The sequence below is a fragment of the Cryptomeria japonica genome, chromosome 7, assembly GCF_030272615.1.
Source record: "Cryptomeria japonica chromosome 7, Sugi_1.0, whole genome shotgun sequence".
Classification (NCBI taxonomy): domain Eukaryota; kingdom Viridiplantae; phylum Streptophyta; class Pinopsida; order Cupressales; family Cupressaceae; genus Cryptomeria; species Cryptomeria japonica.
In genome coordinates, this window is record NC_081411.1 from 602397902 (window position 1) to 602458849 (window position 60948).

At 32.9% G+C, this 60948-nt stretch overlaps 2 protein-coding genes across 2 annotated transcripts; one reads left to right on the forward strand and one right to left on the reverse strand.

The window, feature by feature from the left end:
* The first annotated feature begins 32575 nt into the window (after positions 1 to 32575).
* Positions 32576 to 47439, forward strand: LOC131029653 (metal transporter Nramp7.2). The gene is made up of 14 exons (XM_057960221.1): positions 32576 to 32682; positions 39755 to 39945; positions 40315 to 40393; positions 40492 to 40532; positions 40652 to 40730; positions 40931 to 41035; positions 41205 to 41314; positions 41440 to 41621; positions 41707 to 41776; positions 41881 to 42054; positions 42308 to 42412; positions 42539 to 42670; positions 46994 to 47089; positions 47179 to 47439. The coding sequence occupies exons 2-14, from the start codon at positions 39841 to 39843 to the stop codon at positions 47437 to 47439; spliced, it is 1539 nt and encodes a 512-aa protein (XP_057816204.1). The 5' UTR covers positions 32576 to 32682; positions 39755 to 39840.
* Positions 47440 to 55157: 7718 nt separating this feature from the next.
* On the reverse strand, positions 55158 to 60684 carry LOC131029646 (metal transporter Nramp7.2-like). Its single transcript, XM_059208814.1, has 13 exons — positions 60506 to 60684; positions 59662 to 59753; positions 59520 to 59560; positions 59327 to 59405; positions 58724 to 58828; positions 58067 to 58176; positions 57767 to 57948; positions 57608 to 57677; positions 57344 to 57517; positions 56530 to 56634; positions 56270 to 56400; positions 55498 to 55594; positions 55158 to 55415 (listed from the first exon to the last, which is right to left on the reverse strand). Exons 1-13 carry the CDS (start codon positions 60682 to 60684, stop codon positions 55158 to 55160), a joined length of 1623 nt encoding a protein of 540 aa, XP_059064797.1.
* Positions 60685 to 60948: the final 264 nt, after the last annotated feature.

The window sequence follows — 60948 nt, forward strand, 5'->3', positions numbered from 1 at the left end:
ATGCAAGTATTAATCTTTATTAGCTCATTTATGTGTTTACAAACTGGCTTAAATTTTGGTCAGTTCTAGGCACTCTTGAAGCATTAATGTTACACAGTCTCGCATCTGAGGTTTTCTATTAGAAGTTGGTTAGGCAACTGTTAATTATCATCCCTTGATTGATAATGTTCATTCTTCACGATACTTTCGGTTAATTTCTTTCAAGATTAGCATGGATTATCAATTTGCAGGAGAAATATTTTTCAGTGATTTTCAGAATCCTTAGGCAATCGAGGAAACCTATGCTCTTTGAATTCTGTAACCGGGTAGACAAGATATTTGCTTTTCAGGTTTATTGCAGAACCAACTCTCTACCACACACAGAAGGCTTTCCTTTATGTAAATGGAATCTGAACATAGGAGGATAATGTTATCCATGCAGTATCTTTGGCATGGGAGGAAAATATAATATGTAATCACCCTCTGCAGTCAGCCAATGGCTCACTTGGGTTCGTATTTAACCCTCACGGGACAAGATGTTATTTTCAAGGATTTTATCCTTGGGTAAGACCAGAGGTTTCCTTCATTCGGTTCTTTCCTATCGGTGCCCACACTGAACCGAACTTGTAATAAACTATGTAGACATTTTTTTTTAATTAAGAAAACTTATTATGACTACGACCCATTATCGATAAAAAATAAAATAAAATTATGTGGAATAGATAAATTAATTAGTGGAAGCTTATTATTTAACTATAATTTAAAGTTATTAAAATTAACATTAAAAGTAATTGACCCCTTCGTATATAGTAATTAAGTTTTAAATGAAGTGGTAATTAACCCTTTAGGGAAAATTATAAAGAACCTAGTTCATGTAAGGCAATGGCTACGCAGGGGACAAAACAACCCCCCCATGTCATGCCTTCCCTTCTCCATGCCCCCATGCCATGATGCCACCGTCCAATCAAATTGTCCCATCAGAAGCTCTGCCCCCAAAATTTGTACTATCCTGCTGCCTCCATTTATTTTAATATCTTTTTAATTTATTATATATATATATTTAAAAGTTACAATTAGTATTATAATAAATTAATAGTTGATTATGTATTTAGATTTTTTAATAATAAGTTATATGTTTTTTTTGGTTTTTTTTTCTATTTATTTTAATAAAAATCACATTATAATATATATAATATGTAATTGATGATTTTAAGATATGTGTATTATATATAAATTTTAATAATATTATTTTTTAATTTTTTACATACATATAAATAGGTAAATAATAGTTTATTTTTAACTAAATTATACATATTTAAGTTAAAAAATATTATCAAATTTACTAATACTAAAAATAAAAGTAATTAACTAAGTTTCTTAGTTAAAAATATTATAGTAAAGTAATTAAGTTACACATATTTAAGTTAAAAAATATCAAAAAAATTTACTAAAAGTAAAAATAAAAGTAACTAAATTACTTAGCTAAAAATATTTAAGATAAATTTTTCTTTTTTTTTTTTTTGATTGGTAAGAGGCCGAGGCCAAGAATTTTATTAATTATTTTGAAATTTTACATTAGTGCACTCGTGCAGGCACCGGTAGGAAAGAGTGGAGGCGAGAAAACCTCCGGCCTTGCCCGGGACCATAGTCTAGCTAGTCTTATCTCAATATACAATAGTTTCAGATTTTAATACATCATCACCCCAGGCCAAGGTGATCAGGAGGGAGGGTATTTCTGATTTACCCCTCCCTTACAAGCCCTTATTTACAAATTTCAATAAACATTTGTCACTCAACTTCTAGCGGCATGGCTCTAAAGTTGTTCTTTGTTGTATATAGTATCCCTTAATTGCCCGAGATATACCTGTTTGGCCTGCATGGTTAGTTTCTCAAACACTTGGCAAATTTGTTAGTATCGTACAGTCCATAATAAAATATCCCCAATGAGATTTTGTCTATAAAGCTAGAAAGTAACCATAATAAAATATCCTGTGAAACCTATCCTCGCAGATCATGAATATAGAGATATAAAACTTCAAAACTGAATTGGGTTTCCCAATTCATTTATCTTAAGCCCAAACATGATCGACCCATGACCCATCCAAACAAAGAATCTCCAGTTTACCAACTCCTGTTTATGCTCCTGGATGCAGTCCTTAGTGAAGGATGTGATCTAGGCTACAATAAAAAGAGTAGGTGAATGAGATTCAGTCATTCCAACCTCCCCTTCCCTGTAGATTTATAGCAGAGAGGATGATGGAATCTATGACTATTCAAGGCTGGATATATTCTTTGTCCAGGCCCTGAATTTTGCATGTTAGCCACATTTAATCCAAAGTCTTTAGATATGGCAGACAGATATCAAATATAGAAGAATTCACCAAATGGAATTAGAGTACTTCAACCGATGATTAGTATTCTAAAATAAGCCAATATTACCCATCCTAAAATGATTACCCTCAATGTGAATAAATACTAGTAAATGCATGCATCCAAATGCTTGTAATCTAGAGTATATATTCAAATTGCTAGGCATCCAAAACAGAAAGCTAGTATATGTCTATATAAACAGATAATCCATCATGCCTATTTAGTCTTTGTGACTTTTTTAAGATTAACCATTAAAACCAACTAATTTAGTGACCTGTAGGTTGCTTAAGTTTGTCTTGAAGATTCAATACTAGTTACTATCTTTACCCCGATCTTTGTTAACTAAAGATAAAACCATGTTTTACTAGATATAGTAATCTACTTGGGTTACCAGTATAATCCTAACATTTAGTGACAAGATTATCCCCTGCAAAAATAACACTGTTTTCCTATCAAAAATGGTCCCATGCATACACCGAGGGCTGAGCCTACTCACTCCGACCTCGAAGGTGAGGTAGAAGCTTTCTCATCTTCCAGAACCAGGCCTTCAGCCTTGAGGAAGTCCTCGAACCAGGTGGAAATTGGAGGGTGTCGCACATGAAACAAGTAGAGCAAAAAGTTGACGTTTCTATTGATTGCCTCAATCCTTTCCCTGGTGAAGGGCTCACCATCCATGGAGATGATAGGGAATTTGGGGACCGACCTGTTGTTTCGAATGAGAATATCATAGTGTCGCGACCGAGGGATAGTCCATTCATTGTCAATGTTGACTAAGACTCGCTCCAGATCACCCAATATAGAGGCAATGAAGACCTTTTTATATAGAGCACTTGTATCCTCGTGATTTTTGGACGATGTAACCGTCATAGTGAGAAACATGGTGGACACATCCGTGTTTGCCCTGGTTCTATCAGAGTTTGTGAGAAAGTCTGGGCTCAAGATGCTCTCAACTACATCAATCACTAAGGTATGGGGAAGTCACATGATACGCTCTAGGCGATCTTTGGTAATAGCCCCTTCAAAAGCCATTTGCCTCTTCGTACTGCGTAGTTTGATCGGGGTATCCATCACCAGTTTTCTTTAATTCTAGCTCTTTGATGGATTACAGAGTGTCTTAGAATTAACCTGAAGCTTGGTTAATAGCCAAATGGGTTATTGATGTGAAAGAACTGAGTTTGCTTATTCTTTCAAGATACACACGAGCCCTAACCCACTTTGGATAAATCTAATTGGCTAAGAAATAGTGCATATCTTTTAATGATGCGCCATCTATAGGAAATCCCATTGAGGAGCCATGATTAATTTTGGCAGATGATCAAATGGGTACGCCACACACCACAGCCCTGACTTGTCATAATGATTAGGATTACTTGGGGATCCTATATGCTTTGATAATCAAGTACACTTATTTGACGTTCATTATTATGGAATTGTTGTGTTTAGATATGAGTGTCACCGCCTGTTGAGTTACTAATTGTCCTCTGTTTCGAGAGATGAGGGACATATAAGCCTAAGGGCAAGTTGCTCCTCAAATCTTGATGAAGATTTAATTAATTTCAAGTTTAAGGTAAAATGTACTATAGGTATGCTATGGATTTGATAGTGTAGGCTTTAAATATGAAAATGAATACTAATTATTATTATTGGTTTCGGGTTGAGGCAATGAATTAATTTATATAAATATAAGTCTATATTTCTAAATGAATATGTATGACTATTAATATAAAAGTCTATATAAAGTATATCTGTATATATATATACCTAAAGTGTACACACACACACACACACACACACACACTCTCACACATATATATATGAGTCAAAAGTATGCATATAAATTAAAATTGATATGTTTTTCATATAAATAATAAGATTGTTAGTTTCAAAAATTCTATGATGATCAATATATGTGATTATATATCTGAATATATCTATATCTTGGTATATATCTATGTATATATACCCCGATTAATATAAATGAATCTATAAATATATGTATATATATATATATATATATATATATATATATATAAGTATGGGTTTAAATATATATTTGTATATATATTTATATACCTCAGTTTAATAATATATATGAGTATATATATTTGTTTGTATATTTATGTCTTATAAATAGAATATATATATATATATATATAACCTCTGTATATGTATCCTTAGTATCTATATGTATACCTGCAGACATATATGTTATATATATATATATATGAAAATCTTTGTTTAAGCCGAATAATTATATAAAGATTGAGTATAGATATATATATGGATATGTAAATATCTAGATTTGTTATTAAATATATATGAAAGATTAATAATTATCTGACAGGAAAATAATAATATGAGCGTAGGGGATGGGAGAGCTTCTCTGTCCCAGATAGATCTACAAAGGTTCTGGATTGCAGAAGTAGGAGAATTTGTTTGTATATGTAGGAATAAATGTGTATATTTATGCCGATAGTATGATTGAATAAGAGGATGGAAGGCTAACTCGAGGTAGATATAGATGACAATTACCAAATACAAATATAGGGGTGTTATACAAGGGGTCTCTTCGTGGTCTTGAAGCAGGGGGGACTAACTAAATGGAGAGGACAGATGGGAAAGACTATGTAAGATAAAGGATAATACAATCAAGGGGTTAAGCCTAGCTGCCTAAGGTGAAGTGTGGGAGAACAGGAAAATGGAAATACTTTAAATGAAAAATATGTCTGAATGTCAATGAACTGCAGGGTTCAGGGGAAGGTTAGAATAGGGGGGCTGATCCGAGGTAGCTAGGATATGGGCAAGAGAAACCTAAGGGGAGGGAAACTTGAAGACAGATGCTGGGGCGAAGAAGAGGACTTGGCCTTAGGATGGCACAGAAAGGAGCTTGATGCCATTAGCTCCCATGTTGGCTAGCTCATCCGCCCTTTTATTGCCTTCCTTATAGATATGATTAACTGTATACCTATCAAAACCTTTGCATAAGTCCAGAGCTTTTGATAGCAAGGTATTAAGTTTCCAATTAGGCATGCTCCCTTTCCTTAGAGCATTGACAATTATGGCCGAGTCTCCTTCAATATCTAATAATTTAATTTCAAGTTTCCTACATAAGAACAAACCTTCCACTAGGGCCATCAGCTCCGCCCAATTGTTTGTGTTGATATCGATCGGAGAAGCCAGGGTGGCTATTTCTTTACCTTCCCAGTTATGAACCATGCATCCTATCCCAGCTTGCCCTAGGTTGCCCCGAGCTACCTCGTCAAAGTTTAGCTTCACCCACCCTACACCTGGGGGCTGCCATCTGCATGCCGCTCTTGTTCGAAAGCTAGCAGTAGGACCCTCTCCCACAAAGGGAGGGAAGGATAAGCCCAACCATCATTTTTTCATATTTTCATTCCAATAAGATATAAAGACATTTTTTAATGAGCCTGAGGTAAGTCTATTGTTCAAGAGCTCAATGACCGCTGACTCTATCTTATTAATGATTCTAAGGACATCTAGTTTTTCATTCTTAAAGAGATGTCTATTTCTCTCCTTCCATAGTTCACCCACCCTACACCTGGGGGCTGCCATCTGCATGCCGCTCTTGTTCAAAAGCTAGCAGTAGGACCCTCTCCCACAAAGGGAGGGAAGGATAAGCCCAACCATCATTTTTTCATATTTTCATCCCAATAAGATATAAAGGCATTTTTTAATGAGCCTGAGGTAAGTCTATTGTTCACGAGCTCAATGACCGCTGACTCTATCTTATTAATGATTCTAAGGACATCTAGTTTTTCATTCTTAAAGAGACGTCTATTTCTCTCCTTCCATAGTTCCCATATTATGGATGATGGGAGAACTATCCATAAACCTTCAAAGACACAACCATGCCTAAGGAGAGGACAAGCTTTGAGCATTCTTGAGATAGTGTGGGGGAAGGAAACAGACCATTCAAGTTTATCGGTGAACCATATCTAGCATTGATGAGCAAAGGAACAATTAAGGAGTATATGATTGGTGTCCTCCTCATCTGCCTCACAAAGAGGACATCTGCTAGGACCCTATATCCCATACACCTGAATTTGTCCATAGTTAGGAGTTTGTTTTGGATCGCAAGCTAGGAGAAGATACCTGCCTTAGGCAGACAGTTTCTATCCCAACAGAGATTTAAGGGAAGCTCTGACTTAGGTCTTAAGAATGCTTTGGAAATGTGGGAATACCTATCCTTGGGATTGTATTCCCCTCTTAAGGAGCCCTCCCATACTAGCTTGTCCTCGTTATGACTTAAGACAAAGTTCCTAGAATTGAGAATTGACATAAGTTTATGCTTGTCCTTCTTCGGGATGGCTTCATCATCCCTTTCAATCCACTGCCATCCAACCCCTTCCATTGAAGGGGAGAGATAATTATTTAACAAGGGACCTCTATGTGATTCAAGAAGGGCCTAGGTGGCCCCAAAGTCATGGAGGTTTTCAATGGCCTTATACCCACCCCAAGAATCAGACCAGAAAAGGGCTTTATCCCTAGACCCCAGGTTCCAAGTTAGCCTATCAGAGATGATCTTCCTGCAATCGAGCATAAAACACCATAGGTAGGATCCTCTGGGAGGGTTGGTCTCTCTGAAGATTTGGATTGGATCATCACCGTTAAGGTATTTGTGGTTTAATAATCTCGCCCATTTGAGGTGAGGAGTTCTCAACAATCTCCACACCAGCTTGGCACCCAAAGCTTTACCTTGATTTTGTATATTTTTTATGCCAACACCACCATCTTCTTTAGGTGTGCAAATCTTGTCCCAAGAGATAAGTGAGATTTTGTGGTTGCTATTAGCACCTTGCCAAAAGAAGGTCCTAAGATGCTTGTTGAGCTCAGCAAGTTTGGAGGTAGCATATGTTGGCAAGAGAGCTGGTAAATGGGCATAGCTGATAAGACCGATCTAACCAGAGTTGCCCTACTAGCTGAAGAGAGCCATCTCCCCTTCCAAGTGCTAATCCTAGACTTGATTTTGTCCACCAAGTTGTCCCATAAATTTGAAGATCTCCTACCCCTATTAAGGGGAATGCCTAGATATTTGTAGGGGAGGGTACCTTGGCTGATTTCTAGGACATTGCAGATTTCTTTTCCTAAATAGGGATCTATGTTGAACAAAAAAACTGCAGATTTTGCCAGATTTACCTCTTGACCCGAGGCTAACATGTAGGAATTGAGGATGCCTTTGAAGGCCCGAGCTTCCTCTACACAACCTTGCCCAAAAAGCATTGTGTCATCAACAAATTGCTGGTGGGTGAAGGGGGGGAGGCCACTGGTGATGGGAATTCCTTGGATCCTTCCCTCCTCTTTAGCCTTGGAGATGGATTTGCCTGGAGCTTCAGCCATGATGATGAAGAGGAAGGGGGACATAGGACCACCTTGCGTGAGCCCTCTCGAGCTGTTAAAGAAACCTTTCGAAGAACCATTAACCAGAACTGAGAATTTAGGGGTGGATATGCATTCAAAAATAAGGTTGATCCAAGTTTTGGAAAAGCCAAAGGCCTCCATGCATTTGCATAGGAAGTACCAATCAACTTTGTCATATGCTTTACTTATGTCCAATTTGATTAGCATGCTTGGGGTTTTGTTGATCTGAACCGAATGAATGGCCTCTTGGGAAATAATAACCCCATCATAGATTGATCTGTCTGCTACGAAGCCAGTTTGTTCTTCGCTAATAATTAAGGGGAGGAGATTCTGAAGTCTAGCTGCTAAGGTTTTAGTTAAAAGTTTATACAAAGTGTTGCAGAGAGAAATTGGTCGAAAGTCATTAAAGCTACCAGGGTCCTCTTTTTTTGGTATGAGGGCGAGGAAGGTATTGTTGACCTCTTTGAGAATCTTACCGAAATTCCTCATACCCTCTAAGGCATCCGTGATTTCTGTCCCCATGAAACCCCAACACTTTTGGAAAAAGCTGGTGGGGAAGCCATCCAAGCCTGGAGCCTTATCTAGATTCATCTTGAAGATGATAGATTTGACCTCCTCCTCTGAGAATTTATTTAATAGGACATGGTTGTGGTCATCGGTAATGAGTTTTGGGATATTCTTAATAATATTGAGTTGGCCCCTAAGGTTGGAGCTTTCATGATTGTTTAAGATTTTCTCAAAGAATCTGATTGCCTCAGAAGCAACCTCCTCCGGTTCAGATAGGATGGATCCTTGATAGTTCATGATCTTAGAAATTTAGTTGACCCCTCTCCTTTGCTTAGTACTATTGTGGAAGAACTTGGTATTTCGGTCCCCATCACTCAGCCAAGTTTCCCTAGATTTTTGTTTCTAGAAGATCTCTTTGTAAGATAGTATCTTCTCATACTCAGAGAGTAGGTCCTTTTCCTTAAGGAAGAGATGTTCATCCATCCCTTTCTCAAGTACCTCAATGTTAACCTTATTAAGATCATTCTCTATTAGGGTTTTTTTGTCAAAAATGTTACCAAAATTGGTCCTATTCCACTCTAAGAGCTTCCTTTTTATAAGCTTTAACTTACTAGCAACAATAAACATCTTCGAGCCTGAGAAAACAGAGTTGTTCCACCAATTCTCAATTAAGTTTAGAAAGTTATCATCTCTAAACCACATGCTCTCAAATTTGAAGGGGCACTTTTTAGGGGCGTGATCAGATATTAAGTTTAATTGGAGTGGGAAATGGTCAGATCCTGATAAAGGGAGAGGCTCTGCCTTTAGGGAGTAATTCAACTCCGAGAGCCCTCCATGGATAAAAACCCTATCAAGTTTCTCCACAATGTTACAGAAACCAAATCTTCTATTGTTCCAGGTGAAGGCATTCGCTGTCGTCTGGATTTCCAATAGGAAATTCCTATTGATCCACAGATTGAAATCTACAGCTGATGGAGGGAGCTTGCTACTTCCTCCTCTCTTGTCTGAAACCTTGGTGATGGCATTGAAATATCTGCCGATGATGCTTAGTTCATTCGAGAAACTTCTTAGGAAGGACTCAAGTTCTATCCATACCCTCACCTTATCCCTATTCTGAATAGGGCCATAAACATTAATCAGTTTGAATCTAAGGTTATTTTTATAACTTACTACTTCTCCTATCCAATTTTTCTTAATCTCTAAAGGTGTAAATGAAAGGGATCTAGAATCCCAGATGATAGCTAAACCTCCTGAGGTGCCTGTGGTCGGGGAGTGTTTTAGTTGTCTAGCACCTAGTTTTTGCTCAAAAAGGGAAATCTCAGAGGAGTTCATTTTTGTTTCTTGAATTAGCATTAAGTCTGGTTTAGAATTAGGGATGCAACGCTTTAAGATGCGTTGTTTGTTAGGGGCATTCAATCCCCTAACATTCCATGTTATGATTTTCATGGCTTTATGGGGAGGAACTTCCCCTCCCCTACATTAAAAAGAGTAGATATTTTAGAATGACCCCTAGCTTCTCCATCCCTTAATCTTAGTTCAGCAAGGGATCTTCTGCCCCTTCTTTTACTAATTCTAGCACAATCAGGAGAGTCTTTGCTTTTTTCCGAGCAGAGAATGCCTAGGGTGTTAGGATCATGATTTTCCAAGTTATCTGATGCTATAAAGAGTTCATCTGTTTCTAAGTTGACTCTGGTAATATTTACTAGATTATTGACAAGGAAATCCCTTTGTCTTTCCAATTCCTCATCATCACAGATTTCATCAATCAATTGATCCATAAGGTCATTTACTACTTCTTCCCCTATAAAATTGGCAATGATGTTAACTTCCCTAGTCACGTGGTCACTCTTAGATTCTACAATTGTAACAGGGTCATTCCTCAGAGGTGGAGGGCAAGCTCCTACCTCCATTGGGGCCTTCATCCATGAGACTTGAGGGATTGGTTGGTCCTGCATAGAAGCCATTACTGGATCCTGGAGAGGATTGTCTATCTCTTTTGATTGCACTGGGAAGGAAAGATCCCGGAGAGCGGGGGGGGGGGGGGTGGGGGCTCGAGGGACTCTCTCTCTCAGGTAGGATAAAGGAGCAGGATGGTAACATATTTGTCATACCAGGCTGCTCTTTCTGGGGGAGCCACTCGCTGATTTCTCCCTCTTCCAAGTCTCGTTCCCTGAAAGAGGAGTCAACTATAGGGGGGTTAATAGAAGGCGGTGGTTGGAAAGGAGAGCATAAGGTCTTAATAGGGGATCTCTAAGGACACAGATCCGTGGTTGGATGATTAATGCTAATATTATTAAAGCCCTCAAGGATGAAACCTCCTCCTTCCACAAAACTGATTGGAACAATTCTAGATTGGGAAATGATTCAGGGAAAGAATTTTTAAAGGGAATCTTCCTTGACATATTAACTTTGAACGGGCCATTATAGAAGGGTAGTTCAAGGGTTAGACATAGATTATTGCATTTTAGTATTATGGGCTCTATAGTTTTAATATTAATATCCATGTTAACAATCAGAAGTTGGTTAAAGAAGTTTAGGGCTGATTTCTTAACTTCTACAAATTTCCCAATTTTGTTTCCTATAATTCTTAAAAAATCATTGTTTCGTAATTCTACAGGAAGTTTTTTGAGAGAAATAGCTCTACTAACCATGCATGAATTTAAGTGAGATGGTTGAAAGAGGGATTGTCATCCCCAGCAATCAAACCCTATGCCCTTGAATGTTGGTAGGCCCCCATTTAGCAAGGAATTTCTCAAATTTTGATTACCGCATTCAATAGCTAAGAAATGATCAGGAAGGATGTCGATCTTTACCTGGTTATTGAGAGAAGACACCATCTATTTAGCAATTTGTTCAGGCGAGAACCCCCATCCTTTCCATCGTGCAAAAATCATTCTATTGTTGCAATGCATTTGATACCTAACCAGAGTTTCGATATCTATTTCAATGACCAACCCGTTAGGTTTTCGAGGAAAGTGAAGGGGAGCCATGAAGCTATTTGACCGGTTAGGTTTTATAGAACCCTCCTTCCGACCGAGATTGGGATTTCATGTACGACTATTAGAATGCCCTACTGCCTTATTATTTCTGCACCTTACCACGTGCAAATTTCGATCCCAACTTTTGAAAGAAGGAGGGGGAGCCTTAGCCATATCAACCAGAGAGTACTTTGTTTTTGCAAAGAAGGCTTCTTGCTCGAGGGTTTGATATTTTGCCCTGCTAAGTTCCTCTAACCCAGTGTGATTAGCCAAAACAGTGAACTAGTTTTCATAACCTCTGTGAATACCTCGTAGTGGATAAGGATGCTCACAAAGAAATGATGGTGCCTTGCATCTGCTTTTCGCATGCAGAGCCATTTTTTGATCTTTAAGATAAGAATATTAACTTACACATATTTTTTATTTTTTTAATTTAAAAATAAAAGTAAAAATATGTGTAATTAAATATAAATATGTGTAACTAATATACAAATTTAACATATATATTAAAAAAATATATTAATATATTTTAAAAATAAAATTAAAACATGTGTAAGTAATGTAAAATTTTAACATCCATAATATATAACTAATTAAGTGATTTTAACATATGTAAGTTAAAATTAATGATTAGTTACACATATTTAAGTTTTAAAAAAATAAAATAAGAAATAACTAAAAGTAAAAATAAAAGTAACTAAGTTACTTAGTTAAAAATATTTAAGTAACCAAGTTTAAGTTAAAAAATATCAAAAAATTTACTAAAACTAAAAATAAAAAGAATTAAGTAACTAAGTTAGTTAAAAATATTTAACTAAGTTACACATATTTTTACTTAATTACAACTTTTAAACTTTTATTTTTAAATACACATTTAACATTATAATGTTAAATAAAAGTTAACATCATATAACATTATATACACATTTAAAAATTCATATTAAAAAAACAAATAAAATAATAATATAAACATATAAAAAACTTTCATATAAAAATGAACAAATAAAAATAAAAAACCTCCTTCCTTTTCAAGGCATGGAGTAGCCCGCACAACAATCGAAGCAACATGAGGCATCTTCGTTCCCAAGTAAAAAAAATTATAACATTTTGATGGTACCGTTTGAGTGGACGGTGATGGCATGGGGGATGGGGATGGGGATGGGAAGGCATGGCATGGGCGGGCCGTTTTGTCCGCTACATAGCCATTGTAAGGGGGACCCTCATTGGAATTTTAAATAAGGGATTAAGTCATAAATTCTTCAATCAATATCTTTATTTTTTATTTTGAAATTATTATCTTCCTAACATTGGGTAAAAGAGCCCTTTGGGTTTCAAAAGAATAAATTTTGCAAGAGGCAGATGGTCCACTAATGCACCCTTTTATCCTAATATAGTAGTAAAACTTCTATTGAATAAAATATTTTGAATTATGAAAACAAAAGCATTTGTGTTGCACCTTGGGAAAGTTTGCCCTGGTTAATGGAATTGATTTCTCTTCATTAAGAATCACTCACTAATCTCGATAAATTTTGGTAAATAGATTTCTTCAAGATAATCAATACATTTCAATTTAAGTCTCTTACTTATGAGTTAAAAGAAAAATGGCTTGTATATTTCAAATTGGTGGAAACATTAAAGGTTAGAGATTTACCTACCATGTAAATGCGTTTGAACTCATAATTACCCTTTTATTTGCATAGTCTGAAATAGGAAATAATGTCTAGTTAATAGTTCTCCCTCAATTCGTGTAGTTGAATATTTGATTGTTCCTTATAATTAGATTTTAAAATTTAGTACAAGGCTAAAACAATACCTTCTAGCTACAAAGAACCTTAAGACTAGAAAAAAGAGAGAAGGCACATTTATATTACAAGTAATTATAGATGAATTTAATTAAAGTTTAGAAATTAGATGTGAATTTCATAGTTGGATCTTCATACAACCTAGGAGGGGTAAAATCTATTTCAGATGAACTTTTGTATTAATTAGGATGTAAAGAAAAAATATATTTTAGCAATGAAAATAGAAAAAAAAAAATGTATATCTTTTCACGAGATGTTATCTTGAGTAATCTTAATCTTAGTACTCATCCTTTGTGAATGTTTGATGAAACTTAGCCTTGATGATGAAGTAAGTTATAATTGGATTCCCACCTTAATGTGAGTTTCAAGAAATCTATCCTATGACCACTCAGAGAATGAAATTGAAGTAAAGAAATTAAAAATTATAAGGTTATTATTTTTGTAGAAAATACCTAAGGGTAAAACGTTACTTCAAGTGGGAGAATTAGTTAGTCATCTCTTATAATATTGTAAAGGAATTGACACTGATTGTAAAGCAACTAGAAGAAGATTCATTTGAATTTCTTAGGTCTATTTTATGTTAGTTGATTAGCAAGTATTAGACTCTCTTCTAATCTTATTTTCGAACAAGTACTGATTAAAATATTGTGGTTATTAAAGCTTATCGTTAATAGTTCTTTTCTTTTTCCTTCAAACAAGTGAATATTAACTTTATTTTCAAAGTATTATTATTAGATAGTTAAACTTTCTTTAAGCAAATTAGTGCCTTTCAAGTATTAAGATTCATATTTAAATCAAGGTTATCATTTGTGGGAAATAATTAAAGATAGAATTTATGTTGCTTCAAGTGGAAGAATTAGATCGTCATCAATAATGTGGTTTATTAATATTAAGTTTTTCCTTCAATCAAGTAAGTGTTTTAATTCATTTCTAAGGCCCTTCTACCTAGGCATTGGATTTTATTTAAGCAATTTAGTACCTTCCAAGAAGTTTTTCAATCTTTTTCATAAGTTATAATTTTACAAGTTTTCAAGCAAAAAAATTCCTTGTATATTATAGTTTCATTTTCATGATTGTATTAGTATATTGCTTTATATAAGATTCATGAATTCAAAATTAGATTCTTAGTTAGATAACTAAACAAAAACTTAGCAGCATTTGGTATTTATGGTGCCTCTAGGTCACACTTACTGATAATGTCATCGTGTTGAACTACTGCCCTTAACGCTTCCTAATAAAGCTGCATCAACGACGTTTGTGGCATCGTCCCTATAAATCGTCGAGGAGTAATAAGGGTCACATGGAAGTTTAAATCCAAGGAGCGGGTAATCCCCCTTGGATCGATAATCTAATAAGATAATCTTTAAATGAATTTACATCCGCTTAGTTAAACCTTAGAAAACCCCTTTAGGGTTGGTTGAGTGAAATGCTTTTTAAAAATTGGCTTAATCTTGAAGATTGTTGATGATTGATAATTGGGTCAAGGGTGACGCTTATGATAGGAATTAGGACCTAGTTGTTTTAGGCCACAAGCAATAGGCCACCTTGAGCCTTTGCTTAAAGCTACCATCGTGGGTAGCAACCATAGAGAAACTGTCTGCGACATTGACCCTAGAAAGGGTTGCATACCCACCGAAATAGTTTACATTAAACCATAGATTTGAAAACAAAACTACATACTTCACGCCTTGATCCCATGCCGAAACGAGTATGTAGGTAGTCTAGGGACGGAGTTGTCCCTAGTACTCAGGCGTTTGGGGATGGGGTCTAGGATTTTGGTTAAGGCAAGAAGATGGTTTGCGAAGTCTCCTAATTGAAAGTTAAGGGAAATAAGGAAAAAGAGATTGAATGCATACTCAGAAGGAATCCCGTATGGATTCGCTTGACTTCCCGAGGCTTTAGGCCAAATTCCAAGGCGAAATTCAAGCTTGCATTATGTTATTTTTATTTTCTCCTAAGGATGGCGACCTCGATGCACTCCTATAAGAGGAGTGTAGTTCTTATTGAGTGACTCATGACCTGGATGGTCCTGATGATTCTAAGTCTTTGGCCAAAGAACCTCCTATCCCAAGTTGGATAAATGCCTACCTCGTTTGGGTAGATGCCTATCTCGTATTGGATAGATGAAACCTCCTATCCCATATGGATAGATGCCTAACCCATATGGTTAGATGCTCATCTCGAATGGATGAATGCCTAATCCAATTAGATAGCTGCCTAGAGTATGCGATTGAATCAAACACAAATGATTAAATAAATGAATATAAAAAAAATAGTCAAAAATTCTTAGGTTATGTAGAGTGGGTTATTACAGTCGGATTAGAGACCTCTGAACTATGGTCTGTCAATGATGGTGGAAAAATTCAATACTCAGTCACCTTTGGAGTTTATTGAGTAGTGATGTTTCCTCTATCCTCCTCCATATAGTTAATTTGTTGCTTCTATGGTTGAGATTAACTCCCATATCTTGTGCAACCTCCCCTTTTTATTTCTATGTTTTCAATCTTTAGCTTTCTAATTGGTTGAGCATTGTTCTCATTTATTTTTTTGCCCTTTCTTTGGGCATGTTATATGTCCCTATACTATTGTAAGTTTCTCATATTTAATATATTTCATGCTTAATACGTTTTAGTTCAAATAAATAAATTATTGTATAATTTATTTTCTATAGTATAATAGGCATATTTCTATTTTTTTATAATGAGTTAATAAGGGTCCAAATTCTAATAAAGTTGCTATGAAAAGGTGTATTTTTTTTACTAAAACAAGGTATATGGAGATAGTGAATTATATAGGTAGCTATAGATGGCTCACTCTGAAAGGATTGTGTTAATAAAGAACATTCTTAGTTTCTCCAATTAGTTGAAAAGGTTAACTAGGAATATAAAAACTATTACAATAAGGTATCTAGCCACCTATTATAGATAGACTTTGCACATCATCTAGTTTGACAAGATGATAATCTATTGAGATATGAGGTTTGATGATGCATGATTAGCTTGTGTCTCCTTACTCCATCTTCGCTTTTTTCGTATACAAATTTAGCACAATATTAGTTCAGTGAGTACACTAAACATATAATTTCTTCAACCCACAATTTATAAGAATAGTTTGATAATGTTTTTGAATGTATCATTTTTTTACAACTAATATTGTATTTTAGAAAATTAATTCTACTCTATCCACTTAAATTAAAATACTACTATTTACAACAAAAACTTACATAAACAAAATACAAAAACACATTAGATGGCCCATGTATAAATATATAATACCAAAACCTAAGATTTGAGTGAAAAAATTGCTAAGGCCAAATTAAACAAGACACACATAGTGGTGAGTACCCGACTTTAAAGTATTGCGGTAGTGCTAGTATTTATTTTTACAATAAATGATTAATAGAGATACATCTTAAAAAATAATAGTTATGTTAAGTTAAGTTGTAGTTTATGTTTTCAAAATTTGAACTATATATTACAAAAATAAATAATTTGAGGAAACAAACCTATTAAGTTTTAATTTTTATTAAATTTATTCCATCTCTATAGAGACAACTAGAATTACTTCAAGATATCTTCTCTACTAATTTAATTCTATAAGACATGCATAAATTTATGCACCTACATTAGATATATGTTAATTGTCATAAGAAAATTTTACTAATAGATTAAAAACACACCATATCCACAAGATATCTCTAAAAGAAAGCCACATCTAGCAATTAGTATTATAAAAAATAAAATTATAAAATTAAATTTATAAAATAACAAATAAGGTCCTAGCACTCATTTGTAAAGCTTGCAAGAAAACAAATAAATATTAATATAAAACTTCATAAAAAATAATCAATATAAACCTTCATAAAAAATAAATATAAATATTCATAAAAATAAAAATTAGATGATTCATTTTAGACAACGTACACCTATACTTGAAAGTGCATTTTCTATATGAAAATATTAAAAAAAAAAAAATTCCTTATGTTGCTAAGCAAAAAATTGTGTAGATTTAGACAACTCTATTTAAAATATGAAGGCATGAAAATTGATGTGCATGTACTCGTGGGGCGGCGAGGATTTTGAGTGATTATAATAACATCTTTTGAATTGTTTTATATATATTTTTTCACTTATTTTATAGTAAGTCATATTTTTGAATTGAAATGATATAGGGGAAATCATTGAGTTTAATGGTCAAACGGTTACTGAATAATAATAATATATTTAAAAATTGTGTATTTTAGGTAAACAAATTTGATGGCTTAATTTTTTATTTTATGTTTAGTTATAAACTTTTTTTTTTTTTTTTTTTTTTTAATCTTTCATTGTAAGCAAGGAGTTGCCTATAAATTGAATAAAAAAACATTTGAAGTGATTGATCAAATTTAATATTTGCTCTTTTTATCTTCTAGCATACCTATCTTTAGATAAATATAAGTAAAGTAGGCCAAAAGATACCACAGTATTTGTTCATTATTTCATTTAAATAATTATTATATTATTATATTATAATTAGTATTAAATTATTAGCAGCAAGGTGTGGAGTGAAATGGTGTGCATTAATGTTAACTTTTATCTTTTAGCTTAAATTTGACAACCATTGACATGTTAAAGTATTAATATTAATTATTAACTTAATATTTTAAAGTAAACATCATATAATACAAAATATACCCTCATCAACATTGTAAGGTGTAGATAGATATATAAATATAAAATAAAAATAAAGATATTTTAAAAAAATGATCATTTCATAATTAAAATATTTTTATAAAAAATATATTTTATAATTTTTTTATTTTTGATGATTTTTGAACAATGATAAAAAGTTAAAAATTTAAATATTAAAAACTAGATGTCAATTATAAAATAAAGAATTATAAGAGAAAAAAAAAACAATATAGGTACAATATAATTTAAATAATTTTATATGTATTAAATATAATTTAAAGTGAAATAAAAGAATTTTAAGTAAATAAAATAGTTTCAATTGATATCTTTAGATATATGTATTTATGATATCTATACTACTTATTATTTTATTATTATAATATTAGATTGAGATAATTATGAAGTTAACTAGGATGGAGACATACAAAATTGATTGATAGTAGTGTTAATAGGAAAAAATAAATGAAAATACATGTTCTCAAAATATTTGAGCTATTTAATTTAATTTAATTTTACTTATTAATTTAATCAATTTAAGCTATTTAATTTAATTTAAGTTGTTCAATTTAATTTAATTTAAGTTATTTAATTTGATTTAATTTAATTTTTCATTCTTAAATAATTATCAAATTTTAATTACCTTAAAATTTATAGTTTTCATTTTTCAAAAAAAGGTCTCTCCTACACTTTATTACATCGAGAGGCGTAACCTACAGTGGCAGCACGGGGTGGAGTGGGATGGCGTGACCATGTAAAAAATAAAATTGTTAACTTTTATAAATTGAAAGCCGACGAGTAATATTTAATAAATATTATATCTTTTTGAACCGACAACTAAATAATCATAACGTTTCAAACTAATATAAATATCGATGAATGTGTAGAATTGAAAACATATTACTGTGAATAAATACAAAAAAAAATTATCACCAGCAAGTGCGAATAGTGCGAATACTTCAAACTGACTTTATTTTACCTATAATGTAAAATGGGTATTATATATACAATGGATAATGATATCTTTTATTATCTTTTTAGTAAAAGTAAATATTTTTTAATTCTATATTATTTATAGTAGTTTATATATTAAGTTGATATTAAATTAATTTATATAATTAAATAATATGATTAAGTTAATATTTCTCATATATTTTGTATATAATTAAGTTGATATGAACCTAAATTATATAATTAAGTTAATATTTTTTTAGTTTTTAAATATATTTTATTTATATTATATTCTTTTTTATTTTTATATTTAATTATATTATTTTTATTTATTTTTTATTTTAATTAAATTGATATTAACTTGATATGAACATATTTAAAATAGGTAGTATAAATTATTAATAAGGATATTTTTAAATATGTAATAATTTATAATTAAATTTGTAGGATGCCTCGTCGTCCAAGGACAAGTTTTGAAAATGAAGAGCAACGAAAAGAGCATCAAAGAGAATATGCTCGAAATTATATGAGAGAACGATGTGAACAAATGGCTAATGCAGAAAGAGAGGAAGTAAGAATTCATTCAACTGAAGAGAAACAAAGAGAAAAAAAAGAGAGAATATGCTCGAAATTATATGAGTCAACGATGTGAACAAATGACTGATCTAAAAAGACAAGAAGAAAGGAATCATCGAAACCAAAATGATAGACAAAGAAGTGCTAAACGTAGGGCAAAAATGACAGTGACAGAGATTGAAGAGGAAATGAGACAACATGCAGATAAAATGATGAAACATCGTGCACAAACATCTCAAGATGATGGATATATATTAAGAAGAAGAATACAAAGAGCTATGCATTCTGATCAATTGAATGAGATGGAAAGACAACAAATACAAGTGCGTAATCGTGAAGCAGTTGAGGTTAGTTCTGAAGGGATGAATTCTTTGACAATTGATCATGTGCTACAAACACCAAATGATAGAGTTCAAAATGTAATGAATGTTGATTTTCAAAATCATAAGGAAAATAATAGTTCACAACAAGAATTAACAACTCCTCTAAGAAGACAAAGACAATTGCAAAGAACACAGAATAGAAGAGATCAAGGAGTAGTTAATAATGATGGAAATATTGAGATTGATTTGAAGACTTTACAGATGATATTTCGACATGGACTCGATCAACTTTCTACACCAAGTATGTGCTACATTTGTCAAGAGAGTTATCCTGCAATGAAGGTTGTGTGGGTACCTGAGGGCCCTATTTGCAATCGATGTCGACAAGAGAAAAATGAACATCGATTTTCAGCATCAAACAATATGGATCCTGGTCCACAACCATTAGAACTTGCAAATTTAACACAAATAGAAGAAATGTTGATAGCACGTGTCAACCCAATTCTTCAAGTAACACATGCAACTGGGGGTCAATACAAATATAAAGGACATACCATAAGTTTTCCACAAGAAGTGAGAGAAATAGCTAAAATTTTACCACATCAGATAAAAGATTTGCCAATCATCATTGTTCAAAAAAAAGATCAGGGTGGAACAAATTATAATTTTACAGTTAATAAAGAGAGGGCATATAGAGCACTTAAATATAAAATAAAACATGATAAGTTCTATAGAGATGTTCAAATTTATGAAAATGCACTTAATGACCTTACATGTAATTCAGATGAGAACATTTTTGATCAATTGAATTCTGTTCATATGGAGTTTGATTCAGACACAAATGAATATATATTTGCGGGTCCAATATTAGAGATGGATGAAGAAAACATTATTAATCACACTACATCAATGGCCTCTAAACCTCCAAATGCTCGAAGAGAAATGGAACTAATTCATGCATGGGTAAATAATCCTAATGTAGATCCTGGATCACTAATTGATTGGCCAGGAATTGGAGCATCTCCACTAAATGAGTATGTCACTGAAGGATTACTTGATATGGCTTTTCCAACACTATTCCCAGATGGACAGTGTGATTGGATAGAACCACGAATAAGGAGAGTCCATCTACATGAGTTTGTTAAGCATTTACTTCAATATAGAGATCATCGTTTTGGCCGACACCCAAGATTTAGATATTATATGATGAATATGATTATGCGACATCATGCACAAAACTCATCTGCAGTGTTTGTCAAAAAGAGCTTGCAAGAGATGCCAATCACAATCAATGAGTTACGAGAACATATGGAAAATATCCCACACTCACATCTAGCTGATCGTTTGATGTGTTTGGCACAACACTAAGGGGTACAAGGTCTTATTGGGCAAAATGCCGAGCTGAATTATTTGACCTCTTGCATCAAATTGGTACACCAACAATTTTCTTTACTTTGAGTGCAGCAGATATGTATTGGCCAGATTTGCATGCATTAATGCCAAGGACACAGCCAACTAATCCACAATAAGCACAAAAATGGAGGCGTCAAAATATTATTGACTACCCACATATTGTGGCATATTACATGCACCTACGCTATACAATGTTTAGAAAGGAAATACTACAAAAGGGAATGAAGGCAAAAGATTATTGGTCAAGATATGAATGGCAACATAGAGGATCACCACATGTGCATGGATTCATATGGCTAGAGGGAGCACCTAACATAGACAATCTTGATTGGAAAAATCATGATGAAGTAAAACATGCTAAAAAATACTTTGATTATATTATCCATGCATGGAATCCACGAGGGGATCCACATCAACGAAACATACAGGTATGATGTTAATTCTTAATTGTATATATTCATTTCAAAATATATTATTCTTAAAGATTTATATTTTCTTTAATAAAATATGGTATATCATCAATGATAGGTCTTACAAAATTTTACACAACATCCATGCCTTCGAAATACACAACAACTAAACCAGTTTGACTTAGCACGTGGCTATGTAGAGTTGCTCAATTGTGTTGAACACCATACAATGTGTAAAGAGGGTGCTTGCCTTCATAAAAAACGAGGAAGAATGGTTTGTAGGTAAGATATTTATATATTCAAAAAATTTGTACTAATAAATAATTAAAATATTTATGTAAACTAACAATTCACTCTTTGTTTGTAGGTACAATGCACCATGGCCATTACACCTAGATGGATCAAAATTATTTGAAGACCCAGCCACAGGAGATAAATTGTATGAACCTGCAAGAAATGATGATAGAGTAAACACGCATAATCATAACATACTTCAGTTATGGAGAGCAAATGTAGATTGGCAACCAATTCTTTCAAGACATGCTATAATGAATTATATTGTGAAGTATGTAGCAAAAGCAGAAATAGGAATCAAATTATTTTGGACTTCCTTTTGAAGATGCATCTCCTAATTTGATTCCTATTTCACCAATACAAAGGGACCGTACATGTCAATTGCCACTATGATTGGCTTGGGCACTAACAATCCATAAATCACAAGGATTGACTCTTTCAAAGGCAACAATTGACATAGGACCAAGAGAAAGGGCAGGATTAACATTTGTTGCTATATCACATGTTAAGGCCTTGGATGGAATTAGAATCTCACCACCATTTTCATATGATCATTATGAAAAAATGAAGACAAGAAAGCAACTTGCCAAAAGGAAAGCAGAGGAAGAAAGACTCAAATCTTTGGAAACATAATATTTTTATGTAATGTATACATTGTTGAATTGAACTCTTTTATTAAAATTGGGATTAAATTTGTGTTTTTAAAGATGAAATGTTGCATTCAATATGAATTCCTATTGTACACTCCATTGAATATGATAGGCATCATGATTTGTAAAGGATAAATATGCTTTATTTAAAACAAAAGGTGATAAATTAATACTTTACATGTCACGTTGCAGATGCTACTAGCCTAGATATCTTAATACATCTATCTAAAATACGCCGAGAGATATCAGTCTCGAGGTGCCTAACTATTCTCAACAACAATTTAAAATAGGCGCCTTGAGACAGATATCTCTCGGCGTATTTTAGATAGATGTATTAAGATATCTAGGCTAGTTTAATTTATTTAATTTATTATGAAAATAAGATTTAAATGACTATTTAATGATGAATCGCACACTTTATTATATTTATATAAAATTCTATATAGATGATAAATATATTTAGTCAAGCTGGACCCCTACTTCCATCATGAAGCTCACCTACTATGAGTTGGAAGCGAGAAAATATTTTGTAGATGTTTTTTCGTAAGATAATTTTTAATTTAACTAAATGATAAGAAATAATTTTTATTTTATTTTATACTTTACAATGTTTGGCTGGTTTATAGGTAAACTCCTAATATGTTGAATTATTCAATTTGGTAGATATCTATAAGTATTAGGGGGAATCTATGTGGTGGAATTTAGGAAGTATGAAAAAATCATTTAATTTAATATTTTAATAATGTCTTTGAATACTACCAAAATCACTACCTCATACTTTCATTATATAAGAAACATTCATGATAATGTCATATATTCAATGGAGCAAATATTTGAATGTCTTTTGAGTGGGTAAACTTCTAGTTATACATTAATATTTTAAGGGGTCTGTAAATATGGATTTTATTTTATTTATAATAATTATTTATTATATAATAATTGTGAAAACAAAAAATTTAAGATCTTAAATTTTAATATTAAAATTAATTTAGATTAAAATGAAATTATATAAATGGGTCTTATATTTGAATCAATATAGATAAATGTTAAAATACATCATGACAAATTACATGTCTAATCAAAGATAGGTTTGATTGAACCAAACTTTCTTAGCACATCAATGATGTGAACATATAAGAGCGAGGAATGGTTCAATTGAAGCCCCTTTGATATTTGCCTCCAAAAACATTTGAGTCAATATGGATACATGTTAAAATACATCATGTCAAATTACATGTTTAATAGGTTTGATTGAACCAAACTTTGTCAGCACATCAATGATGCCAACATATAAGAGCAAGGAATGGATCAATTGAAGCCCCTTTGATATTTTCCTCCAAAAGATAGTGTTGGCCAATTACTTATATACTTTTGCTTCTTGCATTGAGAGAATCCAATGCCTAAAGGTCAATAGAGTTTTTGTGCTAGACAAGAGAATTTAATTATATAACAAAAATTGTACTAATTATCAAGTACTATCTCTTGCAAGCTAGTGTAAATTTTCTATATGATTCATAACCTTACATTGATAACATTAGAGATTTGATCTAAGCCCCTTCAATTTAAGAAAGTTGACAGAAATTAAATATTGAGTAAAATATGAGTAAGAGATATCTTATTATGGATATATTAAAGAACATATTGTGTTCTCATATTCTAACAAGATTTTCCTTGAAAGAAGGTGTTAAATTTTTTGTAATCTATCAAAAAATGGTGTATAACCTAGATAGATTTATGCGATATAATTTTTTTCCAATAAATATTTTATTCTATTTGTACTTGTGAATTGACTTGTCTTCATATGACTCTAGACATAAGTAACAAGATTATATTCTATTTCCATAGATGTTTTGGAGCTCTAGAACTTTAATTGGTGTAAATGCATCATTTGACTAGGCTATATGTTTAGATTCTAAAGATGTGAAGTGTATAACATTTGAAAGTAATGACAATTATTCTTCAATAGATATTTTGACATCTCTCTTTTTTGTGGGATACTCACATCTAGGTCTCTAAAAAAATTTAAGATGACAAAGATGCTTTCCTCTTTTGATTATTTCTCTACTAGTTATCCATTTTGTACCTCTATAATTTTTTTAAGATCTACTAATATAACAAATCTAAACATAATGTAGAAAGATTCTAGATTTTACAATTACATGCTTGAGGCATTGATAAAATAATGATAATTACAAGTCGTCAATAGATCATAAAGAAGTGGCTTAATAAAAAGACTTCACACCCTAGTTTTAAGAAAGGAGATTAGTCCTCAAATATGAGGAAAGAGAAACAAAACTTAGGCAATATGCCAAATTTGATTCATTATGGATAGGGCATTTTTAAGTCATGAATTGTAAGCAACATAATTCCTATGAGTTGGTAGACAAAGAAAAAATATACTTGAGATCCTAGTAAACGGGGCCTTCTTAAAACACTTCAACTAAATGCTCACTGATTTGCTTGTACATAGTTAGTTTCCCTTTTTGAAAGAAGCATGTTTCCCACTTTTCCCTGCACAAAGTAGGTGAATAAGTTCATGGATAATAGTCAGGTGTTCATGCTTTAAATCCCCCTTTCAAATCATTCATTTTGAAAGATAGTTAACAACCAATCCTAATAGAATTAATGTACAAGTCATGTGAGTATCTGTATAGTAAATTTGTGGATGACTTAAATTACATACACTAAACTTTGACTTCTACACTTAAATGTGTTAAACACTCAGAATTGACTGACATTCTCTAAGCTTAATATATTGTTGCTCGATCTTTGGCAAAATGGCTCTACAAACATTCATGTCAACTCATTAATTAAGAAATGTAGTGATGAAGAGTTCAGTGCATTAACTCTCACAAATGGAGCATCACTCTCTCTCAACTAATGCAAAAGAGTCATTCAGAGAATTTGATAATTGCATTGTGTTGGGGAAGTAAGATATGTTGTAGACAAGTGTAGGAGATTTATAGCGAAGAGATGAGAGGTTTCATAATTTAAGGGTTTGTCAAGAAGAAAGAAATCATGGAGTCTACAGTTTTGACCTCTGATAATGAGCATACTAAGAAATAAAGAACTCTCCCAGCCAGAAAGTGTTTAGAGTTGAACCATCTGAATAGAAGGACAAAAAAACACATGCTTTAGCTCTTGCAGAACCTAAGCCATGAGTCCCAAATGTAATAAGTGTAAAAAAAAGGCTCTTGTAGAGATTTGACCTTAATTTTGGACTATTAAGACTCTATTTTTTAGCCCAAGCTAGCAAAGAACCTTAATAATTTGAGGGAGGACACCCACGTTCGAATCCAATGCCTAAAGGTCAATAGAGTTTTTGTGCTAGACAAGAGAATTTAATTATATAACAAAAATTGTACTAATTATCAAGTACTATCTCTTGCAAGCTAGTGTAAATCTTCTATATGAATCATAACCTTACATTGATAACATTAGAGATTTGATCTAGGTCCCTTCAATTTAAGAAAGTTGATGGAAATTAAATATTGAGTAAAATATGAGTAAGAGATATCTTATTATGGATATATTAAAGAACGTATTGTGTTCTCATATTCTAACAAGATTTTCCTTTAAAGAAGGTGTTAAATTTTTTGTAATCTATCAAAAAATGGTGTATAACCTAGATGCATTTATGCGACATCAAGTCTTTTCCAATAAATATTTTATTCTATTTGTACTTGTGAATTGACTTGTCTTCTTATGACTCTAGACATAAGTAACAAGATTATATTCTATTTCCATAGATGTTTTGGAGCTCTAGAACTTTAATTGGTGTAAATGCTTCGTTTGACTAGGCTATATGTTTAGATTCTAAAGATGCAAAGTGTATATAATTTGAAAGTAATGACAATTATTCTTCAATAGATATTTTGACATCTCTCTTTTTTATGAGATACTCACATCTATGTCTCTAAATAAATTTAAGATGACAAAGATGCTTTCCTCTTTTGATTATTTCTCTACTAGTTATCCATTTTGTACCTCTATAATTTTTTTAAGATCTACTGATATAACAAATCTAGACATAGTGTAGAGAGATTCTACATTTTACAATTCCATGCTTGAAGCATTGATAAAATAATAATAATTATAAGTTGTCAATAGATCATAAAGAAGTGGCTTCACACCCTAGTTTTAAGAAAGGAGATTTATTCCTCAAATATGAGGAAAGAGAAACAAAACTTAGGCAATATGCCAAATTTGATTCATTATGTATAGGTCCTTTTCGAGTCATGAATTGTAAGCAAAATAATGCCTATGAGTTGGTAGACAAAGAAATCACACCCTAGTTTTAAGAAAGGAGATTTAGTCCTCAAATATGAGGAAAGAGAAACAAAACTTAGGCAATTTGCCAAATTTGATTCATTATGGATAGGTCCTTTTCGAGTCATGAATTTTAAGCAACATAATGCCTATGAGTTGGTAGACAAAAAAAAAAAAATACTTGAGATCCTAGTAAACGGGGCCTTCTTAAAACACTTCAACTGAATGCTCATTGATTTGCTTGTACATAGTTAGTTTCCCTTTTTGAAAGTGTGTTTCCCGCTTTTCCCTTCAAATAAGTGTCATGGGCATAAAGTAGGTGAATAAGTTCATGGATAATATCCAAGTGTTCGTGCTTTAAAGCCCCCTTTCAAATCATTCATTTTGAAAGATAATTAACAACCAATCCTGATAGAATTAATGGACAAGTCATGCGAGTATTTGCATAGTAAATTTGTGGATGGCTTAAATCACACACACTAAACTTTGACTTCTAGACTTAAATGTGTTAAACACTCAGAATTGACTAACATTCTCTAAGCTTAATATATTGTTGCCTAATCTTTGACAAAATGACTCTACAAACATGTGTGTCAACTCATTAATTAAAGAATGTAGTGATCAAGAGTTGAGTGCATTAACTCACACAAGTGGAGCATCAGTTTCTCTCAACTAATGTAGAAGAGTCACTTAGAGCATTTGATAATTGCATTGTGTTGGGGAAGTAAGATATAAGTATAGGAGATTTCTAGCAAAGAGCTAAGAGGTTTCATATTGTAAGGGTTTGTCAAGAAGAAAGCAATCATGGAGCCTATAGTTTCTACCTCTGATAATGAGCATCCTAAGAAATAAAGAACTCCCCCAGCCAGAAAGTGTTTAGAGCTGAACCATCTGAATAGAAGGGGAAAAAACCACATGCTTTGGCTCTTGCACAGCCTAAGCCATGAGTCCCAAATGTAATAAGTGTAAGAAAAAGGCCCTTGCAGAGATTCGAATTTAATTCTAGACCATGTAGACTCTTTTTTAGCCCAAGCTAGCAAAGAACCTTAATAATTTGAGGGAGGGCACCCACGTTCGAATGTTGAATAAAGTATTGAAAAATGACTTTGAATCTTTCAAATTGTGGATCTCTACTCTAGCTCAATCTATGATGCCTCTGGTTCATCCATGTGTAAAATAAGTGGAGGATTGTGTAAGAGCACATGATCCCCAAAATAGAGTCATCTTTCATCACTAGAAGACACATTAAAATTGTAATTGATTGTGCATTGATGAGGGAGACGTTGTGGATTCTTTATGACCCTAATGCAAATTTTTGTTCTGCTAACAAATTGCAAGTAGTTTAGGATACAAGAATTAATAAGTTAAGGTTTCTAAATTTGGCACTTCAACTAGATTAGACACATATTGAGTTGCCTTGTCTACTTATTACTCTTTCAATTTTTTTGCCAAATATGCATGTTACGTTTTCTGTGTTATCTTTCATTTTTGGACTTGGCAATGATATATATATATATGAATTCTTTATGGGTGTGGCTTTCCATTTGATGATAGTCAAGAGGGAAAAATCTTACAGGATGGATTTTGTGGACATCTTCATGAACCGTATTCATTATAAATTGCCAAATTTCAAGAATGAGGAAACTTTTAGTTACCAATATTTTCTACTACATTTGATGCTTTTTTAGAATGGAAGGTTCTTTTAGTAGTATATGTATTTGAATACAATATAGGTAAATTTGTACTCACACATGATTATTCTTATGTCTATATAGATGCACATGTTTTTTATTAAAAAAGCAGTGAGAACAAGGGCACTGACCCTTTACATAGCTAAGCTATCAAAAATCATAGCACTGAGACAACACTATAACAACAAAAAACAACAACTATAAAAAAAGAACCAAGTCTTTTTTGCAATAAAAAATAACAATAGGAAAGGAAAACAAACTACAGAGGTGCCATGTGCACCCCCGAGGCCTCCATAGTACTGCTCCATTCATTAGACAGGAATTTGTAGAGGCTCCCAGCCTCCAGCTTGTCCTCCTCGGTGTCAGCACGACATTCCCTCAATAGAGAGAGGGTGAGTGAGGAGTTGCGAAGAACCTGCATATGAAATTTGTTTAGGCCCACCATTTGGGCTTACCAAGCCGCCATTTTGTTCTTTAGCTGATTAATCTCCTGCTTGATAGATTGTAGATCTAGGACAGGGCCTAGATTTTCAATTCTCTGTGTAATATCCAAAACCTTCATGCTTAGCTTTTCCATTTGTTGTATCGTGGGGGCCTCCTGGGGGACCTCAACAGTTTGATCAGTTTCAGTAGTCTCTTTCTACTCGCCACCAGCAATGGGGTCATCAATGTCTTTAACCAGGTCCATCAACGATATAGAATGCATCACCTGCTCAGCCAAGTTTAAATCCGCTTCCAAATTTCCAGGATCCAAAGTGTTGTTGTTGGGGTTTTCCACATCCATAAGGCCCAGAGTGTCAGGGGCCATATCTTTATCATCAACGAGTTCTTGGGTTTTCCTTTTCGGAGTAGTAATGTCAACAACAGCAGTAATGATCGGGACAATGGGGTCCCTAGTCATATTAACATTGTCAGTACCCCCATCAAGGGTCCCCAAATTTTTTGGGCCCTCCTCCTTGCTGTCCCCAATGGGGTCCTCCTCAAAGTCCAGATTTTCAATAACCAGGGTCTTCTTCCTGTGGCATTTGGAAGCAAGTCTAGAGGATCTCCTCTTAACCTCTGAATCCAAGGAGGGGTTATCATTGTCAGCATCTTTAGAGGAAGAATTATCGCCAAAGACAATGCATTTGTGTTTAGCGAGGATTTTAGATGCACATGTTATGAGTGACATACTATTATTATAAATTTTTAGAACACTTTTGGGCTTGTGATCTGATAGAATTTAGCCTTGAAAAGATTACCTTATGGATAAGTGATAAACAAAGGGAGTGGCTCTCAAATTCTAATATTCCATGTGATTTGTTCTTTGGAGATTATTTCACCATGATCAAGTTTCATGGTTTTTAAGAGGAACCAATTTGACTCTTGCGAATGATAATAGATAGGTTCCTCAATCTCTAGACAGCCTAATAACTTGATGTAGTTCATTTTGAATTTAGGATTGGGAGGAAGAAAAAGGCCATCTATGATCTCCCATTTTCAAGGGGAGGAATAATAGTGATTAGGAGATTAATAAAGTGATTACTTGCTTTGAAATTGATGAAATTGGGCATTGACTTGATTAATGACCAATGGAGCTATGATCCAAAGGGTTACATGGCTAGCTTAAAACTATTGTCAATGTTTGTGCATGAGTCTTGACCCTATTTTGAGCAATGAAGGTCACTAGTAGAGGATTCATTAGCCATGTACATAGATATATCTTAGATCCCCATAGAGCCTCACCAACCACGAGAGTCTTTTTACAAGACTATCAAGCATTTTAACCATCCATGCATATGATGAAGGGCCTCAAACAACAACTTCTAAAATGGGAATGGAGATTGAAAATGATTGAGGTATATTGGAAATATAGGAAAAAAATAAATGAAATGGATAAAAACTCTTGAGATCTTGAGATAGAAAAATAATGGGAAATGCTTTGGGATGAAGCCCATGAGCCACTAACATCACCATTAGACACAAGTTGCATTCACAAAGAAATGGGAGTGAAAGAGAAATTGGAAGAGGAAGAACAATAACAACAAGAAGCTCCAATGAGTGAACAAATAAAGGAAGTGTATGAGGTCATTTGACCATGCACTTGGCCATAACCTCTTTATCTTGTGGGCCAACAAAAAAAATAACTTACTTATGGGCAAGTTGAAACAAAAATAGAAAGAAATGGTGCATAGGCCATGCTAGTCACCTCTTCCTCCAAGCCCAAAGAGAATATGAGGAGGCTGGTGAAGGATTTACGAGGAGAAGAAGAATAAATATAAATGGTTGAGGAACCATTAATGCAATATTTTCCAACAATGACACAACAAGTAAGTTTTGTTGGAAACATGAGTATGTGTTGTCATTGATATCAAACTTGTTGTCATGGAAGAGTGTTTACAGTTTGCATAGTGTTGTCATTAATGTCACACTTGTGTGTATTGATGACAAAGGTGAAGAGGAAGTTGCATTTGTTCAATTGTGCTTTCAATACAGTTGTGGTTGCTATTGTCAATGTAATTATTGATTGGTATGTATGGTCCAAAAATGAGTGCTTAGATGTTTTTGATATTAGAAGTAGCCAAAAAACAAGGGGGCTGACCCATAGGAATAACAAGGAAAATAGTGGCAGAACCACTGTTCGCATAGAATTAGCAGAGTTACAACCCTTTACCTCTATCAAAAACTATGATCATTCTACGTAAGTTAAGCAGATATAAAGCAACATTAAACAAAGTTTTAGACATGTGCCATGCAGGGAAAAAAACATAGAAATTCAAATAAAAACATAGGCTAACGCTATCTGCCCGCAGGCTACTAAGAGTAGACAAAAAACCAGCTTTCCACAACATAGAGAGAAATCATTTCTTTTTCCCATGGCTCCTCTTGGGGAGGAGCTTTCTTGCCCATTCCTTGGTGAGGAATTTGAACAGGGCCTTGTCGTCCTCATCATCCTTGCCTTTAGCCTTGGAAGCACTTTCCTGCATTAGGCACAGAGTGGTAGTCGAGCAACGCATCACATTCAACGCGAATTTAGAAACATCATGCATTTTGGATTCCGCCGCCTCCAGTCTGCTGGTGATATCCTGCACATTATCAGATAGGGCCTCCACCTTTTTCCCCAGTTCTGCCAGGTTGTTGTCGTCCTCCTCTTTTATGCTACTTGCCTCCTCCACAACCATCAATTTTTCTAGCCTGAAAGTCGGGAAGGGGGAATTTGCAGGCTCCGGACTCTTTGAAGATGTGGGGCTTTCAGAAGCCTGGGTGGAACTGACAGAGTGTGGGGTCGGGTTATGGTGGAGCAGAACCACATTATCAGTTGGGTTAGAATTCCCAGTGTCATGCGAGGAGGAGGGGTCTCTCAGAGGTTTTTCCGAGGGTTTAGATGCAAGTCTGCTTGAGCGACGAGATGTGTTGGCCTTGTCAGTGATATCCATGTCTGAATCAATCTCCTGGATTCTGACCTTCTTGGGGGTTCTGACCTCTTCAAGGGAGTGTTTTTTATTTTTCTCGCTACAAGAGCCAATTTCTGGGAGCCGAGGGGGGCTAGCATCATTTTTAGCAGTGGGGAGTGTTTAGATGTTGTTATGATGTCTAGTGGTGATATTGAGTGAGTATGTGGTATTTTTAGAAGGTGACATTAGTGGAAGCTAAAATATATAGAAAAGAGTATTTAAAGTATTTATGAAAGAATTACTTGTTTATTTGATAACTTCTCTTTAACTTCTAAATTTAAAATAGAATTAATATTAATAATTAAATATATTCTATTATTATAAAAACTTATTAAAATATCAAATATTTTAAAATTTTAAATAATAATATATATAATATATTTATACCTTCAAAATTAAATTAAATTTTATTTAAAGAAATAATATCTTTAAACTTAAAAATACTATATTAAATTTTATTCAATATGAAACTATTTAAAATCCTAAAATAATAGTGATTTATTTTTAAGAAAAAAGAAGAAAAGTAAATTTTAAAAGAAAAGAAACTAAATAAAGAGTGCTTTACTTTAAATCTAGTCCAGTCTTATTTAATAAGAATAAATGTTTGAAGTAAAAGTTTCAAACAAAAAAGGCCATTGCCTTTAGTTTCATTTTTGGAAGCATTATCGAATGCTTTATATAACTAAACTCAAGCTGAAGTGTAGGATATTAGAAAATAAATCGATATATTTTTTACCCATGCAAGTGAATTTCCGTCAGTTTCCAAGTCGATGCATTTAATATGCATGATTTTGTTTTTAAAACTAAAATTGTAGTTGATTTTTTTTTAAATAAAGAAAAGTGCAAACTTAGGCGATAATATAATTTTAGGTACGGGCATCTTTAAAAAGGGAGTCTCAGATCCTTTTCGGGCATTAACTACGCAACAGTCATTACGGGCAAGATACGAAGGGAGCGCTTTGTACAGCAGTCTACCAGTAGACTTTAAGGTATTCATTATGGATTTTGATAGATATAGAGATTGTGTTCCACAAATTCGGCTGTGGTTAAATTGGTTTCAAAAAGCCATGATTTCCTTATAACATGAAGATTAGTTAAAAATTATAGATCTTGGTCGTGCTCGACAGAACTAGCTTATAACATGAAGGTTAGTGATCCGTTTTGAAGCAAGTTTAACCGTGCCCCATAGATTCAACCTTCTGATTATGGTGTCTAACTTGATCAGGTAAGTGGATTTTGTTTGGTAATTATATTAAACATTCAAAACTCTATTTATTCAGTGGGGAGTTCCCTTGGTTTTTGCTTGAATTGAAATATATTTATATTTATATTCTTGCCTGGTTTGTTCTCCCATCCTTTTTACGTCTATGGGTGCATATTATATCTGACAAAAATCCCATATCATCATGCTTTGATGCATGTTCTTAACCATTTGAAAGATCCTAGTATTGGCACAGGCGAGTATAATATTAGCAAAGGTTGGAGAAATTGGTCAAATTGCTTTGCTTGAATGTCCTAAAGCCTTTTCAACAAATCCATTTTCTGTTATCCTTGTATTTGTATGTTAAATGAGATGACAAATAGACAATTCTTTCTAGTTAGAGAAATTCTAACATAAATATCTGAATATTATGCTAAACTTTTGAATATACACAGTTGAATCCATAAGCTTTTGGGTTCTTAAATAACATTTTAGTTAAGGCCAAGCCCATTAGGATCTCTTCACCACATGATGATCTAATTTCATGATAGAGGTTTATGTCCAAGAGACTTTTTAATCATAGAGTAAGAACATCATTATTTTACACAAACATGTTAAGCCACTATTGGCTATAATATTTTGAGTTGTTTATGACACAATATGCTTAGTACACCATATTTGAAAGATGGTTATCAACAAAGAATTCATTATAGTAATTTCATCCAAGAGTATGGATGCGGATGCATATTCGTCAAGACCAAGATACTTAATTGAAATATATTCTTTACAATCTATAAGTATTTAAACTTTAAAGAGAACATATAAGGGACTACTTCTGTGAGGATGAAAATCCTACTTATGCAAGTTAGCAACACTAATTCCCTTGGACCAACATATAACCACGATACCCTTTCCTTATCTTCCATGATAGTTCCCCTATTGGAGCTAATGTTATTAAGAAGTTAATAGCATCCTCTAATCATATAAAACCCTACCCTTGACCTTGAAGTGGGTTGCCAAAAGTTTCAATTTGCAACATTAATAACTTGTTCAATAGGGTCTGGTTCTAGTGCCATTATATGATGTCCTTATCACTAACATTATTCTACAACTATAAATTTAAAGCTCTCATTATATCTCAAACTTATCTTATGCATCATATACATGTATATATTCAAATTTATTTGGTCAACTTTCACTTAAGTCACATTAATATAGTCATGTTGCTCACAATGTAGGTTTACCACATATATCATAGTGTTTTATTAAACTAATACTAATGATATTATAAACTAAGCAAGCTATTTGATTATTAATTAGTTATCACAAACATTCCAAGCAATTTCCCCCACATTTTAAGTTCAAATCTATCCATAATTATATGTGCATAGGATTCTTAATACCCTTATTATGGGAACGACTTAAATCACACACACTAAGCTTACATTTTTAGGCTTAAAAGTGTTCAACACTCAGAGTTGACTAACATTTTATAGGCTTAATATGTTTTTGATTATAAAGAAGCCAAAATTGGGGTCTAACCCGAAAGAAACAGAAAAAAGCATTACCAGCACACACACCGCAGACACGTGGTAGTCAACCAATCCCTACTCTAGTAATCAAAAACAAAAACTGCCTGCCGCTATTGGATAACCCGAGATCAAAACCAATCTCGTCCAACAAGCGCCATAACCATCAGTAAACTATCATAATGTCAATACTATAAAAACTATTAATAGTAGCAATGTCACAATGGAACCAGGCGTTCCAGTGACAAAAACTATAGCAAAAAGGAAGGAAACCAACCATACAACCTAATTATCAGCATCTATGTGCTTAGAGAGCATAAGCCATGTCTAGTCATCAACCAGGAACTGGAACGGTTCCTTAGTGGTGTCACTTTCCAGCCCGTCTAGATTAGCCTTATCCTAGTGGAGCAAGCACAAAGAGGTAGCCGACGAGTGCATCACTTTGACAGTGAATTTCCCAATCTTGTTGACATAGGACTCTAGGTGCTCCATCTTTTTCTTAACACCATTTAAATCTTCAGAGATAGCACTGCAACCCGAACACTACACCGCCTCTTCCTTCTCCCCTTCTTTAGCAACAGTCTTCCCACTGTCAGAATGTCTACCATCTCCCTAAGAGGTGTGGGGTAGTGAAGTGTTAGAATGAGGGGAGGTGTTCTTGATGTCCTCCTTGATGATCTCCGAGTCGGGGACATTAGTTCCCAAATTGGAGGAATCTGAGCCTTCCGTGGCCTCCACATCCTCCTCCCCCTTCTCACTTTCTGCTTTCTCATAATCATCCTCTTCTTCATTAGCATAATTCTTTCTCACAACCAATTGCTTCATCTAGGGTTTGTTTTTGTGGGATCTGCGTGGGGTGATACCCTCCTCCGCATCAGAGTCAATAAGGAGGATTTTGGGCTCCTTTCTGGGTTTCTTGGAGGTGGGTTTCGTAGTAGAAGGGTTGCATTTTTTTTTCCCCAATTTTAAGGGGGCAAGGGGGGCCTTGGTCAGGGGATTGACAAGGAGTCATCAGCTTTTTCGAAGACTTTTTGAGGCCTTTTTTAGAGTCTTCAGGGGGACCCAGAATGGAGGGGGTGGGTTGAATTGTGATAGGTTTAGGGGGGCAAAGGGCCTTATGAAAATTGTAAAGCCTAAACATCAGCCCCCACTGGAGGATGGTAAAATTACCCTCTTGACTCATACAATTGTGGACATCTTTGACAGTAGACTCAAGAGCATGCAGCGAAAAGAAAGGAAAAGAAATGGTGTCATGGTTGCGAAAGTGGTTTAGCAGTGGGTGCACTCCCATTTACCCATGACTTATAAATTTATTTATTTTGGATAGCTCTCGGGAACAGATGCCATGCTTATTAATGGCATATCCCACTTTCATTTCGATTGCACCATACTCTGCACCTCTAGTACGAGATGCCATCCTATATATGACAGTCTATTCTGGTTCTAAAAACATTTCGAGTATATTGTTGTACACTGAAAATAACCTTTATGTTATACACAAAGACAGTGGCCGCAATACTTCTACTGAACTCCGCATTCATTCTGAACCGCATCCTATTCAAAAACCCCGAGCACTCACTGCCTACCTCGTGCCCATACCTATATCGTCAACTTGTCTTCTTAAATTTATTTTCTCCTAAATCAATCATCATCGAAGCGGCTAACCTGGGGATATGACAATAAAATCTTCTAAAAGACAATGCTAAGAAAATTTAGAAGCTTAATTTAATAAATTTTACAAAAATAAGTAAGAATTAAAATATAAATTGATACAATAGTATTCATTTCAAGTATTCATGTTTGTTGTTGGAGGAGAGTTCAAGTTCATGGTATTTGATACAATAGTGTTTTTCCAAAAGTTTTTTGATACTTTCTTTTTTGGTAGGAAGGTTTTTGGCTCATGAGATTTGGCATAGGTTTTTGTAAAATTTTGTCTTCTTCCATTGATTGCAGCTGTGGAGTCTACATTTGAAAATTATCTGATGGGTTTTTTTGGCAAATTGTCATATGGGCTCTATGCAAAACTGATATTATATGTGTTGTGACCACATTTTGTATGTGGTTTTGGGTGGAGTGTATAAACTGATCCGTTAGATACTATAGGTTTATTTTATGAGCTATGAAGAAGTTTTCTTCCCAGGGTTCTTTCCTCTGGTATGCTCTTTGAATCCTGTATAAAAAATAAAAAATATTAATAAAAAAGTTTAGTAGAATAATCCACTTTTATTGAAAAAAATAAATATAAATTAAGAAAGCTGGATTTTGATAATGTGTTCTTGCTTTGAACAATGTTAATGCTGGCATGGATTTGATTGGGAGGCAAGCGGTTACTTCACTTGTTTTGCAGCAGTTGGATTCTATGTATGTTGTGTCTTTACAGGGTAAGGGGAAGAGGATGTGGAGAAGAATGAGGGATGACATACTATAAAAGAAAAACATGACAAAAGATATAAATCAGATTCCAGCTGTCATGTGATTCTGAGATCTTATTCTAAAGATAAAGCTAGATTGTGTAGTTTTTCTATGACCTGTTAATGGGTTTTTTGCTCGTGTTTTGATGGGGTTCCTCCATTGTAGCCAGACCAAAAATCTGTTCTGTTAACTTTTTTTCTTTTAATCTAATGGATGCTGACCCTTTCAACTATTTAAATATAAATAAAAAATTTAAAATAAATTAATGACTAATTTTATTTGCATAAAAATTATCATAAATATAACCATTTTTAAAATTACATCAAAATCTATATCTTCTAATAATGCCACGTGGATATAAACCCATAAACTCTGTGGGATTTTTTTTTTAAAAACTCAAACACAAAATCTAAGAACTAAAAAATAAACTCTTTGTTTTAAAATATAAAATTCCAATTTATCCTGTAACAACTATTCACTTCTTCGTTGATTCCAAGGCTGGTGCACAACGAATTCACGATGAATTCCCATGGAAAAACACAAAAAAACAAAGACGACGTAAAAATTGCATGGCACACCATGCAAGAAAAATGATTTTCAGCCGTCCTACCAAATATTACTCTAAACTCCAAATTCATTACATTGTTTAAACGCACGTCGAATTCATCTCCAGCTTCACAAGGCCAACCGACTAAACTCCGAATTAAACTCAATATTTATCGTCTTCCTCAATTTTTCCACCTATTGTTAATATTTTTTCTGCCCATCCCATTTTTTCAGGCCGGTTTGATGTTGACGGTTATAAGCTCATTCACCTTGGATTAAGAAATTTCACAGTTATTACTTATACTGCCCTTTAAAAACTGAATATCAACAATAGCTTCCTTAAATTTCATGGTGGTTCTGTAAGAAAGTTTTTGGGATGTTAAAATAGGGAAGACTTAAACGTTTTCTTAGCTATTGGATTTAAACAACACATTTTAAGTATTGATTTTTTAGGTGACTTTGGTGGGGTCGAGTCATACTCTATCTGTCATTATCATGGACATTTGGTGGATCTATAGGATAACGTTTAAATCTTCTCTATTGTAATAGATTTGACAGAACCAAATCATTAGAGGAAAGATTTCAATAAGAACAAGACAATTGTGTTAATGAATCTCAAATGAGTAAAAACTATTAACAAACATTTTAATTCATAGTTATTGTAAATTAAAGAAAAGATTCCAAGATGAATAGGATACATTTGTTCATGACAGCAAAATGAATTAGACAAAGGTGTCCTATTCATCTTGGAATCTTTTGTTTAATTTACAATACCCATGAATTAGATTGTCTGTTAGTTATTACTAATCTAAGATTCAACAACAAAAATGTCTTGTTTTTGGAATCTTTCTTCTAATTCTTCGCTTCTACCAAATCTATTATAATAGTAAAAACTTGAACGTTCTCTCATAGATATCCACCTAATGACTATAATAACAATATACAGAAAACAAATGGATTAATAAAATCCATTAAAACATCCTAAATAATCTATGTTTAGAGTTTGCTGATCACTCATAACTCTATTTTTAGATGCTATTTTGTTTGCTTGATTTACTTCTATTAATGGTGCTTGTCAATGATTACGTTGAAGTCCAATAGCTGAAAGATTGAAGTGGTCCAAGGGCTTAGATTGCTACATTTGTAGTAATAATGAATATTTCTATTGTTTTTGTTTCGTAAGGGATGAGATCATCATTACATATGTAGTCTAATATTTTTGTATTTTCAATTTGTTCTCTTGTAGATTGGCCCTTGCAAGGTATACATTTTACTCTTAATTCACAGAGAACTTACACTTGACCTATTCTACTGCACGCAGCATCAGATTATGTCATAGAATTCATTTCATATTAAGTAGGCTCCATTTCTGAATTTTAATATTGGATTCATTGGTTATAGAAGTTCTCCATTATAATAATGGGAATTATTATTTATTGGTTTTGAGTGTAAATGTAGTATAAAATTATTATTAGTTGTTTGTTCATTTAATATGTAAGTGAGAATATCATTGGTAATTTTATTTTTAATTAGTAAACTATAATCTAGTTGTTTTCATTATATATATCAAAGATTAAAATTTACACATAATTTCGTTGGACAGCAAAAATGACTAAGTTTGAACATTTGTAAGAATATAGGTAAAAACTTAACAATCTTCTTTACAGTTTTTGTAGGTTAATAGATCTATTAGACTAATACAACTAAATTATACTAGTACAATAAAAAATAGAATTGGTTAGTAGTTGAAGGGAAGAAACTTATCATTCTTCTAAGTAGTCAAGAATAAATTTAATCGTCCGTCATCAATTGACACCATGCCCAATATCTTCTTTAAGAAAATAACCACTTTAGAAGCCTTTCCTCATTGTAGCAATATTGAAATGACACCCAATGAGTTCACTAAAGGACACCAATCTACTGTCTCCCTACATGCCAAGAGCCCACGTAAATTTGAAGGTAGAGATACACCAATGCCAAAACATGCCACCTCAAGTACTTCATCCAAATTTTTCAAGAATTATTTCTCAATCAGAGGCTCTCAGGAGAACCACCCACACTACAAACGCAGCAGAAGTATCACCCATCCAAAGGTTGAGGAAATGCTCTTCACAATTTCATTTAGATCCCCTAAGTTTGGGAGGGATGCAACAAACATTGAGGATGTATCCCAAATCACATTGTATCTATGATTTTGATCAATAAAAATAAAACAACTATTTATGACTTTTTAATAAAAATGAAATATAAAATTACTATTTAACATTTGAAAATTACAATATTTAAATAGAGTGATTCCCCAATATAGTTGAATTAAGAATGCTTGTTTGAAGACAAACTTATATAACTTATTATCAAGTTCTTTTCTTGCAGGGCAAGCTGAACCTTCATTCTTGTGACAAATTGGAGAAATTTGGGATTGCTAATGTTCTCGGCTGAATTTATACATCATAATTTCAATGGCAGAGGAAGCGATGGAAAATTCAGCTGGGCAGTTGGAGATAGTCCATGGGACTTCCGCTGAAGAAATTGAGAAGCATCAAGTTGCAGGCTCTGCTGACGAGGTCTGTTACTTCTAATGAATTGAACAGAAACATTTAACATCGAAGAAGAAAAATACATATTTTTTCGTAGATCTATATTTGTTTGATGATACAATTGTTTTTTAGTAGATCTACATTTGTTTGATAATACAATTGTTTTTTAGATTCGACTGTGTAAAGAGTTTTTTTCATCAATATTTTAGAACACAGTCTAGATCACATTCTATGATTCATCTTCATGTTAATAGAGAGTTTGAAAAATTAAAAAAAAATGGAAACTATAATATGCTTGCATTAGCTCCATTTGTTTTTTAGTTTTTCATAATGTACTTTCCTAGCATTCTAGTATTTATATGCATTACCTAATACAGTTCGAGAATCGTAATACAGAAAAGCTCGTGGAAGAAGTTTATATCATATGTTGGGCCAGGTTTTCTTGTGTCCATAGCCTACTTGGATCCTGCTAACTGTAAGTAGCCTTTAGTTCTGGATAAAAATTATTGTGTAATTCTCCTCTCTATACCACTAATAATTTCTTCAATGGCTTCCTTGTGTTGTGTTTCTCAGTGGAATCAGATTTAGAGGCAGGTGCAAAGTATAAATATGAGGTATTTTGCAATCATCTTTAACTTTCTCACACAGCGCCTGTGAGCCGATAAAACATTCATGAATTTTCCTGCTCAGATTAGGTTTAATAATTTAAGTAAATTGTGCACTACTCTTGCAGCTGCTCTGGGTCATTCTCTTGGCCTGTATTTTTGCTTTGATTATTCAGTCTCGTGCTGCCAATTTGGGAGTAGCCACAGGTTAGTTTCATAGAATCCATGGAACAAAATCCATCCACTAGGTTTCTTTCAGTAAGAAATGTTTTTGAATTTTACGTTTATACAGTTTTTCATTTATATTTTGGATCAAATTCAAACTCCATGATCTATTTTATAGATATTTTGAATCAAATTCGATAATCTATCACTCCAAATGAATAATAATCTAATTTCTATTGCAGGCAAGCACCTTGCAGAACACTGCAGAACAGAGTACCCTAAAAATTTAAATTGCATACTATGGCTGTTGGCAGAAGTGGCAGTAATTGCATCTGACATCCCTGAAGGTTTGTTACTGCAAATCATGAATGTGTAGAAGGAATGCTCAATTATTGTTAATTGTTTTACTATTAAACATGTTGGAAAAATACACCTTGAAAAAAAAAGCAAGGTATTTCTCATAATTCAATAACTTCAATAGGTAACTAAACTTTCTGTTTGCTTGCTCCATATCAGTCATTGGATCAGCTTTTGCACTAAATTTGCTGTTTCATATACCCATATGGGCTGGGGTCCTTATAACAGGGCTCAGTACTCTCCTCCTCCTTGGATTGCAGAGATATGGGGTAATCATTTTCAATCCTTAAAACTATCTTTCTCCATCTTGGGCTCTATATAAAATTTGGGTTATATATATCAGCCTTGTTCTTAATTGTTGGGAAAACTAGCTTACAAAATTATGCTATAACAGATCAGGAAATTGGAGTTGGTAATAACAATTCTAGTATTTGCAATGGCCGCCTGCTTCTTTGGGGAGCTTGGACATGCAAAACCCAATTCTATACAAGTCTTGAAAGGGATGTTTGTTCCTCGGTTGAAAGGAAATGGAGCAACTGGTCTTGCAATCTCTCTCTTTGGTGCCCTTGTTATGCCGTAAGTCACAGTCCATTTTCCCTTGCAAAAAAATTGAAATATTTGCCAAATACCCGACTGAAATTGGAGTTTATGTGATGCTTAGGCACAACTTGTTTCTCCATTCAGCCTTGGTTCTTTCAAGGAAAATACCCACTTCTGTTTCAGGAATCAATGTAAGTTTGTTTTTACTTTCTGAATTGAATTGCACAAACAAAAGATGTATTCTAAACCAATCAAATTAACTAGCTATCTATGTTGGTGTAATTACAAATGACAGACAGCGTGCAGATATTTCTTTATAGAGAGTGCATTTGCTCTGTTTGTGGCCTTCCTAATCAACGTGGCAGTTGTTTCTGTGAGTGGGTCTGTTTGTTCCATGCCATATATATCTTCTCAAGATGCAGATAACTGTAAGGAGATGGACCTCCTTAACGCTTCTTTCCTTTTAAAGGTATGTGTATACAAAACCTTTAACAAAACAAAATGTCTGAAATTTTTTTTTACCCTCTTTCTAAACAGAAAACTAATCATCAAATTTAACGCTTCTAGTTTTTATTGATGATTGATTAATCATTAAATTTGATACTGAACATTTTTACATTTTTACATTCATATGTGAAATGTAATATGCCTTCGACCAAAAAAACAACTCCCCAAAAATTTCCAAAACTGAATTTTGAATGAAATTTTCTTGCACATTTCAGAATGTATTGGGAAAATGGAGTTCTAAAATATTTGCAGTGGCATTGCTTGCGTCGGGACAAAGTTCAACCATCACTGGAACATACGCAGCTCAGTATGTGATGCAGGTGAAAACCATTTTTATTGAATGTAACCTTTACACTTATAATCCTTTGCATATCATACATAAAGACAAATTTTTGCATGCAATATGTAATGTTTAATCTTTTAAGAGTTTTGAATGAACAATGCAGGGTTTTCTGAACATGAAAATGAAAGCATGGAGGCGGAATCTTATAACACGGGGCATAGCAATCATTCCAAGTCTTGCAGTGGCTATCATTAGTGGTAGTTCTGGCGCAGGACAACTAATTATAATATGCTCGGTATGTTTTCATTGATTTACCCTTCATTTAATATCAATACCATTTCTCTAATAGCTTAGACATTTCAAGAATGATCTATAAATTGGAAGTGTCTAATATTGGAATTTCTTATGTAGTCATATATTTAGTAAGTTATATAAGGGGCACATCTCTTAATGCATATTTTCCTTTTTATATAACTTGCTAAATATATGACTGGATAGCTACTTCCTTTATAATTGACTTTACTCTGCAATAGGAATGGTTATATGTTGTTTTTATATGTGAATTCTATTTTAAAGGAAATAATGCGATGTGGGCCTGGTCTCATTTACATAACAGCCATTACAGCAAAAGAAGTAAATCTCCCAAGGAGTATGATTAGGAAGACAAAAAACTTAACCAAAAATAACTGACCAGAAGAACAATACAATGGGAATGGCCAGCTAGGAACCAACAGAGAGAGCTAGAGAGCTAGGAGTTGTTAAGAGATCTCAAGCCCTTAATTGTGTGATTTTAAAATAAATAAATTATAATATAAAAAGTGGGTGGAAAAAACCACGTTTCATGGTTTATTTAAGGTGAACATTTTAAATAGTTGATATATCAAGAAAAACATAGAGTTGTTGGTCTAGTAGCAAAAGATGGGTCATGGTCATCTAATTTTTAAACATTAGGATTATCTTTGACCATTTGAGATAGGCTCCCAACATACAAGAGTGCCATTATTAGCTTGCACTTTGTCTAGAGGTTGATCAATAACTCTAGAAGGAAAAATGGCCAAGGTAAAATGAAGATATTTGCCACTATCAATCCAACTAGAGGCTCCTTTGACATGGACTTGAGAAGAAATTGAAGGTTGACAAGAAACTTGCAATTAATCATGAGCATTGTGAGGCTAAGCTTTGTGTTGACAATCATGCCCATAGGCATTATGACTCCCACTGCATTAGAATATATCATAGATTTAAAGTACATTGACAAATTAGTATCACCACATTGGAGCAAAAGATCAAAGATCTCATCTATAATTAATCTTTTGCACTATATTTAAATATGGTGAGAACTAAGAATACCCTTTATTAGGTTTATAATTACCATGAGGAAGTTTCTAGTAGTAATAATTAGCCAAAAATCTAAAATTTATGCTACCATGAGCTAGTAGACAATTGAGAATCCGATCTATATCATTAAATTTTTTACACCATATGTAAATGTGATGATAGCTAAGCATACCCATTATGACAAGGATATCTTCTTATTAATGGATTTCAAGAGTTTAAGGTCAAAACCTAAACACTCAAGCATTACAAGTACACAAGTCCACGTCTTAGATGAATAATTAAATCAATAAGATGGTGTAGCTCTTTGGTGATGATATTAAAAAATAAATAGAGCGAGGTGATCAAATGCCAATTAAAGTAGCATCTAGATCGATACCCTTTGGTATGAACCAAAATTTTCGTTGGTTGATACTATTTCCTAAGGATTTTAAATTATATTCTTCTATATATAAACTATAGAGATCATTCCTAATACCTATCCCAAAGGGATTTGTAAAAATTACAAGGGCATTCATCATAGAGAACATAGCCTCATGAAGGTATTCTTAAGTTAAAAGTTACTTACATAAGAATATATGGGTGAGAGAAACCTAGTAAGAGACCACCTACATGCATTGTTGAAGATTATTTGATCATTGTAAAGATTCATTCTAGGATTCAGAAACCTACATTCATAGTTCCAAACAAAGGCCCATGTAATTGTATGAAGCTCCTCTAAGATTTGATATCCTTCTTCAATGTTCTTGATCACTATTTGTAAGAATTAGTTGCATAATTAGTTTTACATGGGTACCTAGCATGGCCTAGTTGTCGGGACCCATCATCATATCATATTGCATTTTGCGTAATAATTCTTCTCCCTAAGTTGCACTTGAGAGGGGTTGTTGAAGTAAATATTACATAACTAGTTTTGGTTGCATTTAATGTTTGTAGCTGAGTAGTTGGCTTCTACCTACCCTCACATCTTATTGAAACACATGTTCACATCTTGTGTTCTCTCACCTACCACTCTTTCCTATTTAAGTAAGGCTATTGTATATTTGTAAATCACCTTGAGGGCAATATCATTTATCATTTACTAGTGAAATCTCTCTCTCTCTCTAGAAGCTATTGTAGTTGTTGATCCTAGTTTGGGAGCATCATTTCAACAAAGATTAAACATGATTTTTTTGCTCAATTCATATGAATTATGTTCAATGATGGTGATTTAGTGTGGGCCAATTTTTAGCTATAAAAATTAAAATGAACCTAAAGTTTTCTACCTATCACTATGAATAATTTTTATGATTATAAAACTTATTGGTGTAAGTTGTGAATCTAATCATTTATTTACTTCTTAACCATGTGATAGTAGCCTAATTAAGAATGAAAAAGTAAAGTAGGTACCCAAGTGGAGGATATATTTCAATTTGATCTTGGAAGATCATGCTATATATAGTTTAAAAAGTCTTTGGACCAAAATATTTATGTAAAGCTTGTAAAAAGAATAAAATTCACTTTCTAGTATTCTATATTTTTTTTATTTTACCATACATATTTAGCACAGTCCTTAAGTTTAGTAAAGTGGTTCACGAGAAATGTAAAATAAAAAATTGCGTACCCTTATGATTTCATGCTATGTTTATAACACCTTCTTTGGTATCCTTATCCTTCCCTCTTTGTGCCAAAATTTTAACACTTTTTGTTGTTGCTTTCCTCTAACCTTGTGTCCTGTGTGTCATCCTTGTGTGGTATCCTAGTGTTTATACTTTTTTAAGCCAAAATATTTCAGACATTAGTACTAAGAATGAATTTCTACATGACAAGCTAGTGTTCCATAACATTTTATCAACTCTTGACCATTTCTAGGCATTTCTCTCCTCTTCCATCCTTGAATTGTCAAGTAACTATCCTAGAGAGAATCTAAACAACTAACTACTCCCTTGCTTTCCTCTTGATTCATTTTTAAATATTTTGACCCAATTTATTATTATTAATCATTATATCATCTACCTTTAAAGCTCGAGCTCTTCTTTTAGCATTCTCCATTATTAAAATATTTTTGAAGCTTCCTACCAACATTGTGACTATATGTAAAGAATATTCAACATCTTAGCACATTCATGGAAGTGTGGTAGCAATTTCACATTGGTCCTCCCTATTTGTGTCAATTTGTGTGAGGTTATTTTCTAAATTATAGTTTCTCTAACTCATCTTTTCTTTGTTGTCTCTACTATTGATCTTTTCTTTGTATTAATAATTATCTTTAAAATCTAGGATCACTTCGACATTCAGTAGAAATATTACTCATTTTATTGAATTTAATTTAGCCTTAGTGTTGTGTATCTATTTATTAATACACTTAGAATATAGTTATAAAAATAGGCTGTTCACGAAAACTAAAAAAAACCAAAGGTTTGACCTAAACAAAAACTCCTCAAAAATTCTACTAAAAATAACTTTATCTTATCTTTAGCTTACTATTAAGGAGGAGATATTCAACCCTTCAAGAGCGTGGTGATACATCTCTATTTCTCTCTTACCATTTTCATAATCTTATTGTAATAAAGTACTTAAATTTCTATTATTTTATTTATCCTAACATTAGTGATCTACTTTTATTTTTATTTAATATTTTTGGTAAATGTATGATATTTTTCAAATCAAATTAACATTCCATTACTTTTAATACCTCTCCACCATCCTTTCTCATTTCTACTTTCAACTTGCCATATTTTTTCATTTCAGTTTTCAATAAATAATAGTAGTATGTTTTCATTTAAGTGTTTTATCTTTCTTTGTCATTTTAATTATATATAGTTCTACAATAAAAAAGTAGTAGATTGATTTTTTAACTCAACCAAGGCTAGTTAACCTAAGTACAGAGTCTATTGAGATCACTCAACAAAGAAATCTACTCTTTCTTTTGTTGAGTCAAATTTCAATCTCCGCAAATATTATTGTTTAAATGAACACTTTCTTTTTTATGGAGGTTTGTCCAACATTTTTTTTTTGTTACCTGATATGAAAGCACAAGGATCTCTTTGGCTAAGAGCCAAGCACTAAGGGGCATCCATTCCACCAAATTTGCCTAGGCCATGATCCTGACCTCATCCTTTTTAGATTTTGAAGCCTTGCACTCAACAAGACTTGATCCCTAGTGGACTCATTAAGAACCTTTCAACTTTACTAGAAGACCAAGGGCCCATTGATTAAATGCACATTTTGATTTTCTATGATTTAATTTGGATGTTATTTTCACATGACATTCTTATTTATTTTTTTCATGTGGATTTTTTAGATGATCTTGTCATTCGAGCTGCCATTTGTTTTGATTCCTTTGTTGAAGTTTAGCAGCAGTAAAATAAAGATGGGCCCTCATGAGAACTCACTTATAGTAAGTAACGAGACATCTTCAAAAGCTTTGTAATTTTTTTAATTATTATTATATGGTTTCTTAATTTTTTAAATCTTGGCTTATTGTAGGTTACAATTTCTGCTTGGCTTATTGGAGCTGCTCTCATAATCATAAATATGTATTATCTTAGCACAGGATTCGTAGGTTGGCTAATTCACAACCATCTACCAAAGGTGGCATCAATACTTATAGGATTAGTGGTTTTTCCAATTATGTTAATTTATGTGCTTGGGATTCTATATTTAGTTATTCGAGTAGATAAGGAAATTACTTATATAGCACCGAAGGATTCATTAGAGTATAAAAATGATGTAACTTCTATTTTGTAGTAGAGCCAACAAAATCTCCATTGTTGTGTTCTAATAATGTCATTTATCAAGAAAATTATTATTTTAAACTTATAATATTTAAATAAATTAAGACAGGGAAAGGACCAACCATGGAACATGGATCATAAGATTAAGCAATTGAAAAATATATGTAGTGGTCATGGGCTGGAATCACCATCTTCAACTACTAGGTGAGTAGGGATAGCTCATGTGGTTGAAGGTTAAAGGAGCCACATAATTAGGAACTCACAAATAAGATCTCAACTAATATCAATTTCTCTATATATCAAAAAGAGACAAAGTCAAAATTGATAAACACTAAATGCAATTTTTTTTTTTCAATTATGTAATTTGTAGAAATTTAATTTCAACATATGATTGTGCCATAAATAAGGTTCACAAAAAGACATGTTTCAACTTAATCATTAAAAAACAAAACATTATACATTCAAAAATATTATTAAATTAAATTATCTAAACAAAATTTATTAAATTCTATCAATATTTTTTTAATTAATTAATTTTTAATCAAAATAAAATAAACCATAAAAAATGACTTTAATTAAAATAGAAAGATTTTTTTATTTAATCCATATAAATATGTGAAATGGAAATATTCAAAAGTAACCTAAAATTCACTACCTGTCAGTATGGATAACTCTGATTATAAAACCAATTGGTTTAAATTGTGAATCTAATTTGTAAGGAAAGCATAGTGTGGAAAATGCTCTCCTAACACCAATTCTAAGGGGAATCAAGAAAGTATGTCTTTAAATTCTTTTGTAGAACATTAAGATATACACAGACTAATGAAAAACTAATCACACATAAAACACTACAGAGAGTTAACACCAGATTTACGTGGGAAAACCCTTACGGGTAAAAAACCCACCACCAAAGAGAGATCACTTTATTCATAGTTAACAAAAGGTTACAATAAATTTACAGATCCTCTTCACAGGCATTTGCTCTCATTATATATATTCAGATCACAGTCATCACCTATGCAGAACATTCAAGCTTCCAATAGGACTCCACACTATACATCACACAGTACCCTCACTCACACCCCTGGTTACATCTTGGCAACATATATATCAGCCATCGATTACAACATATCGGTTAAGCATAACCGTTATGGAGTCCAACGGTCTGTCATTCAGTAACATCCATTCACCTAACCAACATTGCATTTTGGTTTCCTCTGGCTACTCTGATTACATTTGTCGAATGTAGTTCACACAACAGTTAGTCGCTCCAACCACTAGGAAGTCTAACCATCAACCGTCCTGTATTCACAACTCGTCCATTATCCCACATTCGTCAGGAAGTCGGGTCAGTTTGTATTCATATATACCAACAAGACCATCTTCAGTGTCCAAGTGTTTCACCTTTTGGACTTCGGTTTGAACACACACCCGTAGTTAATCTCTACTCCATCAACAATTGTAAAGACCACAAATACATTGCTCTATTCTCCCGATGAACCAGTAGACGACTTCACTAATGCGGCTCCAAACAGGTCGGCTCCATCGGCTCATCGGGATATCCTTCAACAGGTAGACCTGATCTCCCAATGACACCACAGTGACTCGATTGGGCCATTGGCATAGCTTCCATCTTGTCAACCCGATCACCCATATCAACCCGATTGCCGAAGGAAACCTCATCGAGTATCGATGTAGAAAACAACCAGTTCTCCTGATTTCTGATGATACCCCTTTCCTCTTTCTATGCTCTACCACATGGCACCCCCTGATTGGCTTTGGAGTCCCTTCCTTGCCACCTTAGCACGACCTCACTAACCGCCCAAAATGAAGCTCTTCTTTGTCACTGGGTCGCGTTGGATATTCTAACGAGCAGTTTCCCATCGCGACCTAGCAACCACCATTGGATCAACCTTGACCTGCTTGACCGTTATCTCACCTGGGCCGCTCACTTATGCTACGTGTCACTCCCTATTTAGCTTTGGAGTCCCTATCCTGCCACCTTAGCACGACCTCACTAACTGCCGGAATGAAGCTCTTCTTTGTCGCTGGGTAGCAATGGAAAGTCTAACGAGAAATTTCCCATCGCAACCTAGCGACCACCGTCAGATCTTCTGTGATCATCGTCTGATCTTCTTGATTTGCTCACCCGATAGCCGATCACAAGAAGAGGGTTCCAACGACCCATCAGCTTAACATGAACATTGCTACTCTGAAACCCGATGAAGAAGGATACATCATGTTCTCCAGTTGTTCCATCGAGGTAGGTTATTCTGATCAACTCGAACACAAATCAAGTTAATTCGAGGCACATTTCCAACAATCTCCCACTTGACAAGGAATTCACTGGACTGTCAAACACTTACAGATATAACTGAGAAACATGGACTCTAAATCCCATGAATGTTGATATACCACTCGATCATAAATCATTAGGAAATAGAATTCACTATGTGCATCATTGAGATACTTGCAGAGTAGTCACATCTCATTCATGGACATACCTACCTTCTACCATGCCACTGCCACTAGACACACATAGAAGCCATCCACTGAGAAAACCATATAATCTGTCTCACAGAAAAACACAACTCTATCTCCCAAGAATACAAAACTCTCGATCCAAAAAGGTCAACCGAATGTACCAACATTTGTCACAAACATAGCTGGAAAAGCACCTATAGAAAGTGCTAGCACATCCAACTATACATACCTCTATGGTATACTATAATTCCATGCATCCATGAGTACCTTTAACTGATAAACCCATGCCAAAACTCCAAATGAAAAACCACAATATCATGAAGTATCAAACAAATGATCAGTGTCCTCAAAACACAAAAATAACCAAGATCAATGTCAAAATTCCAACTATAGAATCAAGAACTTAAACATGACAACCATGATCTAAAACATCTCATCCAAAGAGATAGCATGATCCATATGAGCACCTCCACATCATGCCATAACTCTAAATCCATCTCAAGAGTGTACCATGACACAATAAAAACAACTTAACAAGAATAACATGTTAAAACAAAAATGGAACTTTATATCAGTTCACGATTACAATACCCCATACATATGAAAATAAGAATACATATAAAAATTCACCACCCCCTCTCCCCCTTGATTTTAACATTTTATTTATTTTTTGTATAGAAAAGTATTTCCTAATTTTAACACTTGAAACCATTTTAAATGACATTACAAAATAAGAGTGTCATAGGTGTAGAATGTATGTGGAAGTGAAAAGAAACACAACATAAATACACTCCCATAAATTTGACACTTTATAATTGAGTGCAAACACATGAACAACCCTTTGATTTTTGGCACTTTATAATTTTAATTCTTAGGAAAATGTTGCCAGTTATACACTTTAATATTTTTCAAAATTCCTACAAGTGAAAAAAATACAAAAATCATACAAAATTATCACATGCAAAAACATGGTTTGTACAATGGATGCCTTCTAATTGTGTATTGCAAGATCCGCATGCATTCAGCAAAGAATACACAACTTTCTGTAAGGTTTGTGCTTTCCAACAAGCCAAAGGCACCTAAACTAAAGGCTTGGACAATCTGTGATAATTGCTATGCAACCTCAATAGAAATGCAGCACATGAGAATTTTAAGTCACCACGTAGATAAAAAGAGATGCCAACATCGATCAAATGGAAGATCCAAACCATTTGGGTGATCTTTGAATCATCTTGGATCTCTAACTCAAACACTTTGTGTAAAGAACACACAAAAAGACAAAAAATCAAATCTCATTGTTAAAAAGAGATAATGTTTTTAATTAGAACTTACAAAATTATTAGACAAAATCCACTCCAAAATGAGGCTTTGATTCTACATAGAAATTCACAATCAACACTACATTGATCAAGCTAACACATGCTCAAGGTGCAGGAAATGATTAAACATTAAATTCACATAATTAGGTGAATACAAACATTTCATTAATCTCCCATGATGAAGCTTATAATAGATTCAACCCAATTTATAGTGCAAGGAGGGATAAACACGGCCAACTAGAATAGCAATTGTTATCTAGGATATAGGCATGCAACTTCAAGAAGCTATGAGTAACTAAATAAAAAACCTAAGAAATCTTAGCTAGAACATTATGTAGAATAAGAAAGATTCAAATACTAACACACTTTTCTTTATCTTTTGCTACATTGGGTTCTTTTTGATGGCTTATTTCCATTCATGATAATTGAAAGGTGTTAAAGAATTAATGGGTTTATTGGACTCCATGCTAAGTATATTTAGTTGCAAAACATTATTTGTAGAAGAAATACTAAAAGGAAATATGAGAGTGTTCAAAGATGTCCTTAATGGCACAACTCAAGACAGCTCCCCTTGATTAATATTAGGTGACCCCCATGGTTTTGGCACTTTATAGATTAGTGCATTTTACAATGCAACAAAGTCTAGTGCTTGGGAAATGTGAAAAAGTTAACTTTTGCAAAAAATGGTGTTCACTTTTGAGCTATTGATAAAATGTTATTACACAATCAGTTTCCTATAAATGAGCTATTTGATACACATGCACTAGAATTCAAATAAAAAAACCTATGAAGAGATAAACCTTTCCTTCCAACTACTCATTGAAGTGGACACGAAGTGAGTTCTGCAATGATTTTTTTATAAGGGATGATTGGCCTCTTGCCAATCGAGGCCTCATCCTTCATCTTTGATGGATGAAAATACAATATTTTATTGAAAACCATTAATTCCTCAAAGCAATTTTGCCCCTAATTTAAATAACCCTCTTACAAGCACTTTGATAGTTTATGTAAATGACTAGTTTGATGGTTAACCTTGACCACTAGTGGTCAACATCAAATGTTGTAGTTAGATTTAACAACCATAAAAAAAAAAACTTGGCAACACATAAAAACTACCTCGTGCCAAATTTAGAGCTCCTTGCGATTGTAGACTACATTAGAATGAACTTCCACCACCTCATACAACCTCCCTTGGATCAGTTTCATGCATAATAAAATACAACATGCAACATTGATGACAAGTAGATACATCAAGTAGCATCCCCAAATCCCTAACAATTTTTTGCTCCCCTTTGCAACATTCATCGACCACGAATCATATGTAGGAGGGCATGAAGAGAGGACTAAATTCTTATGTGTAGTACTATAAGACAAACAACCTTAAATTCAATGATACATAGGTAGCCTTTGTCATAAATTAGAAAGAAAAAACACATACGAACACATTACAAACCCAAGATTGCATGTAATTGATGTTTTTAAAATAAATTCATAGAAATAATCAAAATAACAATCAACTATAGCCATGCTATGGTCTACCAGGTTAATATTTCTAAGACCTTGCTTGAATGCTAGTATTAATGAGTTATGGAAGTCAAGTTCAATTTGTGAGAATGAAAACAACAATGCAATATAAGATTTGAATGAATGAATAAAAGTGTATATAATATACAAAGTATCATCACATATATAGGTAAGGTAGTAGGAGTAGGCAAGTTGGAAATAACAATGAATTATCCCTTCAAAGATGGAACACTTGGTAATTCATTTGACAAGTGTTCTATTGAGTGGCAAGTGTATGTAAGAGGTGTCTCCCAAAATGAGTACACATGTCTCAACCACATGAGGTGAGAGACAAAAATCTAAATACCTCTATGTAAACTTAAGCAACGTGAACAAGACCCTCTCTATGTAGGCTAAAGGCTAACTAGTTTGATAAAGTCACCATTTACACCAACAAGATACACACACATCCAAATAAGTTAATAACAATCCTCAACTATGATATGACATATCAAAATTAATGAAATGAGATATAACATTGTATACTTATGGGCAACATCTCATAGGAAAAAAAAGTTAAAATTTCAAAAGTCAAATAATTAAACTATCATACAATGTAAAATCAAATTAAGTCTCATATATATAAATATCGTCAAAATAGATTGAAATGTAGCATCATAATAAAATACTTAAAAACTAGGTTAAAAAAAGGGTAATTATATGAATAGGACTTACCTCCTCTCTCCTTCGATTAGGCTAACTAGAAACCATCAATGAGGTGAGAATAAATAATAATTCACAACTATGATGATTTTTCCAAGTGTTCACAAGATTGTCTAGAGTCTTGCATGACTTGGGTATGAGAGAAATATTGGTTTACGTATAGAAACATCTTAATAATCCTATGAATTAATTAAGAAAATTCTAACCTATTTCATGTTGGAAAATATACATATTTTTATGTACACTCACTACACATATCAAACTATGTTTTATAGTAATAATTATTGAAGAAAATACCAATTAGAAATAAAAATCAATTCACATATACACAATTAATTTTTTTTTATATTATTCTTATGATGCATAGAATCTATTAAAAAACATCTATCACATAGATCACATCACACTAATGTATTCTCGTTTTTATATAATAAACTATGAATGCCATGCATACACATTCAAATAAGCTCACTATAATAATCAATTATAATATGACATATTGCAAGATACCACATCATATATCTATTACTAACATCTCATAGCATAATATATGAAAACAATACACTTGAAGCATCTCAAATCATATAATAAGATATTACATAATGTAAAATGACTTGAAGCCCCATACCTATAAATGTATCAAAATGGAACAATGTAACAATATAGTAATATTCTTGTAAAATAGGTATAATAAGATTAAGAACATAAGTAGAATTTACTTTATTTTTATTCTTATTTGTATCTTATTTGTATCTCTACACATCACCAATGATAAATAGGCCTTAGATACATAATTTGAATAGATTAGTTTTATAGTCATAAAAGTGATCCACCATGATAAGAATTGAAATTAAAAAATAAATGCATTTATATCACAAAAAATAAACATAATGAAATCTAAAATCTAGAAAAGTTAGTCTTCATAGACTATGGAAACTCTTGTGTACTAGCACTATTTTGTTAGTCATTAATTTCCTGTATATCAACAAATCACTTAAAACCATATGACACATAATATTCACATTGAATTTTCATATAAGTACCTTTTATTTATTAATTTAATTATTGTATATATTTCAACACTTCATTTCAAATAATTTCTTACATTTACTAGATCAATCATGACTAAATTATTTGATGTTATTTCTTAATCATTTTGCATCTACGTAAGGTTATATTTTATTTTTCTTCTCACCTATTAGATGAAGAAGAATTAAAAACTTATCTTTTATCTTAACTAAGTAGAAATATAGATTATGTTTTTTTTTATGGTTTATTTTATTTTCATTATAAATGTAATTATCCAATTTTATTCTTATTGATATATTAATAATATTGAAAAAAACTAACAAGATTTTCTTAAACATTTTGATTTAAAAGACCTTTTCAAATATATAATATGATCTTCCCAATACTTCATTTGAAACATATTTGTTTGTTATACATTATTTTTGAGTCTTATTCATGATTCTATCACATTGAAAAAATGCATTCCTTCACGACTAGAATAACTTAATTACATTTATTAAATATCAAGCTCAACCTTACCTTAATATATATGTAGAGTGCATACTTAAAATTATGAAAATATTGATAGAAAGTCTTACTAGTAACACAAACTTAGGGCTATTATTGGGTCTATTTCCAAACATAAGTTACATATTAACCACAAGTACATTAAGAAAAAGTCATAGAGAAAATTTTATTCTCTGACTTTTATTTGTACTATCTTTTTATGTTCTGCTTGTTCTATACATGTAGTTTCTTTGTTTCTTCGGATAACCAAGAACATAATTCCAACCACATATACTAACATAAGTGGGAAAACTAGTAATTCTATGAATATTGATGCTACTTTCGGTAGATTGTTGTGAATTAGTGAAGCTAAGAATCCCACACTAAGGTAATACATGTTTATGGCTATGAGTGCTGTTCCAACAATCCAAGCAAAAATTGTAACCTACAAGAAGACAAATTTTGAAAAGTTAATAAATCATATAAAAAAAAATTAATTATACTTTTCAAAAGATATTGTTACTTACTATAATCGAATTTTTATGAGGGCCCATCTTTATATCACTGCTAGTGAACTTCAACAAAGGAATCAAAGCAAATGGCAGCTCAAATGATAAGATCATCCAGACAAACCATATGAAAAAGATAAATAAGAATGCCACACAAAAATATCATCCAAAATTAAACAATTAAAAAAAAAAAAAATATATATATATATATATATATATATATATATATATATATAACCCCAATTAAACCCAAAGATCTTTATGAAACATGAATATATTAATAATTAGTGATTTCATAGATTGTAGATGCCAATTATCTAAGAAATGATTTATTTAATATTTTAATAATATTTAGTATTTCTTTTTCATATTAAGTTTAACAGGCATCAAATAATGATTAAAACACATTTTAAATTCTGTATTGTTTAATTTGTATAATAAGATTTACACAAATATTAATAAAAGCAATTTTATATAAGATATAATTTGATTTTAAAGACGTGTCATTTTTTCATTTTTCTGTTTACAACTAGAATTGAAAATTTTTCCATTTAATGATGTTTAACTTTTTGAATCACTGTTCCAGATCAGACTCCACCATCCATCATCATCAAGATAGTGAGTCAAAAAAATAGAAAAAATCTATTCTTTAGCTCACTATCTTGATAATAGATCGTAGTGTATGATGGGAAATGATAAACATAATTGAATTTATAAGCGAAACCTTAAGGTCTTTTAATTTTTTTTAATTGTTTTTTTTCAAATTGTAATAGATCATTGAAAACATACCGAACAAATGATAATTAGTTGTCCTGCGCCAGAACCGCCACTAATGATAGCAACTGCAAGACTTGGAACAATTGCGATGCTCCGTGTTATCATATTCTGCTTCCATGCTGTCATATGCATCTTCAGAAAACCCTGCATTTTTCATTCAAAACTCTTCAAGATTAAATTTTACCATATTGCATGCAAAAATAAATTGTCTTTTGAGTAATGCTATGCAAAGGATTATAAGTGTAAGTTATGTTAAATAAAAATGGTCTTCACCTGCATCACATACTGAGCTGCGTAAGTTCCAGTGATAGTTGAACTTTGCCCCGATGCAAGCAACGCCACTGCAAATATTTTAGAACTCCATTTCCCTAATACATTCTTCAAATGTCCAACAAAAATTCATTCAAAATTCAGTCTTCAATTTTTGGGAGGCTACTTTGTCAGTTTTGGTTAGTATTCTGTTTAGAAACAAATCAAAGTAAATTAATTGAATATTTTTACAGATTAATGTTATTAGATTTTATGATCTATATTAATATCATTTAATTATAATATATGTCGTGGTTTCTTGTTTTTCTTTTGCTTGCTTGGTTTTTTTTATGGATGATCTTTTGGCTCGGCTTCATTTTGGTTCCATCTGATTCTCATTATGATATGCTCACTTAAAATGGTTTCATTTCTTGTTTTGTGTCTCATACTAATAAATGGTTTGGAGAATTGTTCTGTGTAGCCAGGGGTGGTTCGAGCATGTTCTTTTTTGACTGTTCTAAAATTGTTGATATCTTTTTGTATGCCTTTTATGGCAGTTTTTTTTGTATCTAAGGGAAATATTTTGTAATATGGAGAGGGGTATTTTGGATTCATCATCAAAATGTTTAAAAAGTGCAAAAAAAATTAAAATTACAAATTACAAATAACTTACAATTTTACTCTTTTTGTACTTTCTAAATATTATGATGGATCAGAATGCCATCAGAAAATTAAACTAAAAAATCACACAAACAAATCTAAAAACAATTAAATAATATTTTTAAGAATTTCTTTATAATAAAAGACATTCTGAAAGAGAGAATGGAAGTGGACGTACCTTTAAAAGAAAAGGGGCATTTTGGAGGTTCATGTCCTTACATTTCTGTGCATCTTCCCAAGATATATTTGGCATGAAGCAAATTGATCCACTCACAGCCAGTATTGCCACGTTGATCAGGAAGGCCACAAATAGAGCAAAGGCGCTCTCTATGAAAAAATATCTGCATGCTGACTGTCATTTTTTAAACACAAGAACACACATGGGTGATTATTTTATTGGTTGGGCTCTGCAATTCAATTCATAAGGTTACAACTTACTTACATTGATTCCTGAAACAGAAGTGGGTATTTTCCTTGAAAGAACCAAGGCTGAATGGAGAAACAAGTTGTGCCTAACCATCACATAAACTCCATTTTCAGTTTGGGTATTTGGCAAATATCTCAAAAATTTTGCAAGAGAAAAAAATGGACTGAGACTTACGGCATAACAAGGGCACCAAAGAGAGAGATTGCAAGACCAGTTGCCCCATTTCCTTTTAACTGAGGAACAAACATCCCTTTCAACACTCCTATGGAGTCTGGCTTTGCATTTCCAAGCTCCCCAAAGAAGCAGGCAGCCATTGCAAATATCAGAACTGTTATAACAGACTCCAATTTCCTGGTCTGTAAGACCATAATTTTTTAAGCTGGAATTCTCAGACAAATCAAAAACAAGATATATATATATATATATACCAAGATGGGGAAAAGACAGTTTTAGATAAGGATTGAGATTGATTACCCCATATCTCTGCAATCCAAGGAGGAGGAGAGTACTGAGCCCTGTTATAAGAACTCCAGCCCATATTGGTATACGAAACAGCAGATATAGTGCAAAAGCTGTTCCAATTACTGATATGGAGCAAGAGAATGGAAAAAGAAATTAGGTGGACAAATGATCTAAATAAGTGAAATAAGTAAGTGGAATTTAAAAATAACTATTTAATATTGGATTAGTAAAATTCACCATTTTAGAAGTTGACTTTGTTATATCACTTAAGATTGATATAGTAATCAAAAATAAAATGTGGTGGGGGTGGCATATAAGATAATGGCCACGCTTTGTGGGTTAGAATTATAATTTAAACCTTCTTTGATAATTCTGATTTTATTTTATGTAGAAATGTTTTTTTTATATATGACAGTAAAATTTACAATTAAATAATATTTCTATTTCTAAATAATTATAGATGTATTTTTAAATATATAATTTATAATATAATTCTATATTTTAAAAATTTACTGATAAAAAGTACTACCTCAACTAACAAATTATAACAGTATACCCCTGTTTATGTGGAGACCAAGCCCAACATGCAAAACGGGGAGGAACTATGTATAGATGGTATAACTTGATACAATCCAAAACATTTATACGTATAGATGTGTAATGGCAAACCTTCAGGTATGTCGGATGCAATCACTGCCACTTCTGCCAGCACCCACAGTATGTAATTTAGTTTTTTAGGGTATTCTGTTCTGCAGTGTTCTGCAAGGTGCTTGCCTGCAACACAAAATAAGAAATTATAATTTTTTATTAAAAAAAAATTATTCATAATTATGATGTTTGATCCAAATATAGTCTGAGATGGATCAAGAAATTATAATTTTTATAAAAAAAATTTATTCATAAATTATGATGTTTGATCCAAATATAGTCTGAGATGGATCAAAAAGTTTGATCCCAAATAATATGAAATAGATTATATAATTTGATCTGAAATATAATATAAAATAGATCATAAAGTTTGATCCCAAATAATATGAAATAGACTATATAATTTGATCTGAAATATAATATAAAATAGATCATAAAGTTTGATCCCAAATAATATGAAATAGATTATATAATTTGATCTAAAATATAATGTAAAATAGATCATAAAATTTGATTCCCACATATATAAAAGAACTTACACTTCAAATTCAAAAACATCTCTTACTAATTCTGAATTATCTAATGACTAAAACTAATGGGTAGACTTTTTTCCATGAAACTAACCTGTGGCTACTCCCAAATTGGCTGCTCTAGACTGAATAACCAATGCAAAACTACAGGCCAAAAGAATGACCCAAACGAGCTGCAAGAATAATGTACAATCCACCTAATCATTAAGCCAAATCTGAGGAGTAAAACTTATAAATGTTTGATCACCTCACCATTATGGGCCAAAGCTAAGGTGATTGCAATATACCTCATACTGGTACTTTGCACCTGCCTCTAAATCTGATTCCACTGAAGAACACAACAGAAGCAAGCAATCAAATAATCTATTAGTGATATGGACAGAAAAATACACAATAGTTACTTATCTAAAGGAGGAAAAGTCTACTGACAGTTGGCAGGATCCAAGTAGGCAATGGACACAAGAAAACCTGGCCCAACGTACTTTATGAACTTCTTCCACACGCTTTCCTGCAAGTTAGTTCTCACAGTATATTAGTTAGAAGACACAACCTAATATTTTTATTTTATTTTATTTCTTAGACTATAAAAATTGGATATCATCTTTTATAATTTGCAGTGTATAGAGTAAACTTCAATTTTTTTAATGTGATTGGTGACACACCCTCCGCTACTACATGGATTGGGGAAAAACTGGACCTCTGAGGAGAAACTCAGTACCACATGGACTGGAGGAAGACTGGACCTTGAAGGAGAAACTTAGAAACTGAGCTCTAAGAAATACAGGTTCATATATTAAATTTATAAGCACGTACATAATAAATTCTATGTCCACTGTAACATAGAGTTAGCTGCAGCATTTAAAATAGATAGGTGAGATAAGATTGGCATAGACAGTTTAGGCAGCAGAATTCCACGCTTAGTCAATTGGAGACTATGTGAGGGGTTCTCCTGGTTTGTACAGACAACTAGGTTAGATGATAACTAATTTACCTATTCCAACATCTTTGACCTCCTGCCTACCATAGGAAGCTCTCGCCAATCAAACCAAATCCCAACATCCTTGACCTCCTGCCTACCATAGAAAACTCTCGCCAATCAAATCAAACCCCAGCTCCACAGACAAATACTTTTATACTAGAATGAAAGCTTATAAAAAGATTATAATATTTATAACTAAAAGTCAAATGTAAGTAAATGATGCAGCATACTCTAGTTCTACTTTTCCAAATGTTTGAATAAATAATTGAATTCAATTCAATGGAAGTAACAGACCTCATTAGCAGAAGTCTCAACCTGATTGTCCTTAATCTCCTTACCTCATTAGCAGAAGTCTCAACCTGATTGTCCTTAATCTCCTTAGTGGGAGTGGGAGTGGGAGTAGGAGTAGGAGTGGGAGTCCCAAGGACTACCTCCAATTGCCCACCTGATCTTTCCACTGCTTCCTCGGCCATTGAACTTTTGATTTATAAATTCTGCAAAGAACATTAACAATCCCAAATTTCTGCAATTTGTCACAAGAATGAAGCTTCAGCTTGCACTGCATTTATTCTCACACAAATAGAATTTAATGCTCACTGTCAATTTACTTTTAGGCAAACTTGATCTTAAGTTATTTTATAAACTTTCTTTAAATAAATTGACAACAATTTTTTTTTAAAATTCTATTGCGTAATTGAAGTATACTGGGGGAGTTGGCATCTCGGGAAAGGTGTAAT

What these genes read in the sequence shown, in the direction of transcription:
- LOC131029646 (XM_059208814.1), bottom strand. Translation starts at nt 60,684, where the DNA reads ATGGCCGAGGAAGCAGTGGAAAGATCAGGTGGGCAATTGGAGGTAGTC. An exon ending in CTTCTGTTTCAGGAATCAAT is followed by an intron (nt 57,518 to 57,607) that starts GTAAGTAAGTTG and finishes AAAAAATGACAG; the next exon opens with TCAGCATGCAGATATTTTTT. An exon ending in CAGCTCAGTATGTGATGCAG is followed by an intron (nt 56,401 to 56,529) that starts GTGAAGACCATT and finishes TGAAAAATGCAG; the next exon opens with GGTTTTCTGAAGATGCATAT.
- LOC131029653 (XM_057960221.1), top strand. Translation starts at nt 39,841, where the DNA reads ATGGCAGAGGAAGCGATGGAAAATTCAGCTGGGCAGTTGGAGATAGTC. An exon ending in TTGGATTGCAGAGATATGGG is followed by an intron (nt 41,315 to 41,439) that starts GTAATCATTTTC and finishes ATGCTATAACAG; the next exon opens with ATCAGGAAATTGGAGTTGGT. An exon ending in AACTAATTATAATATGCTCG is followed by an intron (nt 42,671 to 46,993) that starts GTATGTTTTCAT and finishes TGGATTTTTTAG; the next exon opens with ATGATCTTGTCATTCGAGCT.